This window comes from Nelumbo nucifera, chromosome 5, assembly GCF_055504915.1.
Source record: "Nelumbo nucifera cultivar China Antique chromosome 5, China Antique-T2T, whole genome shotgun sequence".
NCBI lineage: Eukaryota > Viridiplantae > Streptophyta > Magnoliopsida > Proteales > Nelumbonaceae > Nelumbo > Nelumbo nucifera.
Genome location: NC_142653.1, coordinates 85,544,005 through 85,616,093, shown reverse-complemented (window position 1 = coordinate 85,616,093; position 72,089 = coordinate 85,544,005). Strand labels below are relative to the sequence as shown.

At 41.0% G+C, this 72,089-nt stretch overlaps 2 protein-coding genes and 1 pseudogene across 2 annotated transcripts; all 3 read left to right on the top strand.

Moving 5' to 3' along the window:
• The first annotated feature begins 4,112 nt into the window (after positions 1-4,112).
• On the top strand, positions 4,113-4,623 carry LOC109114242 (uncharacterized; annotated as a pseudogene).
• Positions 4,624-6,900: 2,277 nt separating this feature from the next.
• On the top strand, positions 6,901-9,405 carry LOC104590804 (protein SKU5 SIMILAR 14-like). Its single transcript, XM_010249545.2, has 3 exons — positions 6,901-7,379; positions 7,530-8,642; positions 8,723-9,405. Exons 1-3 carry the CDS (start codon positions 7,078-7,080, stop codon positions 9,021-9,023), a joined length of 1,716 nt encoding a protein of 571 aa, XP_010247847.2. The 5' UTR covers positions 6,901-7,077; the 3' UTR covers positions 9,024-9,405.
• A 19,883-nt stretch (positions 9,406-29,288) lies between these two features.
• LOC104590802 (calcium uniporter protein 2, mitochondrial-like) lies at positions 29,289-57,386 on the top strand. Its single transcript, XM_010249544.3, has 2 exons — positions 29,289-30,617; positions 56,537-57,386. Exons 1-2 carry the CDS (start codon positions 30,183-30,185, stop codon positions 56,987-56,989), a joined length of 888 nt encoding a protein of 295 aa, XP_010247846.1. The 5' UTR covers positions 29,289-30,182; the 3' UTR covers positions 56,990-57,386.
• The last annotated feature ends 14,703 nt before the right edge of the window (positions 57,387-72,089 follow it).

The window sequence follows — 72,089 nt, the reverse complement described above, 5'->3', positions numbered from 1 at the left end:
CCAGTAGCAAATGGATAGCCCAATTTTATGGTGCGTTTCCTCATTACTGAAGGACACATCTTCATGCTAATGGCAGAAGGCCTTTAGAAAGTTCATCATATGAATCTCCCTATCACATGCACCCATATTTCAGGAGAGAACGAAATTATTACGTCTTAGTTTAATTTAGGTCAAACCAAAGTGACTCCCACTGACTTTCATAAAGCAAAATTTCGATGGGCCCTAAATGGCTAGGGTTTCGCACCATTTCTCTTGGGGAGGTGTGGGGCCCACCACGAAGGGAGATCATCCAATGATCTTTAGGGACAACATGGAAATAATGTGCATTCAGTCATGGTGTGCGCAAAAGCCACTATCGTATTAGCATGGGCCAAGCACTTATGGCCCATGAACGTTGCACATCACACATCCATACATCACATGCATGAAAAACATAATTGATCCAATCAATTAATATCTGTAAAACCCATTATTAAATCCCATAATAATCCATAATATTACTGATTAATATTATCTAGGTATATGGGTTGAATAGCAAAGAGCAGTTCAGCCCATATAGCTTTTATGCAATTAATGGGCTAGAGCAGTTTTAACACATTAAAACTGCATTTTACAGGTGTGGGATGAATTGCATCTTGCAATTAACCATCAACTCCTGGACCTAAGAATGAAAAATTAGGGCTAAGAACAGCCCCCATCAAACCATAGATTCAGTCCAACCAATTTGGTCCAATCTGGTTCGAATGGGTCTAAGGTTTGATTTTTAATTCAAGATTATGATCTGAAATTAAATTACTGATAAAAGACATTCAAGAATCAGTAGAAGGGTTTTCGTAGATCTGCTACCCTGCAAAACAGAGGTTAGTTCATAGTTTGCAGTTTCTCAAACTACAAATCGCAGATAGTCAAACCCTAACCTGTGAAACTCCTTCCTTTTGCATTCTGCTTCGAATTTGAATAAAATAAAATAGAAAAACCCTAATTTTCTATTAATATTACATCAAATCGAATTCCCATTCGAACCAGTTTGGTCCAATCTGGTTCGAATGGGTCTAAGTTTGATTTTTAATTCAAGATTATGATCTGAAATTAAATTACTGATAAAAGACATTCAAGAATCAGTAGAAGGGTTGTTTGTAGATCTGCTACCCTGCAAAACAGAGGTAAGTTCATAGTTTGCAGTTTCTCAAACTGCAAATCGCAGATAGTCGAACCCTAATCTATGAAACTCCTTCCTTTTGCACAATCTGCTTCAAATTTGAATAAAATAAAATAGAAAAACCCTAATTTTCTATTAATAATACGTCAAATCGAATTCGTATACATTCTGTCTAAAAATAAAAAAAAAATTAATTACAAACAAGAATGAATAGAACAGTAGGAGTGCAAACTTCCTGCGCCAATCAAGACTTCAATCTCAACCGTACGAACAACCCATAAATCAAGATAAATATAAACAGTAATTATAAATATAAATCAGATTTATAAAATTTAATTTCTGATCAATTCGCCCAAAATCTAGGAACGATTTCCCATAAAATCATTAATCTGCGCAAATCAGGTAGAACGCCTTCTGCTCATTTGCACAGTTCCAGATCTAGCTAATTTCGGTTCAAGATTTGAACCTGGGCTCTGATACCACTGAAGGAATGAGAGATCCATCATATGGATAGCCGAACCCTGCAGGTAGGTTGGGCGAAATTTCAAAAAATTTCTCTCTCTCCCATGTGGGAATCACATTCCCTATTTTAGAAAACTGCATTTTCAAGGATCAATCTTGAACCGAAACCTGACCAGATCTGAAACCAAAAGGTAGGAGATGGATATACCTGATACGGAGTAGCAGTAACTCCCAATGAAGGTGTTCATGCCCAAGGAGAATACCAAAAACTGCTCCCACTAAACATGACACAGCATAGGGTGGAGCAGAATCAGCAGGGTAGTTTTTCAGCAAGAACCGAATTCTTCAGCAAGAACTTGATGGAGGGCAGGTGAGCACGACTTTTGATTATCTTTTCTCCAAAAAGATAATATCAAGAACTCTTCTTGATCACTCCTACAGGTGGAGATCAAACTGGTAATGGCAACAATAGCAGGAGATGGCAAGAGCAGAAGATGGCATCAGTCCAACTGTATCTTATGTGTAGATAAAGATCAGTCCTCCTAATCTAATTAGGAGTTTCCTGATCCAAATCTCTATTTGGATCTGGACTCTTTGAGTGGATAGGGATAACCCGTTATCCTATCTGTTGATTTAAATCCCAGAACCGCCCCTTCTTAATTAATCTTATTAAGCCAGTTCAAATTGGGCTTTAGGCCCATTAAGTTCATGTGCTCACTTATCCTCCAAACTGCTGCCCAGTTGGATATCTTTATTTTGCGTGGGACCCAAACATTGATCTACACATCAGCCACATGGGTTTAGCCCAACCTCTGTTACAAGGTCTGGCCGAATTCACTGTAGGAGACAGTGAACCCCTGAGTCCATCACCATGAGCTCTTAATGGGCTCAACATTTACACTAAATGGTCCCTGGGTCAAGCCACCTTATAAAAACCCAAGGACTGTGAGCAGATGCAAGATTAGCCCATCAGGTATTACCCTCAATGGTCTTACACATAACCTCTCAGCCCATAATGATCAAACACTGCTCGACAAGAGAGGACCTCTCCCTCGGTTGCAAGGTACAATGCTACACTCTCTACTCACATGGATCCCGGGAATTAAAACCTTTTGCAAACATTTTGAAACCATAATATGTATGTATATCTCTATATAAATATATTTTGCAAAACAAATTTTAACGATTGAAATCGACTACCAGCAATTTTGGTTTCCATCAGAGAGAGTGCATCCTTGATCATTCACTTTGTCCGACAAAGGGGCTGATCTTATCACTATGATCACCCACTCAGATGAATTCTCGGACTGTCCCAACATACCTAGGTTTTGACCCCCTCTAAGGATCTCACTGATTGGCATATCAATGACATCCAAATCCAACACCTAGTGCAGTATCATAATCGAGTCTAGGGGTCAGGTGTAACATTCCAATTTTACCCATCTATCTCCAAGGTCTAGGGCAATATTGGAATTCTGGTCCGGTTTAGGGTTTCAAGAAAACTCACACTGCATGTACCTCAGGCCTCACCCTAGCAGCTGAGACAAGCCACCCCAACCAACTTGGCGGCACATCAGTGTCAGTCTTGGTAGGATAAATCTCCCCATATCTATCCAACGGCTGTAAAGATTCTAAACTAACACGAGTCTCATAAGTGTCCAGTTTAAGGATATTACATAGAAACACACCATAATAACATGAATCAAATATGTACTATATTCATTTACATTAAATGTCATAATGTACATCATTCTGATTGGAGCTAAGGGCATATACTATCTAACAGGGTCTGTTTGTACTTTTCTATTGATTTTAATATATAGAATCTTGTGAACTTGTGCGATTTGCAGGAAGCTGGCCTTGTAAGGCTAAACAGCTATAATTTTTTCCTTGGTATATTGACTTATGCTTGTCAGTGAAGATTTTATCAACCTGTGCCCGTTTCTCATGTTATCACCATATAGTTTGTAGCATAAAAATAAAGAAGAGAGAGAAAGAGAGAGAGAGAGAGAGAGAGAGAGAGAGAGAGAGAGAGAGAGTGAGTGAGTGAGTGAGAGAGGTAAAATCAGGAATTTAGCACAAATAATGGAATGAGATTAAGACAAGAAAATGAAAATAAATTAATGAACAAAAATAAACATAAAATAAGGGTAAAATGCAAAAACCTCCCTTCAAGTTTCTGGCAATAATAAAATATCCCCTTTAGTTTCATTTTGATAAATACCTCCCTAAACTTTTCAAAATTCAACAAAACCTCCCTTTCATCACTAACCCAGACGGAAAACGTTAAGGCTAATGTATCAAAATTTCTAAATACCCATTCTGCCCTTGTGTAAATTATTTTACATACAATTTTACTAAACTTCCTTTGATCTCAATCACCCATCCCTAAACTCCAGCGACTCAGCTTAAACGTTATGTCAGTGATATCTCTCTGGTTGTTTCAGCTTGCTAAGAAAATATCCAGGGTTGGAAAAGGAAGGAAAAAGCAATGGCTGATTCCGAATTGGAAGTTAACAGACGAAGAAGAATGCAGGAGTTAATGGCATAACATGGCATTGAAAATTAACAGAACTCGAAGCAGTAGAGAAGAAGCCAAAAGAGAAACAGATGAAAGGAGGCAAGATGCTTAGTCAAATCTTGTCATCTGAAACATGAGAAAGACTTGCTCGATTTTCTTTGGTTGAGCCTGAGAAAGCACGTGGAGTTGAGGATGTTCTACTGAGAGTTGCTCAAATGGGTCAAATAGTTGAGAAGGCGTCTGGAGAAAGGCTTATATCATTACTGGAACAGATTAACAATCAAACAACAAAGCAAACCAAAGTGATGATTCAGAGGCATCAGAGTGTTCTAGACTCTGGAGGACGATGATTAAGACGCATTTGGTGTTTGATGATAGAAAATGAGAAAACTCTTAAAATAGTTGTATAATTTTGGGTCATTTGACCAGCATTATTAAGCGGGTCTCACATTTCAAGATACCTTTTGCTAGTGTCTTTGTTAGAAATTAAGTATCTTCTGTTCTATCGTTTGTGTGCATTAAAACGTATGAAAATGTAAAAGCTCTGCCTTTGATTTGTATTGCACCGGCAATGACATATTTTGACCTAATAGTCTCTGTTGTATCTTGCATACCAAAATAATAGTAAACCACAAATTTCATTAAAAGAAAAATAGAGACAGCAACAAAAAAACGAACACAAAAAAAAAAGGAACAGTAAAACCAACAATTGAAACCATAATGACCAAAAACTAGGAAGCTAGCAGATCCATACGTATGTTACATGTTCCATGAAAAACTTTAATATTGTCTATAAAACCCTAATCCCTTTTTCTTCGTTTAGCAGAGAATGAAGGAAAAATCAGAACTCCAAATAGAGATATACACTCTACATATCTCATGAAACATGGGATGAAGAAAATAGAAAAGTTTATTGTCAATGGGCACAAATCTATCACTCCATGAATGCCGATCTTTCACAGATGAAGACATTGCTATAGAAAACTATCAAGGGATTAGTGAAGCATATGGAATCTTGACTGATGAGTATTGAAAAACGAAAACAAAGAAAAACGTTGCAAACCAAACCAGCTCTAACCTGGTGCCGATGCATTAATAAACGATTGCAGACCAAATAAGCGTGGATGTCATTTGCAAGAAATTTTTTCAGGTTCCCATCGTTTCTTATTCACTTGAGTACTCTGCTTTTTTCAAAACACTTGCAACCCATTATGAACTGGATTCGATAATGACTCCCTTTTTAAGTCAAATTTATAAAAGGTCAACTTTATTTTCTAATGATGGTATTGAGAAAAAAAAAATCATGAAGAAAGACAATGGAAACTTCACAAATTAGGAAGCATGTTACAAAGTAATTAACGTCTACTAATTTTGCTTTTAAACTTATCTCAACTTGAAGATTTCTAAATCTTTACCTCAATCAATTGGATAGAGTATACACTATAATGTCATCAAAACAACAAGATTTGCCGGTTTGTTGCTTCAGTTCTCATTTGCAGAATAAGAAACACTGAACATTGACTTAGAGAAAGCAAGCTTACCATGGAGGAGCTATGCTAGCACTTCGGTATAAACAATTCAACACCAGAAATTTTTCCCCTGCAATCGTTCTTTAATGGCATCTGCTCCATGGAAGGGCTTGTTCTGAACAGTTTTCTCTATAATTTTTACCGTCTGTCGAACTGGGCGATCAAAGTATCTATTTTTATTCTTTCTTTTAAATTTTTAGTTTGAAAAAATTGAGATATTAAGAAAATACAAATGTTCCCGTTAAATGACTCGCACATATGACCTGTGATACCATGCAAAGTCTGACGTGTTTCATTGTAATTCGGAGTGCACCACAACACACACATAACCAAGTGCAGGAAATCCGGACTGTATATGAGCCCTCTGCTTTGCGCACATTAGAAGCTTTGAAATTGCCGTTCTCTCCGACAAAAAGAGCCACCACCTTTGAAATTTCGTCAGAAACCAACTTTGCCACAACTTTTGCCCTCAAACGTGAATCATCACCGTTGCTACTACATCACCGTTGCTACTAGTTATCCAATGGATTATCCTCACTACAGCTAAAATGCTTATGTATAGCTCCCTAAGTATGCTAGAATAGACTTGTTCATGGGCTGGGTAGTCCGATGGCCCGCCCCGCATTCCGATCGGGCTTGGTCATGTAATTTAGGCTCGCAGGCCTGACCTCGAGCCTAACATAGTAAGCCCGACTATGTTTCGGGCCGGGTTTAGGATTTATCAAAAAAGTCCGGCTCGAGTCCGGCCTGACCCGACTCAGTATTATATATTTTATAAAATATATAATATTTATTTTATATATGATATAAAATATATAAATAATATAATATTTATTAAAATATATATTTATAATTTAATATATACATTTTTATTCTTTTATTGAATTTTTGAAAAATTCAGCGGCGGTATTTGTTAAAATCAAATAAAGGGAGGATTTTCTTCTTGTCAAAAACTTGGGGGAAGTTTTTATATTTTACTTATAAAAATAATGGCCAATATGCCGTGAGGAGTAAAAGTGTTGTCCAATACGCGGTGGTAACGCCTTAAAAAAAAATACGCGGTGGTTACGAGGTGAAACAGTTGAAGGAAAGGGCCGCAAGGCCCGCAACGCAAGGGGAACAAGTGAAAGGCATCGACGGCCGGAGAGGTTTCCGGATTTGAATGGGTGTCCTTTGTCCTTCCCCTGACCTTGTTTTTACAAAGGGGGATGATGAAATAGAGGAAATTAAAATAGAGCAAACAAACCTCCTCCATCCTCAAGAGGTGCATCAATAAATATCAAACTGATGACCTCTCGCTAAATCCTTTGGAAGAAAACTTGCTCGTTGAAGGCTTTTTTTTATAGGCCTTAACTGAAGGTTGATTAGGAGTCCCTTGTCCTCACCTTTAGCAATGACCTCAATTGATGTGCTATGAGATATCTTCACGCAAGGGAGGGAGCAAAGAGAAAGAGAGAGAAAAGATGGCCTCGATGAAGTTGCTAGTTCTTCTATGTTGCATCTCGGCAATGGTGGTGGTTCGAGCTGAAGATCCTTACCTTTTCTTCACTTGGAACGTGACCTATGGCACCATCTCTCCTTTGGGCGTCCCGCAACAAGGCATTCTCATCAACGGACAGTTCCCCGGTCCCAATATTAACTCTACCACCAACAACAATGTGGTCGTCAATGTCTTCAATAATCTCGATGAGCCATTCCTCTTAACATGGTATGTCTGTAACTCTGTATAACAAAATAGATGCTTCGTTAATTGAAAACGGAAGAGAAAAAAAAAGATGAAGAAGAAAGAAAAGGAGAAGACACGCGACGATGATTTCACTGTTAAAGACGAGAATTTTGATTGATGATGATATAACAGGAGCGGCATTCAACATAGGAAAAACTCGTGGCAAGATGGAATGCCTGGGACCAATTGCCCCATCGAACCAGGAACAAACTTCACGTACCATTTCCAGGTGAAGGATCAGATCGGGAGCTTCTTCTACTTCCCGACCATAGGCATGCACAGAGCAGCTGGTGGCTTCGGCGGCCTCCGTGTGAATAGTCGTCTGCTTATCCCGGTCCCTTTTGCCGACCCAGAAGATGACTACACCGTCCTCATCGGCGACTGGTACTCCAAGGGCCACAGTAGCCTCAAGAAATTGTTAGACACCGGCCGATCTCTCGGCAAGCCTGACGGAGTCCTCATTAATGGCAAGTCTGGCAAGGTTGAAGGGCACAAGGATGAGCCCCTCTTCACCATGAAGCCCCACAAGAGCTACAGGTACAGGGTCTGCAATGTTGGGTTGAAGACTTCTCTCAACTTTAGGATCCAAGGCCACTCCCTGAAGCTGGTGGAGATGGAGGGATCCCACACGGTTCAGAACGTATACGATTCCCTCGACGTGCACGTAGGGCAGTGCTACTCCGTTCTGGTAACAGCCAACCAGACGCCCAAAGATTACTACATGGTGGCATCCACCCGGTTTACCAAGTACATGATTAGTGCCACGCGCATCATCCGTTACACCAACGGCAAAGGCCCCGCTTCTCCTGTCCTCCCTGAGGCACCTGTTGGCTGGGCCTGGTCCCTCAACCAATTCCGCTCCTTCCGCTGGAACTTAACGGCTAGCGCCGCCCGCCCCAATCCTCAAGGCTCTTACCACTATGGCGCCATCAACATCACCCGCACCATCAAGCTTGTCAACACTGCTGGCACCGTAGATGGGAAGCTCCGCTACGCCATTAATGGCATGTCCCACGTCGACAAGGATACTCCACTAAAGCTCGCCGAATACTTCGGAGTTGCAGACAAGGTTTTCAAGTACGACAGCATCCCAGATGAACCTAAAGGCAAAGGAAGTGAAAAGATTGTCATGGGACCTAACGTCCTCAATGCTACATTCCGTAATTTTGTGGAAATCATATTGGAGAACCACGAGAAGAGTATTCAGTCATGGCACTTGGATGGATACTCTTTCTTTGCTGTCGGGTGTGTAAAAGAGACTTTCCCATATACATATTTATTTTCTGACGTTTTAGTTTTAACAAATTAATTTGTTCTCTTGGCAGAATTGAACCAGGGAAGTGGACACCAGAACGCAGAAAGAACTACAACCTTCTTGACGCTGTGAGCCGGCACACAGTCCAAGTTTTCCCAAACTCGTGGGCGGCCATCTTGCTCACCTTTGACAATGCCGGAATGTGGAACCTGAGGTCAGAGATTTGGGATAGATTCTACCTAGGACAGCAGCTCTATGTCAGCGTCCTTTCTCCAGCACGCTCTCTCAGGGACGAATACAACATCCCCGATGGCACAAAGCTTTGCGGCATAGTGAAGGGCCTTCCCAAGCCCCCACCATATACCATCTAGATATACCTCCGACGATTGTCTTCACACGAGGTAAGAGACATACAAAGAACGAGGAAACATAAAGCAGAAACAACTAACAATGGAGTTGTTAAGAAGGGGAATAAATCACCTCCATGGGAAAGAGGAAATAATCATCTCCCTTCTTAATTTAGAATAAAGGGAGGTGATTAATGTATTAACGAGTAATTTCATGTTTTACCAAAACAAGGAGGTGATTTATCTTTTTCTACCCATTTATTTCACTTGATTTCCCTTTATTTTATTTTTTATTCTATACTTATGTACAACAAACTTTTATATACCGATGTCGGATTAATTATTGGGTTTATTTCTTTAAACCCAACTACATATAATCCATAATAATAATCGAACATCTCTCTCACTTGTTTTCTCTGACAAGGCAATGGAAATATATTCTTAAGCGATCATGAATTAATTAGGGCATGTTGATGATGATAGAGGTTCATGGTCATTAGTATTCACTAACATTTTTATATGTGTGCGTGTCTCAAAAGAGCATGAAATATTTCCCATGTGTGGCTGCGTCATCGTGGCTAGGAGATCCGAATTCAATTCAAAACCGTGTGTCTAGATGTATTGATGTGGGTCCCATTTTAATTGTTGGGGTAACGCTGGGCTAAAACCATGAAATCACAGCCTATGTAATATTGATATGGCCACATTTTAATTCATTTCAGTCAATTCAAGATGGAGCCATATTAATACATCAAGAGCCAGATTCACAGTTTAGGGTTTATAGGAGATATTCCTAATGCACAGCTAAAAAGAGGGCTGTGAGAATAATATGAGCACAATTTTGTGAGTATTAAATCCAATTTTTTATCTGTTCCCTAGGATAGGATAGACAATTTTTTTGTACCCACCAATAGAATAGTGCCATGTAGTCCTTTATTTTTGAAACTCAAATTGAGCGGACAGAATTAATGACAATTTGGACTCCAAAAAAAAAATTAATTTTATGGTTAACCTCGTAAAAGTCCATTGGTTTAAAATTTTTTGGACTGCTGAAGATTTTTGAAGTGAACATCAATAAAATTGATGTATCATTTACATCGATTTAAGATGAAAAAGTCAAACAAAAAAAATAGTTTGCATCGATTTTCGATGTAAAATTACATATCAAACAAACAGCTGAAAAAATGGACCAGCTATGAAGTTTTATACCGGTCCACTTTTATATGGGAAACAAATGCGTATAAATGCAAACTGACAATAGAATTTTACATCGATTCATATTTACACTTCAATCAAATGCAGCCTAAAAAATTCAACCCATTTCTCACAATACAGTTGCGATTCACGTTCCTATATCACTAATGTAAGTATTTAAACTATTCATCCCATTAGAAACCATTTTTACTTGCCTACTTTTACTTTCAAACAAGAATTCATAACCGATATATTCATTCATATAATCATTCTTACATTCAATCATCTCTTTTTACCAATCAATCTCATTATCACAGTGTCTTATATATGTTCACATTTCACATAAAATTCACACATGTATTCTAACTTATACCAAAATCAATACATCAAACTACCAAAACATTGCATCGTCATCAAAACAAATATTTAAAAGCCATGATTAACATATAAACAATCATATGAAACAATGATATCGCACACGAAACTAGCTAGAGATGATCACTTATCTTTGAAGTTGATTGCCAATATATTTCTTAGAACTTATAAGCATACTATCACCTTGCCTTGGGAGCCCCTCCTTACTTTACTATGGAGACAATTATTTATTTATCACTGCTGTCATCCTTATGATGCCCATACGGTGAACCAAGACTCCTGCCCTTGAGTGGCCATTGTCACCAAGATATGATGAGCATTTAGAGTTGTACATTGGGGAATGACTCCATGTTTTCCTTCTTGAAAATTTCCTACAAGCCTACAAGAACAAATTAAGTACCCATGACGGGTAGTCCTTGAAACCTTTGGAATCCAAACAATTCTATCATCATGGATATTTCTTCTATATACTTGCAACTGCAAGAGATATGCCCATTTCTACCATACAATGACGGTCTAAGAGATGATGCCTTTTCATGACAATTGGGGGCTTCATGAAATGATTATTCAAGTCAATGTTTTTGAAGTGTCATTGACGCAGATGACTGGACCGTTCACCCCAGGAACCATCTAGTTCCATTTTACCCCAAACGCAGTCTCTGGCCAAAAACCATTGAATTGTTAATGAATCGTTGGCCCAAGTGGTTAAACCATTGACCTATTCAATGGTTTTTAGCCATTTTTATTTTAATTGTTTTTTTTTGTCAGAATAAGCCATCCGTTCAAATTGGACTGTCGAACTGTCAATGCAGAAACCGGTGGCTAGAACGGTTCTAATTCTAGGTCGTTTTTTAAAACATTGATTCAAATACTCTTGCCTTTATGACTTCTTGTATTTTGATCTAACTTTAACAAAAATAAATTTTTGGGAGAATGACCAATCAGCCCAGATCAGAATTTTATAGCCCCAAAGTACAAGGAGAATGCACCTTGACCGTGAATTCAGAATTCTGCATCGTGTGTATCTTTACTTCTATGTAAATTTTTTTGCTTTTCAAGCTTCTTTTCAAAACTTTTCATTCCTTCCATAAATTAATAAATGATGTTTTACAAATTAACCACTTTCTTCTTCAAGGTACCTTTTTTTTGGTAATTAAAGAGAGCTTCTGATTCATGCCATTAAAAAGGGAAACACGGGAGGAGGAGTCAATTTCCAACTCCTGCAAAACGTGATTGGCCAAACAGTCTGCCAAGGAATTACATGATCTCTGCACATGTTGAAAAGCAAGGGCAGAGCCTGGGGTGGCAGAGAGGAGACATGGCCCCCCATGCCTTGAAAATCCTCATAGTAGCTATTTAAATTTCATATATATTTTTCCCCTCTTATGGATATGTTTCTTATCTTTTAGCCCCCTATCTATGTTTATTACGCTTTGACCCCCTCAGTAAAAAATCCTAGCTCCTAGCTCCGCACCTGTTGAAAACGAAAGGCCTTAAAGGAAGCTACAAAAACTTTAATATCTTGCCAGAAAGCATTTAATGGAGAAAAGAAAGCCAAAGCAATTGAATCGATAGCAGCACGGATATCATTCACCACTTTCAAAGAGTCTGATTCAAAAATCACCTTCACTATCCCAAAGACTGAAGCTATCATGCAACTTAAACGTAAAGCCATAGCTTCCGCCATTTTCACTGAGGCACAGAAACACTTGGAGACTCTTCCAGTCAAGATGCAACCCTCTGAATCTCTTATTGTAAAAGCAAAACCAGAGTAGCTTCTACGAGGTAAAAAACATGCATCCACGTTTATCTTTATCCATCCTAGGGGAGGAAGGGTCCAAGTTTGTCACTACTCTATAGTTAGACCTAAAGATGTAAGAACTGATCGGCTAGGGGCATTCGATTGTAGAAGCTCCAACTTTTCGAAACTACCTGATTCGAGGTGGTGACTGATCCATTGAAAACCAACCCATTACGAGCCTTCCAAATTTCCCAACAGAAAATCGAGAAAGCCCGAATCCAATCCGGGCCATTTGGCATTCCATGTTGTTGGAGCAATAGCTCAACAAACCAATTTGCAAAAGAGTCACGGTCTATTTCCTCTGTTTGGACCACTAGGTTGCTAGCACAATAGACAGCCCTAGTAAAATTACATTTGAGCAGAATATGGACTACCGACTCCTCCTCTCCATATCGAGGAAACATAGCTAACCCTAAGTCCTTTCTTAGTCAATATCTGATGGACTGCTAGAGCATTAGAGATAGCTCGCCACATGAAATTTTTTATTTTTGGGGGTGATTTAGTAGTCCAAACCTTCTTCTAGGTTGTAGCTGGCATCTGAGGATACTTGTTATTCAGTATGAGAGTGCATTTAAGAGAACAATTTTGCAATGAAATATCCACTTTTGATAGAGTATTCCCCATCCATAGAGAAGTTCCAAATCAATATATTCTTGGACTCATGAAATCCAAGGGCAATCTTCTTTATAGCAATAACTTCTTTAAGAGAGGTACAATTTTGCAATGAAATACCCACTGCCCGACAAAAGAGGACCTCTCCCTCGACTGCAAGGTATAGTGTTGCATTCTCTACTCACATGGATCTCACGAATTAAAACTATTTGCAAACATTTTGAAACCATAACATATATATATATATATATATATATATATGTATGTATGTATGTATGTATATCTTTTTATAAATATATTTTGCAAAAACAAATTTCAACGGTTGAAATCAACTACTAACAATTTAGGTTTCCATCAGAGAGAGTGCATCCCCGATCATTCACTTTGTCCGACAAAGGGGCTGATTCTATCACTATGATCACCCACTCAGATGAATTCTCATACTGTCTCAACATACCCAGGTTTTGACCCCCTCTAAGGATCTCACTGATTTGCATATCAAATACAGCCTAATCCAACACCTAGTGCAGTATTATAATCGAGTCTAGGGGTCAGGTGTAACATTCTAGTTTTGCCCATCTATCTCCAAGGTCCACGAAAATACTAGAATTTTGGTCCAGTTCAGGATTTCAAGAAAACCCACACTGCATGTACCTCAGGTCTCACCTTGGCAGTTGAGACAATCCACCCCAACCAACTTGGCAGCACATCAGTGTCAGCCCTTGGCAGGATAAATCTCCCCAAATCTATCCAATGACTATGAAGATTCTAAACTAACACGAATCTCATAAATGTCCTATTTAAGGGTATTACATAGAAACACACCATAATGACATGAATCAATTGTGTACTTTATTCATTTACAATAAATGTCGAAAGGTACATCAATCTGATTGGAGCTAAGGGCATAACTATCTAACAACTCCCACTTGCACTTAGGTACAATCGGATACAAGCCAGAGTCTCATACTTTCCACGTGTTTTTCAAATACTTTTTGTGTCAATGGCTTAGTCAATGGGTATGCTACATTTTCTGTTGATGCTACCTTTTAAACATCAATATCCCGTAGATCCAATGTTGTCACACAACAATGGAATGGGTGATGTGCTAAATTCCAAATTCTATAATGAACACTTTCATTATTTAGGCAGCCTCACTTACGGCAAGGTTTTTGGCTTGGGTTGTGAACTGTTATTCTTACTACTTAGGACCCCATCGTGAAGATGTAACCAGATGTAATCATTCTACCATCTGGATCTGATTGGCATTCGGTATCAGTATACCCTTAGATCTGTAGTGAACTACCATCGAATACCAGACAAAACTCTTTTGTCCTTCGAAGGTATTTTAGTTTGTTTTTCACAGCGGTCCAATGCTCCTGCCTTGGGTTATATTGGTATCTACTTGCCACACTCACTGTGAGAAATGTTAGGACAAGTGCACAGCATGGCATACATGATGCTCCCTATGGCTGAGGCATAGGAAATCTCTTTCATGCCCTCAATCTCTTCGGGAGTCTTGGGAGGCATACCCTTGGAGAGAGTGACTCCATGCTTTAAAGGAACATTTCCTTTCTTGGAGTTCTCTATGATGTATCTCTTGACTATTTTGTCATGTAAGCAGACTGAGATAATCCAATTATCCTTTTCGATCTATCTCTATAGAGTCGAAGAACCAGTATGTAGGAGGCTTCTCTAAGATCTTTCATGGAGAATTGTTGTGAAAGCCACATTTTCACCGTAGTTAACATTCCTACATCATTCACAATGAGTAGAATGTCATCTACATACAGAACTAATAAGTAATCTCATCCCCACTAGTCTTCCTATAAACACAGGGCTCATCTGGATTTTGCTCAAAGTCAAACTATTTAACGATCGAATTAAACCGGATGTTCCAACTCCTAGATGTTTGCTTAAGTCCATATATGGATCGGTTGAGTTTACATACCATGTGTTCCTGACATGTAGCTATGAAACCTTGCGGTTGCTGCATATAGATATCTTTAGTAAGATCTCCATTCATGAATGTGGTTTTGACACCCATTTGCCAAATCTCGTAGTCATGGTAAGCTGCTACAGCTAGCAGGATCCTAATGGATTTAAGCATGGCCACAGGCAAAAAGGTTTCATTATAATCGATTCCCACTTTCTGAGTGTACCATTTCGCCACTAGACGAGCCTTGTAGGTCTCAACTTTACCATCATGGCTTTTCTTCCTCTTATAGATCCATTTGCAACCAATTTCCTTTACCCCCGGGGGCAGATCTACTAGAGTCCAGATTCCATTGGTCTCCATTGAGTCTCTCTCAGCTATCATGGCTTCTACCCCCTTTAAGGAATCTATGTCTAACATAGCTTTCGTATAAGTCACGGGATCCTCCTCACTGGTCGTGGCTTCCACCAAGTAATTTTCTTAGTCATAGCCCAAATGAACTGGAGGCCTGGAATCACATACCTGAAATCCATAATTGATCCTATCATTTAAATAACTGTAAAGTCCATATGTAAAGCCCATTTAAAGCCTATAACATTATCAAATAATATTATCTAGGTATATAGGCTGAACTGCAAATAGCAGTTCGACCCATATAGCATTTATGTTGAATTGGGGTAAAGCAGTTTTAACAAATTAAAATTGGGTTTTACAGATGTGGACCAAATTGCATCTTGCAATTAACCATCAATCCCCCAGCCCATATAGAAAATTTTAGGGTTGAGAACAACCCCCTATTGAATCATAGATTTGGTCCAACCAGTTTGGTCCAACCTGGTTTGAATGGGTTTGATGTTTGATGTTTAATTCAAGATTCAATTCAAGAAGATGATCTGAAATAAAACAGCTGATACAAGACAATCAAGAATCAGTAAGAGGGTTGTTCATATGACTGCTACCCTGCAAAACAAAGGTCAGTTCGCAGTATGCAATTTCCAAAACTACAAATCATAGATTGCTAAGCCCGAATCTGTGGAATTTTCTCCCTTGCGCTTTCTGCTTAATCTTCAAATGAAATAAAATAGAAAACCTAATTTTCTATTAATATTACATCAGATTTTAATTCCTATACATTCTGTCTAAAATTAAAGAATAATAAAATTAATTACAGACCAAGAATGAATAGAACAAATCAGCAGATGTGTAGAGTTTCTTGTGAAAATTAAAGAATTTGATCTCTACCATACGAACAACCCAAAATCCAAGAAAAATATATAGAATAGTTCTAAATATTAATCAGTTTAATAAAGATTTAATTTCAGATCATTCACCAAAAAAATGGAACCAATTTCCTAGAAAAACGATAACTACGCAAATCGGGTAGAACGCCTTCTACCCATTTGCACAAATCCAAATCTGGTTTAATTCGGTTCAAGATTTGAACCTGGCTCTGATACCACTGAAAGGGATGAGAGATCCATCATATGGATGGTTGAACCCTACAGGAAGGTTGGGCGCAATTTCAAAAATTTCTCTCTCCCCCATCTGGGAATCGCATTCCCTATTTTAGAAAACTGCATTTTCAAGGATCAATCTTGGACCAAACCATACTAGTTCAAAATCCAAAAGGGAGGAAAGAGATATACCTGATACGGAGTAACAGTAACTCCCAACGAAGGTGTTCACACCCAAAGAGAAAACAAAAAACTGTTCCCACTGAAAATGACATAGTGTGAGGTGAAGCAAAGTCAACAAGATGGTTTTTCATCAAGAACCAAATTCTTTAGCAAGAATGTAGTAGAGGATTGGTGAACACAACTTCAGATTGCTTCTTCTAGCAAGAAGCAATATCAAGAATGATTCTTCATCACACCCACCGGTGGAGATCAAACTAGGCAGGGGCGGCAAGAGTAGGGGAGAAAAGAGCAGAGGACAAAAGTAGTCAAACTGTGAAGTCTTCTCTCTGTATTCAGCGAACTGTGAATTTCTGGAGGTCCTCCCTACTCTCCTATTTATAGCCTTAAAGAGATAATCTCCTAATCCTATTAGGAGTTTCCTAATCCAAACCTTTTATTTGGATCTGGACTCTCTTTAACAGATAAGGATAATACCTTATCTTATCTACAGATAAAGATTAACCTTCCTAATCAAATTAGGAGTTCCTTTTATCCAAATCTTTATTTGGATATGGACTCTTTCTAAGTGATAAGGATAATCCCTTATCTTATCTACTGATCAAAATCCTAGATCCACTCCTATTTAATTAATCTTATTAACCTAGTTCGAATTGGGCTTTAGGCCCATTAAGTTTGTGTGCTCAATTAACCTCTTAACCTGCTGCCTAGTTGGCTCTCCTTGTATGGCATGGGACCCAAACATTGATCTACACATTAGCCAGATGGGTTCAACCCACCCTTTGTTACAAGGCCTAGCCGAATTCACTGTAGGAGACAGTGAACCCCTAAGTCCATCACCATGGGCTCTTAATGAGCCCAACATTTACACTAAATGGTCTTTGGGTCCAGCCACCTTATGAAAACCCAAGGACTGTGGGCAGATGCAAGATTAGCCCATCAGGTATTACCCTCAATGGTCTTACACTTTACCTCTCAACCCATAATAATCAAACACTGCCCGACAAGAGAGGACCTCTCCCTTGGCTACAAGGTACAGTGTTGCACTCTCTACTCATATGGATCCCTAGAATTAAAATCAATTGCAAACATTTTGAAACCATAATATATATATATATATATGTATGTATGTATATCTTTATATAAATATATTTTGCAAAAACAAATTTCAACAGTTGAAATTAACTACCGACAATTTGGATTTCCATCAGAGAGAGTGCATCCCCGATCATTCACTTTGTCCGACAAAGGGGCTGATCCTGTCACTATGATCACCCACTCAGATGAATTCTCAAACTGTCTAGGTTTTGACCCCCTCTAAGGATCTCACTGATTGGCATATTAAAGACAACCCAATCCAACACCTAGTGCAGTATCATAATTGAGTCTATGGGTCAGGTGTAACATTCCAGTTTTGCCCATCTATCTCCAAGGTCCACGACAATACTAGAATTTTGGTCTGGTTTAAGGTTTCAAGAAAACCCATATTGCATGTACCTCCAGTCTCACCTTGGCAGCCGAGACAAGCCACACCAACCAACTTGGCAGCACATCAGTGTCAGCCTTGGCAGGATAAATCTCACCAAATCTATCCAACGGCTGTGAAGATTCTAAACTAGCACGAATCTCATAAGTGTCCAATTTAAGGGTATTACACAGAAATACACCACAATGACGTGAATCAATTGTGTACTTTATTTATTTACAATAAATGTCAAAGGTACATCAATCTGATTGGAGCTAAGGGCATAACTGTCTAACAACTCCCACTTGCACTTAGGTATAATCGGGTTCAAGCCAGAGTCCCATACTTTCCACGTGTTTTTAAACACTTTCTGTGTCAGTGGCTTAGTTAGTGTCTATCAGGTATAACCCTTAAAGGTCTTACACTTGACCTCTCAACTCTTAATGATCAAACATTGCCCGACAATTTGAAACCATAATATATAAGTATACCTCTATATAAATATATTTTGAAAAACCAAATTTCAAACACATTTGAAATTCACTACCGACAGTTTAGGTTTCTATCAGAGAGAGTGCATTTCCCTGATCATTCGCTTTGTCCGACAAATGGGCTGATCCTGTCACTATGATCACCCCCTCCGGTAAATTCTCAAACTGCCCTAACATACCCATGTTTTGACCCACTTTAAGGATCTCACTGATTGGCACATCAAAGACAGTCCAATCTGACACCTAGTCCAGTACCATAATCAAGTCTAAGGGTCAGGTGTAACATTTCAGATTTGCCCATCTATCTCCAAGGTCCAGGGCAACACTGAAATTTGGTCCGGTTCAAGGTTTCAAGAAAACCCATATTGCATGTACCTCAAGTCTCACCCTGGCAGTTGAGACAAGCCACCTTACCAACTTGGAGGTACATCAGTGTCAGCTTTGGTAGGATAAATCTCCCTAAATCTATCCAACGGCAATGAAGATTCTAAACTAACACGAGTCTCAAAAGTGTCCAGTTTAAGGGTATTGCATAAAAACACACCAAATCACATGAATCAATTATTCCATTTTATTCATTTACAATAAATGTTATCAAGTACATCAATCCGATTGGAGCTAAGGGCACACACTATACGTTGCACATCACATGTAGAAACAAAATTGATCCAATCAATTAATAACTATAAAACCCATAATTAAAGCCCATAATAATCCATAATATTACAAACTAACATTATCTAGGTATATGGGCTGAATTGCAAAGAGCAGTTCAACGCATATAGCTTTTATGCAGTTAATGGGCTAAAGCAGTTTTAACACATTAAATCTGGGTTTTACAAGTGTGGGTTGAATTGCATCTTGCAATTAACCATCAACTCCTGGACCCAAGAATAAAAAAATTAGGACTGACAGCAGCCCCCATCGAACCATAGATTCGGTCCAACCAGTTTGGTTCAATCTGGTTCGAATGGGTCTAGGGTTTGATCTTTAATTCAAGATTTAATTCAAGATTATGATCTGAAATTAAATTACTGATAAAAGACATTCAAGAATTAGTAGAAGGGCTGTTTGTAGATCTGCTACCCTGCAAAACAGAGGTTAGTTCGCAGTTTGTAGTTTCTAAAACTGCAAATCGTAGATAGCCGAACCCTAATCTGCGAAACTCCTTCCTTCTGCGCGATCTGTTTCGAATTTGAATGAAATAAAATAGAAAAACCCTAATTTTCTATTAATATTACATCAAAAAGAATTCTTATACATTATGTCTAAAAACTAAAAAAAAATTAATTACAGACAAGAATGAATAGAATAGTAGGAGCGCAGACTTCTTGCACCAATCAAGATTTCGATCTCCACCGTACAAATAGCCAAGATAAATATAAAGAACAATTCTAAATATAAATCAGATTTAAAAATATTTAATTTCAGATCAATTGCCCTTAAATCTAGGAACCAATTTTCTAGAAAATCACTAATCTGCGCAAATCGGGTAGAATGCTTTCTTCCCATTTGCACAGTTCCAGATCTGGTTAATTTTGGTTCAAGATTTGAACCTGGGCTCTAATACCACTGAAGGAATGAGACATCCATCATATGGATGGCCAAACCCATTAGGTAGGTTGGGCGAAATTTCAAAAAAATTCTCTCTCTCCCATGCGGGAATCACATTCCCTATTTTTAGAAAACTACATTTTCAAGGATCAATCTTGAACCTAAACCAGACCAGATCTGAAACCAAAAGGTAGGAGATGGATATACCTGATACGGAGTATTAGTAACCCCCAACGAAGGTGTTCATGCCCAAGGAGAATACCAAAAACTGCTCCCACTGAAGATGACATAGTATAGGGTGGAACAGAATCAGTAGGGTGGTTCTTCAGCAAGAACTCGATGGAGGGCAGGTGAGCACGACTTCTGATTATCTTTTCTCCCAAAAGATAATATCAAGAACTCTTCTTGATCGCTCCTACAGGTGGAGATCGAACTAGTTATGGCGGCAATAGCAGGAGAAGGCAAGAGCAGAAAATAAAGGCAGCCCAACTGTGTGCTATCTTCTCTCTTGAATCAGTAAATCTGAAGAATGAACTGGAGGTTCGCCCTATTCCTCTATTTATAGCCTTAAAGAGAGCATCTCCTAATCCAAATCTTGTATTTGGATCTGGACTCTCTTTAAGAGATAAGGATAATCTCTTATCTTATCTGCAGATAAAGATCAACCCTCCTAATCTAATTAGGAGTTTCTTGATCCAAATCTCTATTTGGATCTAGACTCTCTGAGTGGATAGGAAAAATCCCTTATCCTATCTGCTGATCTAAATCCCAAAACTGCCCCTCTTTAACTAATCTTATTAAGCCAGTTCGAGTTAGGCTTTAGGCCCATTAAGTCCATGTGCTCACTTATCCCCCAAACTGCTGACCAGTTGAATATCCTTGTATGGCATGGAACCCAAACATTGATCTACACATCAGCCACATGGGTTCAGCCCAACCTCTGTTACAAGGCCTAGCCGAATTCACTGTAGGAGACAGTGAACCCCTGAGTCCATCACCCTGGGCTCTTAATGGGTCCAACATTTACACTAAATGGTCACTGGGTCAAGCCACCTTATAAAAACCCAAGGACTGTGGGCAGATGCAAGATTAGCCCATCAGGTATTACCCTCAATGGTCTTACACTTAACCTCTCAGCCTATAATGATCAAACACTACCCGACAAGAGAGGACCTCTCCCTCGGCTGCAAGGAACAATGCTGCACTCTCTAATCACATGGATCCTGGGAATTAAAACCTTTTGCAAACATTTTGAAACCATAATATATATATGTATATCTGTATATAAATATATTTTTCAAAACAAATTTCAACGGTTGAAATCGACTACCGAAAGTTTTGGTTTCCATTAGAGATTGCATCCCCGATCATTCACTTTGTCTGACAAAGGGGCTGATCCTATCACTATGATCACCCACTCAGATGAATTCTTGGACTGTCCCAACATACCCTGGTTTTGACCCCCTCTAAGGATCTCACTGATTGGCATATCAAGACAGTCCAATCCGACACCTAGTGCAGTATCATAATCGAGTCTAGGGTTTAGGTGTAATATTTCGGTTTTGCCCATCTATCTCCAAGGTCCAAGGCAATAGTGGAATTCTGGTCCGGTTCAGGGTTTCAAGAAAACCCACACTACATGTACCTCAAGTCTCACTCTAGCAGCTGAAACAAGCCACCCCAACCAAATTGGCGGTACATCAGTGTCAACCTTGGCAGGATAAATCTCCCAGATCTATCCAACGGCTGTGAACATTCTAAACTAACACGAGTCTCATAAGTGTCCAGTTTAAGGGTATTACACAGAAACACACCATAATAACATAAATCAAATATGTACTTTATTCATTTACATTAAATGCCATAATGTACATCATTCTGGTTGGAGCTAAGGGCATACACTGTTTAACAACACAATCTAACAGTTTCACATGGCCAAGTTCACCAATTTGCCCCTAAGTGGCAGGTAGCCCCAAGGAGGTGTGCACTGGTCAGTAGACTAGGACGGGGCACTCCAAATTGTTTAAGTGTACACATCAAACCCGAACAGGACACGTAATTGCCGTCAGGATTGACCGACGAAGCGAAATGGAGCTTTACACAAAACCTCCGTTTTGTTTCGTCAAGCCGAACCATAACTCTAATCGGGCTACCATTCGACCCCTATCGTTGTGGGACAATTTCCTACCGTGTTGTGTCAGTCCCACACCCCATCCATAACCCTACCCCTTGGGCACTTCATGTGCCTAAATTCACCAAGTTGCCCCCTAAGCAGCATGTTTCCCAAAGAGGGGTGCATTGGTTGCCAAACCGGGATGAACCACTCCACAAAGTCTCATTATTCACCTTCAACCCGAATGGGACACCTAATTGCCGATGGACTTAGGTAACATAGCGAAATGAAAACTTACCCATAACCTCTGTTTCACTTCGTCGAGCCTACCCGTAACCCTGACCAGGCTGCTATTCAACCAATTGCACCGAGGGACAATACGCCTACCACATCATTTCTATCTCGAGGCCCATACCTAACCCTAGCCAGTAGTGCACAACACATGGGTAAATCTAGTACGTTGCCCCTGTGTGACAGTTCAGCCACCATCAGCACGCCATCAGCACGCCATCTAAGTGTCTTGGGTTGGGTCCTTGTACTCTTTTTGTAAGGGGGGTATGCCAATGGCAATTTTGTAAATAGTAGTATGCATGTACAGTATTTTGATGTATCCTTTTGTCACTCCCCAAAAAGCTTAACGTACTCTTTGAGGGGAGGTAGGTAGTCAAGTGAGCTCATAAGCATGTAAAGGTTAAGCACGAGATCCCCTCGACACTGTACTGTGTGCTTGTGCTTACCACTGATTAATGCAATACAAGTTGCCTTTTGTCTAATTTGTGTGCACTCTTGTTTCCTTTTGTGTGTTGTTGCTTGCATTTGTAGGCTTTCTCGACCCCAATCGAGCGCCGCACGGGGCCCCGTCGATTAGCCCCGTGACAGTTGGTATCAGAGCATCGTTGACACTAGCGGTTGTCAAGCCCAACGAGTCCCTTTCGTGCCCTGCAACAACTCCAGCCCGATGAAGAATCGTGACATGCGAGAGGAAATCCAGGAAGAGATCTCACGGGTTTATAATGAGGACGAGCCTAGAGGTAGCTATCCCAAAGACAAAGGCGTCAGCTCAAAGCATAGCAAGCGTGACAAGTCAATTGACAAGCTTGCGACCATGGACAAGCGCATCATGCGCTATGAAGCAGTGGTTGGCGAAACTCGTGACCGTGTGGACGAGCTTCAACTCAACCTTGAGACCGTAGCATCGGTCGTGGAAAGATTGGAGGACCAGTCCGGTGACAACTCCAACAGGCCAGACAACCCACTAGAAGACCTGGTGAATGCCTACAGATCCAGCTCGAAGACTTGAAGGGCGAAGTGACCCTTCTGAAGAGGCTAATGGCCAGTACAGCCAGCACACCTGCTGCTCCAACCCCTCCAAAGATCAAAGTCCGCGAGCCTACCTCATATGCAGGGACCCGCGATGCCCGGGAGCTTGACAACTTCCTGTGGCAAATGGAACAATATTTCACCGCCGTCGAACTCGTCGAGGAGGCGGCCAAGGTGCGTACTGTTGTTATGTATCTTACTGATGTTGCTATGTTATGGTGGCGCAGGAGATGTGCTGATGCGGAGCGAGGATTATGCTCCATTAATACCTAGTCCATGTTCAAGAGCGAGATAAAGCGTCAGTTCTATCCAGAGAACGTGGAGTACCAAGCCCGTCGGAAGCTCAAGAACCTAAAACACACGGGCTCATTGCATGAGTACGTGAAGGAGTTCTCCGCACTATCGCTCAAGATCACGGACATGTCAGACAAGGACCTGCTCTTCAACTTTATGGACAGCCTACAACAATGGGCCAAGCTTGAACTCCAGAGACGAGGTGTGAAGGACCTCGCCACAGCCATGGCCATTGCTGAACAACTGGTAGACAACAAGCGACTAAGCAAAGACGGCCCCAAACCCAACTCATATAAGGGCGTAGGCAAGATAGGAGGTGATAGGAAACCTTACTACGCGCCCAAGGGAGACTCTGGGCCAAGTAAATCCAACACTTTTAAGTTCTACAGGAGACCCGAAGGAGACTCTGGATACAGGGGTGGCCAGTTTGTGAAGAGAACCCCTCCGGCACCATGCTTCATCTGTGAGGGAAAGCATTGGACTAAGGATTGTCCTAGTCGGGGGAAGCTCAATGCCTTGCTAGCAAAGCTTAGTGATGATGAGCATAGCGAGGAGGAGAAGGAACCAGGGGAGACAAGAATAGGGGCTCTACGAAGACTCAATGCAATGAAGAAGAAGACGAGCCCGCAAGGAGCATCAAAGTTCAAGCCGAAGGGACTGATGTATGTAGACATTTGCTTGAATGGTAAGCCCACAAGAGCCATGGTGGATACAGGTGCTACCCACAACTTTATCTCTATGGAGGAAGCATCCCGAGTAGAACTTGCACCTACCAAGGAAGTCGGATGGTTGAAGGCTGTGAACTCTAATGCCAAACCCATAGAAGGTGTAGCTCATGGGGTGGTCTTGCAACTTGGTGACTGGGAAGGGATGATAGACCTCTCAGTCGTGCCCATGGATGATTTTTAGGTAGTTCTTGGCATGGACTTCTTAAGTCAAGTAAAGGCGGTAACCATGCCCTTCCTCAACAAAGTGTGCATATTCGAAGATCAGGCTCCTTGCATGGTTCCAGTTGTGCTAGAGACCACGTCCACCTCAAGATACTCTCAGCATTGCAACTCAAGGATGGAGTGCGGAAAGGAGAGACCACTTACCTAGCCACATTGGTGGACATTGCCTTTGAAAGCCGCAAATTGAATGATACAGAGAGGAGGTACACTGTGCAAGAGAAGGAGATGACAGCCATCGTCCATTGCCTCCGCACATGGCGACACTACCTGCTTGGCTCCAAGTTCGTGGTCAAGACTGACAACATAGCTACTAGTTACTTTTAGTCTCAGAAGAAGCTGAGCCCTAAGCAAGCTCGATGGCAAGATTTCTTAGCGGAGTTTGACATGACTCTAGAGTACAAGCCAGGGCCGATGAACAGGGTTGCTGATGCACTTAGCAGGAAGGCCGAGCTTGCAGCACTATCCACAGGTGAAGGTCCCTCTCAAAGCCAGATCAAACTGAACCTCATTAAGCTCATCAAGGAAGAACTCTAGAAGGACCCCATTGCTCAGAGCCTATTGACAGCGGCTCGTGAAGGGAAGACTAGGCGGTTTTGGGTTGAAGAAGGCCTTCTTTTGACAAAGGGAAGGCGGATATTTGTACCGAGAGTTGAAGACTTGAGGAAGACTCTCCTATGTGAATGTCATGACAGCTTATGGGCAGGACATCCTGGGTGGCAGCGTACCTTGGCACTTCTACAACATGCCTACTATTGGCCTCATATGGAGCAAGATGTTCGAGAATACACAAGGACATGCCTGATTTGCCAGCAAGACAAGCCCGAGCGTGCCAAGCCTCTTGGACTCCTACAGCCTCTTCCAACTCCCTCACAACCTTGGGAGAGTGTTTCCATGGACTTCATCAACGGTCTTCCTAAAGTGGGAGACTATACATCCATCATTGTTGTTGTTGATAGATTTTCCAAGTATGCCACTTTCACCCCAGCACCAAAGCACCTTTCAGCTGAAGACACGGCATATCTTTTCTTCAAGCACGTGGTGAAATATTGGGGAGTCCCACAGAACATTGTTAGTGATCGGGATCCCCGATTCACTAGTGCTTTCTGGACAGAGCTATTCAAGCTTCTTGATTCGAACTTGAACTTCTCCAGCAGCAGCCATCCAGAGTCAGATGGGCAGACAGAGAGAATGAATTCCCTCCTTGAAGAGTACCTCCGCCATTTTGTATTAGCTACACAGAAGAATTGGGTTCGATTGCTAGACATTGCACAGTTCTCCGTCAACACACAGAAGAGCTCCTCCACCAATCAAAGTCCTTTTGAAGTCATCACCGGCCAACTACCAAGATGTCCGCACAGCATCGTCAACAACCATCAAGGAAGAAGCCCTCGAGCCTTCACTTTCACCAGGGAATGGAAAGAATGCCTTGACATAACTCGAGCCTCCCTGGAGAAAGCCTCTAGAAGAATGAAGAAATGGGCCGATTTGGGTAGACGACCCGAGAACTTCCAAGTAGGTGACCTGGCCTTAGTAAAACTCCATATCCATTGCCTTAGGTTCTTTCGAAGAGTTCACCCCGGGCTTGTGAGAAAATATGAGGGACCCTGTGAAATCCTAGCCAAAGTAGGAGCTTCAGCCTATAGACTCAAACTACCTCCATGGCTAAAAGTACACCCTGTCTTTAATGTAAGCCAACTTAAACCCTACCATGCCGACAACCAAGACACCTCCCGAAACCAAAGTCAACGCCCACACCCATCCTACCAACCACCCAAGAACCGATCCCTTGACTCCATCCTCAACCATAGGTTGTCCCAATCCTCCCAAACATCAGAATGGGAGTACCTGGTGAAGTGGAAGGGACTTGCAGAAGACCTCCTTCCGTTCGCAGTGAAGCTAGACGAGTACCTGAGGAAGAAGATTGAATTGAGTGGGGGAGACTGTGACGGTTCAGCCACCATCAGCGCCATCAGCACGCCATCTAAGTGTCTTGGGTTGGGTCCTTGTACTCTTTTTGTAAGGGGGGTATGCCAATGGCAATTATGTAAATAGTAGTATGCATGTACAGTATTTTGATGTATCCTTTTGTCACTCCCCCAAAAGCTTAACGTACTCTTTGAGGGGAGGTAGGTAGTCGAGTGAGCTCATAAGCGTGTAAAGGTTAAGCACGAGATCCCCTCGACACTGTACTGTGTGCTTGTGCTTACCACTGATTAATGCAATACAAGTTGCCTTTTGTCTAATTTGTGTGTACTCTTGTTTCCTTTTGTGTGTTGTTGCTTGCATTTGTAGGCTTTCTCGACCCCAATCGAGCGCCGCACGGGGCCCCGTCGATTAGCCCCGTGACACCTGGGTGGCAAGTGAGCTGAAGGAGGGGTGCCTTGGCCACCAAATCAGGTCAAGCCACTCTGGGAAGTCCCATGATTCACATTCCGCCCAAATGAGAATGCCTAATTGCCGATGGCTTTGGCTAACAAAGAAAAATGGAGGTTTACCCATAACCTTCGTTTCACTGCGTAGAGCCTACCTGTAACCTTGACCAGGCCGCCATTCAGCCCATGGAACTGGGGAACAATACCTTACCACATGGCTGAAGGTACGAGGTTCATCCCAAAATTGAACCCCCTGTGCGCCACATGTTGCCAATGGGGCATACACATGGGTGTGAAACAACTCCTTTTCTCACTAATGCATATTTCACAATCATCGGATATACTCCTTTAACACTTCAGGAGGGTGAGGGAACATGGACCATCTGTCGGTTCATATATATACTATCGACAACATCAAAACCACACAACCAACTAGATGTTAGACATTGTATAGAAGTTTGAATGGTAATTTAAACTTCAAAAAATGAAGTATGCTGATGTAATCAACAAACATACATTCCACCCACATAAAGAAAAGTTCCCCCTCTCCAACCCACGTAACATGTAAACCAACAAAATGGGAGGAGGATTATAGCAACAACAAATCCTTAAGTCCAATCACACAGCTCTAAAACGCCATTTGTAACATACATGAGAGGAATACAAAGATAATCAACAAAATAACCAACTATCGAATTTTACAAACACCTTAGATGGCCACCTCCAGTGCTGATCTCAAACACTTGATCTGCATACGACAATCATCTACAGAATGTTGTAGGTCGCCAATGTTGTCCAAAATATCACCATTACTACCAGGAGATGTAACCTCATCCAAATATCCTATAGGAACTGCTCACTCAAAGAATTTGCATCTTCCAGGTCTAATGGAACAGTTCTCATATACCTCGCCTTCATCCAATGTGTTCTCCTACAAGTGCGCGAGTATCCATAAGTTGCAATAAATTTGATTATTCAAACTTCTGAAGACAAAGTTAACACTACTAAAAATTTACCTTAGATTTAAACAGACAACTGTAGAATAGCTTCTGCAGGTTTTGGGGTGTTGTAGATATATGAAGGATACACTTCCTCTTGCAGTAGCAATACTTCGTTTCACACCTCAAATTCACAGGGGAGGGATTGCCTCCACTCCATTGGCTGCTCATTTTATTGTGATGCTCGGTGGGAAGTACATATCAATATATATTATTTAGTTAAAAAAAACTAACATACAATAATAACTTAACTAAAATACATAGCTGACGTTTTCTCCTTTAACAGAATGCTTAATTTGATTGTAGTTATGATTGGGTTAATGATTAATAGAAATATGATGCCATAATACTCTTCCTAAGACATTTAAAAGTGAACTCTCGGATGTACCTGGGTTAGTTTACATACCAATTGTGGCACACCATTTCTACCTTTTGATGGCTTATGCAAATTTACTAATACAAAACCTAATGCCATGAACCACCCAATGCCATCATAATGGTGTCATAGTAATATACTTCTATTTTTACAACTTGTGATAGATTAAGAATAACAGATCAGATAATCAAACTATTTCAAACAAAAGGGAATTACTGGGTCACACCAAAGAATTGGGAGTAGACAAATGTTAGAAAGCAATGAAACCTATGCATTTCAGAAGAAAATATCCTTCGTTGGTACTCTTCCGCTTCACATGGTAGGGGTGGGGATATAGGTGACGCCAGAGAGTCAACTGACAACAGCCGTTGGCAAAACTCTAAAGTGCGAAAGGGAATCCCTCTATAGCTGGGGAGGAAGACAAACGTTTCAAAGAGCAACAAACACACTATTATAGATATTGGATTGGGTGAAACTGATTACTTGGGGAGAACTCTGCCAATGATGGACAAAGCCCACTTTGTCAAGCCATAATAACGAGAGCGTAAGCACGGAACCAAAGGGATTAAGTGATTAATGGGAACTTGCTTAATCAGGGATGAGGCACATAATAACGAATCAGAGGGGTTAAGAGATTGACGGGACCTTACTCAATTGAGGATGAAACAAAGAGAATAATGGAACCTAATGAACTAGAAACAAAGGGAATGGGATAGACTAACGGGGGGGGGGGGGGGGGCTACCTGAAACCAGCGAGTACTAGAGAAGCTAAGGGAACCTTGCTCAAGCCAGGGTGAAACACATAGCCTAACGGAGCCTCCTACAATGAAATCATGGGGAATATGACCCACTATCTACGCCTTGCTAAGATAATAAATGCAGAGGAAGACGGTGAATGCGGTGGAAGAAGAAGAAGTAGGTGAATGCAGAGAAAGAAGAAAAAGAAAGTGGTTGGCAAACGATGAATGCAGTGGAAGGAGAAGACATTCCAACCACTGGACGGCTGGAGGAAGTAGGTGAATGCGGAGGGGTAAAGTTAGAATGTATATTTGACGTGTTCGAATTGGTGGAGCGAACAATTTATTAGGTGGAGCAAGAGATAAAATGGCATTCGTTTTCTGAGGTGGAGCAAAAACCCCTTGTGTTTTTATGACTAAACCCCCTTGGTTTTTTACAGTCATTAACTAGCATTAACGCTTCAGTCGAACTTCAGCCGGTGGTAGGTGTTGGCCTGATGAACAGCAAATAACGTGTCAAAATTTTAGTGGACTCGAATAAAACGAATAACGGACTAATTGCTCTTGACACGAGTTTGGAAAGACGTGTTTGAACTTTGAAGTCTTAACTTCATTCGGCATATCGCATTGACCACAGTGAAGTGGTCACAGTAGATCCGGACTCTCAGGAAATGCGCCACCACTGCCCGTCTTGACCGATTCAAAATGAAATGAGCAAATGACGAACCTCCATTCTGGATTTGAAGCCATGATATCGCTTGTTTGCTCTCTCGGACACAGTTAAACTGCCTACAGATGTTTCGGTCTTTGCCGTTGGAGGGTCCTTTTGGTTCGTTGGTCTCGCGCATTTAAACCGAACGTCCTGCAGTCGTTTCTCTCTTCACTCTTGTTTTTTTTTTTTTCTCTTTATTCCGTGAATGATCTGATAAAGGGATACACATATTGATCATATATTAAAGTAATGTTAAAATTTTCGCGTAATCTGTTGCAAAGGAGTCTGTGTTTGTCGTCGGCCGTGAGACATGGGTGGAAGCCGTTAGGGTTGCGGTGGGTGGAGACCGATACTTCTGTCCCTCCGTCACCGTCGAAGCAATTGCCGAAAGAAGATGATTCGAGCACCTGCAGCGGAGGCGGAGGAGAAAGAGTAAGAGTAGGAAGAGATGAGATATCGTTCGCGGAGGCAAAGAAGTTAATGAGACTGGTAAATGTGGAAGCGTTGAAGAGGAAGCTTGGGATGGAAAGAGAGGAGGTAATCTGCTATTCTGAGCTTGTCAACACTTGTCAAAGCATGGGCGTCACTAGAACCCCCGAAGAGGCTGCCGCTTTCGTCCGAGTTCTCGACGAGGCCGGCGTTATTCTCCTCTTCAGAGACAAGGTATATCTTCACCCAGACAAGGTATGAACTCTCCCTCTGCTCCTTCTCTGTTAATCAGGTCACTATTGTTATCATTTTTTTTTTCTTTTCTTTGGTATTATTAACTTTCCCCTAACCCTTTTTCCCCAAAGTGCTGGTTGCGGGATTTGATTCCGCTCAACGCTGGAACAAACTGACTAACACACCAACGAGCCAGCCCTCGGTTGGTTATTGTAATCAAATTTTAAGGGGGCTTGGATTTTTTTTTTTTTGATCAATAAGGGGGCTTGGATTGTACTCTCTGTATTTTTAGCAGATTTATGAATGCTATATGGTCGGAATGATCAAGAATCTCCACTAATTATTTCCTTGCTGCCTTCAACTACTTTAAACTTTGCTTTCCTCTTCGTCCTCCAATAATTATCATTAAGCATTAGCTAGGCAATGCTTTTGGTTTGTGCCTCTCTAAACAATATTATGTTTTTGGGAAAATAATTTCTGTTCAGTTTTCCAAGCTTTTGAGTAACCATATACACTTCCTTTTATATTTCAATTTGACGAAGCATCTTGTTCATATCATACCATGGTTTTCAAGGCACTAGGGCGAGGCCAGGGGACAGGGGGGCCCTTGTGGATGGATTTTTAAGTAAAAAATATGTATCCTAGGGTAGTTCTCTAGGTTCCATAACCTTATTTCCTTAATAATTATCCATAATTTTCATAAGAAAAGTATAAACTTCATGTTTAAGTATAGAAAATCAACATATTCCAACATATTCATGAGAAGAAAAAGGAGAAAGAAAAGAAAATTCAAAAAATATAGGGGCTGAACCCCAATTTCTGTTATAGGAAAAGAAGAAAAGAAAAGGTTGAAGAAGAAGTGGAAGAAGAAAATGTGTTGACTAGACAACATTTTAAGTTCTTCCTTACTTATTGGTTCAGGTTTTTAAGTCTTTGAACAATACAGCATTTAGCAATGTTTGTCTTGATTAAACCCTAACAAATAACAAAAATAATAAAAGAAATTCGTATATAAACACACAAAATTAATATTTTTGTTTAATAATGTCTATTTTATAATTTAACCACAAAAAATTAAGAAAATATTTTTTTATAACACACTGTACAAAACTTCTTGGTGGTTTGGTGAGGTGAGCCCCCAAGGACGCCTTGTCTAGGCACTTACTTGACAACTATGTTTCACACCATAGGAAAAATCTATAGAAAACTTGTAAACTTGTTACCTGAAACTTTGACCCTGATAATGTAAGATCTTTCAAGGAAAGTTGATTCTGCACGGTCTTTTTGAAACATTTTTCCACACAAACTCACAATCCTGCTTCTATCTTGCCCAGGCTTATTTGTTGGTTATGCCTTCAACCACCTGAAGTGTTCAGGGTTGAAGCCTGTAAGTGACTGTGGAAAAGATTCCAGACTAAAAAAATAGAAACAATTTTTATCTAAGGGTATCATTGATATATGATAAAACTTTTCTGGGGTAAAATAATCACCCTTATACCTTTTTGGCTGAAAAAAGTTCCATTACTCAGGAGAAAAACAACAACACAACCATAGATTTCAAAGGCTCCAAGGTGAGGCTAGGCAACTGGGGTGGGGGTGCCTTGTTGCCTAGGCAATGGATATTGTTTTTAAATAAAAAAATGAATCCTAGGGTAGTTCCCTAGGTTCTATAGCAACTAGAAATCATCATTCATTAATAACTATCTATAATTTTCATAAAAAAGTATAAAATTCATATTCAAATGTAGAAAATCAACATATTCATGAGAAGAAAAAGAAGAAAGAAAAGAAAATTCAGAAAACATAGGGGCTCAGCCCCTATTTTTGCATTAGGAAAAGAAGAAAAGAAAAGGTGGAACAAGAAGAAGTTAGCATATAAAACCACAAAATGAATATTTTAGTTTATAATGTCTATTTTACTATTATATTTTCAAAAAATTAAGAATATAAAAGTATTTCATAGCACCAGGTACAAATTTGCTTGACAATTAAGCGAGGTGAGTCTCCATGAGTGCCTTATCACCTAGGTGTTGCCACAACAACTCTGAACACAACAGGACAAGCATCAACAAGAACAACAACTAGCAACATCTATACATAACACTAAATTATCAGCTAGGAGACAACAAAGACAATAGTCACAATACAAGATAACCACAACAAAATCAAGACACTGCTGACTCCACACGCCTGCAATCCTTAGCTAACATTAGCAATCTAACTAGGCATATCACCTTCTAATCTGGCAGATGCAGAGAAGCCTTTCTGGACAGCAACATGAGCTGCTCAATTTGCCGATATTCTGGTATGAGAAAAAGCTATGTCCAGGTCCAACATAACCCCAAAATATTTAGGATCAAGAGGTGAACTTCTGAACAACTGTCTACCCTTTTGGATAACCAGTCTACAAGAGATTTATAATCACTTTCCATCACTACCTGATGTTGATTTAATCTTTTGACTAATTTAACACCTTCAAAAGCAGCAAGAGTTTCTGGTTGTTTAGGAGGCATAGCCAAACGAAAGCTATATTGGATTGCCGAGCACTTTCCTTCAATACCACGGGCATCATTATCATCATCATCATCATCATCATCATCATCATCTTCAGATTATCCAAAGTTTTCCTGCATACCCTATCAATCACAAGTTCACAACCAAAGGGTTTGGAACTTATCCATTAAAACAGCATCATTTTGAGCCAACCAAATATTCCATAATAGTAAAGCAGTAGAAATAAGTAAATCAGATTTTATTTCCCTCTGAGAGCAGCTAAGTCTTGACCCATTTACTGAACGAGGATGTAAAACAATCCACCTGACCAATACTATCAAAGTTTAGGCCTAAAACACTACCAAACCATGAGGTTTCATATGCCCACAACCACACAAAGCATGGAAGACATATTCATATTCCATAAAACATATATGACACTTTGAATCTGGGCAGTATTCATTTCAGACATATTTGCTTTCACTGCAATAGCATTTAGACAGCATTTCCAAATATATATTCTGGTTTTTGGAATCACAAGCAAGGACCAAACAATACCCTATAGCCTCTTATCCTCAGCAGCGATCAAGGTTCAAAATATCAATATTCACAATATTAAGCTCGGCAATGATCAAGGTTCAAAATGTCAATACTCACAATATGTAGGATTATAGAGATCAAAATTGTGTATCATGAACTTTCAACAAGTGATTTTTTTTTTTTAACCTATTAAGTTTGATTTTCACAGATAGGTATGCTAAGATGGGCATTAACACTTGAAATTATTAAAATGCTCTAACTCTCAGTAATTATTATTTTTCTGGCCCTCAATATTGATATGATATGATATGATAGTATTGATACCTTGAACCTTGGGCAGTGGTGGTCTGGGTATCTGAACTTGCATGGTTCATATTCTTTGCTACAAAGTATGCTGACTTAGCTGAATAAGATCTGTTTGGGTCAGGACTCCAAGTTAGCTTGTCATCCCAAAGTCAGGTAACTTAATTTCTAGGATCTTCTCCACTACAGATAGGGTGAAATGACTCAAATGAGCTTTGCTCAGCTAAATATTACATCTCTCTCCATTTGCAAATAAATCACACTTCTGATAAATTTAGATAAGCTGGATTTGGACTATACATCCTAAAACCTTCGAGACCAGGAACCCATGAATCTTGCCAAATAGGTACCTGCTTACCCAAATCAATACTCCAACAGACTCCTTTTAGCACTTCCCTCCATGATACTCTTCCAACGCCATGAGCCCTATCTTGGAAGAGTGGAATTAATGTAGGATCTACTCTGAATATATTTCTCTTATTAAACTAGCCCACAAATTGTTCTCATGTAATGGTAGCCTCCTAGCCAGTTTGGCGAGGATAGCCTTATTGAAGCATGATGGGTCTTTGAAACCCAAGCCACCATCCAACTTGTTTCTATTAATCTAATTCCAATTGACTCAGTTAACCTTCCTAGACTGGCCATTATTCCCCCACCAAAAGTTCCTCTGAGCTTTTTTCAGTCTCACAAATCTTGCTTTGGATTAAGAAATGCATACAGTAGGAAGGAAGGACATCAATAAGTGCCTTTAAAAGGGTTTCCTTTCAAAAAATTGCCCTTCTAGCTACTCAATTTCTTCTCCACTCTATCAATCAAGAATTCAAATATTCTACTTTTTGACCTTTAAAAACGAGAGGGGAGACCAAGGTAAATAGATGGCTTATCCACTCTTTTCAAATGTAGACACTTAGAAACAATCTTTTGGAGTTATAAAATGCATATTTGAGCTAAATTCTACTTATTATTTACTTAGATTCACTTATTGATGAAAAACCTCATATTTCTTAATTGTCTACATGATTCTTTGTCCTTCTCCAGCTTTACCTTCACAAAGGTATAGCTATCATTTGCAAAAACAAGTGAGAGATGCTAGGACAAGCACAATTTATCTTAACACCAGTCATCTGCTTATTTACCATGCTTGCATTTAGCATTGAGGAGAAGACATTTGAACATAGCAGAAAAAGATATGGTCATGTGGATTTGTAGAAGACCTTTACTTGGAAAGACTTGTTTTCACTAAACCTTTAGTAGGATTTGGTAAGATGTAGATGTGACACATTTAATGACCCACCATATCCATTTTTTACTGAAAGCTTTTTTTTTTGTCCATCACACCCTTTACAAAAGCCCACTCAATTTTGTCATGAGATCTAGTCATGTTTAATTTAATGGCCATGGTACCTTTCTTAACGTTTGTATGTTTCATGCAGTGGAATATTCCATGAGCCGTAAGGATATTATCTCCTATGCATTTTCCTTCTAAGAAAACACTCTGGTTTAGAGAGATGATAGCCCAAGTTAGATTTTAGACTATTTGCTAATTTCTTTTTTTTTGCAATTATTTTGTAAAATGTATTGCACAGGCTGACAGCTCTGAACTAGCTTGCTTCTTCAGGGTGTTTGACCTTAGGAACTTTCAAGGTGCCAAGATGAAGCTAGGTAATACGTAATAGGGGGCAGCACCTTGTTACCTGGTCAGCTAGGTGATGGAATGTTTTACATAGAAACCATGCAAGGATAATTTCCTAGGTTCCATAGCAACCAGAAACTATCTTTCGTTGATAACTATATCTAAACTTAATAATAAAAATGTATAAGCTTCATATTCAAACATAGAAATTGGGTCACGTAGTTTGAGTGCTATCCTTGTTCTTTATTTGTACAGCCTCTGGTTGTACTCTTTCCTTTTAATGAATTGATACTTTACTTCTCAAAAAATATTCAAACATAGATATCAACATGTTTAGGAGAAGAAAAGAAGAAACAAAAGAAAATACAGAAAATATAGGGGCAGAACCCCTATTTTTGTCTAGGAAAAAGAGAAAAAGGGGTGGAAGGAGAAGAAGAGGATGATGATGATTTCTGTTATCTATCAAAAAAATGATGATGATGATGATGATGGTGATAAAGATAAAGAATGTGTTGATTGAACAGTGTAGGTGTTCAAGACTGCTATCAGTCTTGATCACTAAGAAACTTCAGGTTCGAAAAGAAGAAAGAATAGAGGAAGGAGGAGAAAGAGGAGAGAGAGAGAGTAGAGAGAGAGCAGTAGAAGACAAGATTTGAAAGGAAGGACAGAATCTCAATATTTTGCCGCCGCCACTTTATTTAATATTTATAGGTTATGCTCATTACATGGAAATGACAGATCTGCCCTTAGTCTTTACATAACAAATAGAGCAAAATAAGACTGAAACAAATAACAACTGAAACAACTAAATGACCAACAACTGACCCTAGGAAGACTAGAACACCTTCTACCCTACGAACACAGTGGGACCGTAGCTGTGGGGCCCACATCAGTGTTCTCTACACTCCCCCTCAAGTTGGGAATAAATGTTTATCATTCCCAACTTGGATAGATCCGCCTCTAGCTTCTTCCGTGGTACAGCTTTGGTGAGGATATCTGCCAGCTGCATGTTGGAGGTGATGTACGGGAGACACACTTCTTGTGATGAGACCCTCTCTCGTACAAAATGTCGATCCACTTCAATATGTTTAGTTCTGTCATGCTGTACCGGGTTGTGTGCTATATTAATAGCCGCTTGATTATCACAATACAGCATCAGGGGCTTCTCATACTCAATACCCAACTCCTCAAGTAGTCATCTCAGCCACTCCGTTAGCCATTGACCTGTATTCAGCTTCAGCACTAGATCGGGAGACAACACTCTGTTTCTTACTCCTCCAAGAGACCAAGTTACCTCCCACAAGAGCACAATATCCAGAGGTAGACCTTCTGTCATCAACACTTCCAGCCCAATCGGCATCCGTATAGACCTCCACCTTCACGTGGCCATTGTTCTTGAACAGTATACCTCTACCCGGGGCATCTCTTCAAGTATGCTAATATTCTTTCTGCTGCTAGAAGGTGCGTGGTTCTAGGAGAATGCATGTACTGACTGACAACACTAACTGCATAACTGATATCTGGCCGAGTGAGGCATAAATATAGGAGCTTTCCCACTAATCGCTGAAACATAACCTTGTCTTCAAGAGGCTCCCCACTCTCTGCACTAATCCTGTGGTTCTGTTCAATGGGTGTATCTGTAGGTTTGACACCTAGCTTTCCAGTTTCCGCCAACAGATCTAGAACATATTTCCTCTGAGAGACAAAGATCCCCTGTTTAGATCTAGCAACCTCAATACCCAAAAAATACCGTAGTGCACCCAGATCTTTCACCTCAAACTCTTGATGAAGGAGCTGTTTGAGGGACTCAATCTCATGGTTGTCATTTCCTGTCACCACAATATCATCAACATATACTGTAAGTAATGTCAAAGAGGACTCCACCCTCTTGATGAACAGTGTATGATCTGACTGGGCCTGTACATAACTGAACTTCCCAAGGGCTAGTCTGAATCTGTCGAACCAAGCTCTAGGTGACTGCTTCAAACCATACAATGCCTTATTGAGCCGGTAGACCTTCTTACCTGCCTCTATATCATAGAATCCAGGAGCCAACTGCATGTAAGCCTCTTCCTGCAAGTCCCCATTCAGAAAGGCATTTTTAACATCCATTTGGTACAAAGGCCAAGTGTGGCTTGCTGCAAGAGATGATAGAACTCGAATGGTGGTCATCTTGGCTACCAGGGCAAATGTCTCCAAGTAATCTATACCATAAGTCTGAGTGAACCCTTTTGCAACTAGCCGAGCTTTGTACCTCTCAATGGAACCATCTGCATTGTGCTTCACAGTAAATACCCATCTGCATCCAACTGGTTTCTTTCCTTTGGGCAAATCAACTAGCTCCTAGGTATTATTTTTCAACAGGGCATCAATTTCAACTTGCATTGCACCTCTCCACTCCGAGACTGATAGGGCTTCTTGCACTATTCTTGGAATAGGGACATTAGCAACGGAAGTGAGATAAGACCTGTAGGAGGGAGATAGGCAATCATAGGATAAAAACTGGGAAATACAGTGGGCTATAGATGTGGTACAGTGCCGTTTCCCCTTACGGACGGCAATGGGAAGGTCAAGGTCATCTGGAGGAGGTGAAGTGGCAATAGTGGAAGAGGTCTCTGTGGGCCCTAGGACTGTAATACCTGGACTTGGAGCCGCAGAAGAGATTGGAGCTAGCCTGGACTGCTGATGACCGGGATCAACCTGCCTGCATCGCCTGTGATAGACCCTCAACTCCTGATCCCTCTGACCACCCTCACTATGGTAGCCCTCATCACCCAATGGAATAGGTAAGGGAACAGCCCCAAAAGTACGAACCCTACCCTCATTGCGCTCCCCCTGAAGAAAGTGACCCAAGTCCCGACTCATACTGCTCTCCCCCTAAGGAGAAACCCGAGAATAATAGGGTGTCTCCTCAAAGAAAGTGACATCCATGGAGACAAATCTTTTCCCTGAGACAGGATCATAGTAGCAATAACCCTTTTGAGTTTGTGCATAACCAAGAAAAATGCATTTGGAGGCCTTTGGTTCGAACTTGGAGTGATGGGGTCCGAGAAGCTGAACAAAACAGGTACAACCAAATGTTTTAAGGGGAACAGTAAACAACTCCTCATCTGGGTATAGAAGAGAAAAAGGAGATGACATATCAAGAACACGGGAAGGAACCCGATTAATAAGATATACTGCTGTGAGGATAGCATCACCCCAGAAGCGAATAGGGACATTGGAGGTAAACATAATACTTCTAGCTACCTCCAAGATGTGCCTATTCTTCCTTTCTGCAACCCCATTCTGCTGAGGTGTATGAGGGCAAGTGCTTTGGTGGATAACCCCATGATTAAGAAGGTAAGATGCCAATGGCTTAACAAAGTATTCCTTTGCATTATCAGATCTAAGAACTCTGATCTTGGCATCAAACTGGGTTAGGATCATTTGGTGAAAGGTTTGTGTTGATTGAACCCTAACAAATAAGAAAATAATAAAAAGAAACTAGTATAGAAACCCACAAAATGAATATTTTAGTTTAAGAATATCTATTTAATTATTATAAATATCAAGAAACAAAGAATATAAAAAAGTTTCATAGTGGCATGTACAAAATAGGTAGGCGATTAAGTAGGGCAACCATCCATGGTGCCTTGTCGCCTAGGCATCGCCTTGACAACTATGTTAGACATCAAAGTTATGTATGCTAAGTTCATTTTTCTCAAAAGATGGCATCCCTTAATCATTTATCAAAAAAAAAAAAAAAAAAGATGGCATCTCTAAATAAACCTCTCAAAGCATGCTTAACATCTCCTACAATATCCCAATATTTTTGGAATAATAAATTAGGGAAACCATTTGGCCCATTAGCTTTCCCAGGTTTCTTCTTAATAGGACACTTTCAATTTCCTCATCAGAAATTTCTCTCTCAAGCTCAGTGTTGCCCTCTTGACTTATAACTCTTTCTATTGAATTCAGGATAGGCTCCATGTTAATTGGATTTGAGGATTGGAAGAGGGATTTAAAATAGTTTTTAACTACTTACTCCATTTCATGCCCTTCCACCTAAACTCCATTGCTTTTCTTTATCTTTAGCATTCTATTCCTAGATCTCCTGCCCATAGTAGTCCAATGAAATAACTTAGTATTTCTATTTCCCCATTTTTAACCAATTACTTCTAGCTTTTTGAGCCCAGTGGATATCCTCATATTTTAATCATCCATTAATCAATCACTGATGCAGTTAGGCGAGAGAGTTACGACGCCTAACGTCGATGACCAGGAGAGGCAAACCCACAAGATGATTGCATGGCTTTGATCTTCCGGCTCCCGTAAGATGTTGTTTAGAGGTGGTTCGGGTTTTTTGGGTAGAAAGGGAGGTAGGTGGGGGGTGGAGAATTGGCACAATCCAAACAATAAAAGGTTAGGTTTGAGAAGAAACTTCTCCTTTAAAAGTGCGGTAGGTGTAGGGATTTGGCCTAGATTTGGAGAGATGATCATATGAAGGGAGGGGGATCGACAATTCCTGGAAATGGAAGTGGAAGCCAAAAGAAATTTCCTTAAAGGCTATTTAGTGGGCTGCTTCGAGAGGAAGGTGGGGGTGGAAGAAATCAAAACCTAGCCAACAAGAAGTTGGGGGGAGGTAGCAGGGGTGAGGATCAAGAAATTAATAGATGATCGATACCTGTTTATCTTCTCATCTAGGGAGGAGGCAGAATGGGTGTTGTACAATGGACCTTGGAGGTTAGGACAAAATTGGCTGGCAATTGATTGGTGGGCAGACTCAGACGCTAGTAGAGAAGAACAGAGAGATACTCCGACCAAAGGAGACATGGATGAAGGTGTTCGGACTGCTGTTGCCGCTCTGGTACCCAAACATAATAGAGGGGATAGGGAATATCTGTAGAGGCTTCTTAGGGACGGATGATTCGGTGGAGTTGAAAACCTGTGAATGGGTATGCATCAAGATTAGAAAGGAGGGAGAGGTGCCAAAAAAGATTAAAATCGTGACAGGAGACTCCACATTTTGGATCTGGAAAGAGAGAAGACCAGTGGTGGAGAAAAAGGAGAGGATAGAGGGGGAAGTGTTTCTAGGGGGATTGAATTCTTTTGGAGGAGCTAGAGAAGATCTGGATCTAGAGGTAAGTAGAACAGTAGTTCTAGAAGAGGAGGTGGAGGATAGTGGAGGTCAGGGGTGGTTACTGGAGGGGAGGAAGAAAAGAGGGAAGGGAGAGCGGTCTTTCGAGATCCTTATCTGAGACGGGGTCGGAGGCTATGGGGTCAACCAAGGGGGTTGGCTTGAGAAGTCAGCAACCCTCCCCCACCGTGCGATGGAGCCGAGTATCAACCGTCAACAGGAAAAGGAGGTTCAAATTTTAAACAAAGACCTAGGAGGAGTGAGCTTTTCTAAAGAAGCCTTAAAAGAAAGTATTTTGGAATGTTTAAAAGAATTGGAATGGATGCCAGCTAGGCAAGAGCAAGCAACCTGAAAGAAACCCGGACCCGTCTAATTTCTCCTCAAACCCAACTGGGAACTCGGGAGGGGGAGTGTTCTTGGCCACCGGGACCGAACTAGTTAGCCTCGACAGATCAGATCTTCCCTGTAGAAAGGGATATCTTTGCTCGATTGCAGGCCGGCGTGGAGCTGAGAGGCTCAAAAAACCCGCAAAGGCCTCTTTGTAAGCAAAAGACGCCTTCTAGAGTCTCCACTACCTTAGTCTTGATGGGGAGGATGTTTAGTCGGCTGTTGTGATGATAGAGACAATGTTAGAGGACTCAACTCCAGAAGAAATTACCCCGTTTGCCATAATTGAAGCCAGAGAGGAATCTACCCCACAGTTCCAACCGCCAGCCGAAATCCCAAATTATCAGTATGCAGTTCCATTTTGATTCGAGAGGGTGGACAAAGAAGGGGAAAGGAGGTGGTTGTGGAGGGGGAGGGGTGAGAAAAATGAGGGAAGGAAGAATGTCAACTCTACTTCGACCTGGGTGACCTCAAAGCTATTGGGGCTGGGGAAGTTTTTGGGGTGTCGATAGAGGGCTTGGAGGAGGAGACAATTAACTACTTAGAGGGGATAGAGAAGAGGTTGTCGGTGGAGAAAGAAAAACTGAATGCTAGAAAGGGGGGAAGTTCTTTCAAGAAAAACAAGGAAATGCTAAGACTCTCTTGGGGTTTGAATGAGAAGGCGGGGAAAGGGGAGGATCAGGTGATGGGAGGGGGAAAGAAGGGTAGAGAAAAGTGAAAGGCTAGGACAAAAGGGGGGGGGGGTGTTCTTATCGTATTTTCTTTATGGAGTTAAAAGTTTTGTCTTGGAATTTGAAGGGTTTAGGGTCAAGGAGAAGAAGGATGGTGGTGTGCGACTTATTGAAGAGATGGAGGTCGGAGGTGGTTTTCTTGCAAGAATCCAAATTGGAAGTGGTGCAAACTGAAACAATCAGGAGTATCTGGGGAAAAGGGGAAGTTAGATGGATCTACAAACCATCTAGAGGAAGTGCAGGAGGCCTAATTGCCATGTGGGATAGATTGAAATGCAAGATGATTGACTCCCATGTTGGTGATTTCTCCATTTCAGTTGAATTAGAGTGGGAGGGGGGAGTAAGGGGTTTGCTTACTAATGTTTGTGGCCCAACTTTAAATGAAGAAAAGGAAAGGCTTTGGGGGGATTTATTTGAAGCAAGAGGGTCTTCCACAATTCCTTGGGTAGTAGGGTGAGACTTCAATGTAACTAGATTTTTGGAAGACAGAAATGGAGGTAGAAACGGAACTAGAGACAGAAGGCGATTTGCAAATTTTGTAATTCAATTTGAACTAATAGATCTTCCTCTAATAGGGGCCCAATTTATGTGGACAAACAACCAAGAAAATCCTGTCCTAGTAAAACTTGATAGATTTTTGGTGTCCTCGGGGTGGGACCTATTCCAAAACCTAAAACTGCAGGCTTTGCTAAGGTCAATTTCAGACCATTTCCTTCTTCAACTAGTTTGTCCTCTAGTGCTCTTGTTAATATCATCCCATATTTGACTTTCTAGCCTAAATATCTTCAATGAGAGAAAAACCACACTGAAATTCTGGCCATCGATCTTCATCCTATCCACCTGGAATTTCCTATTAGGTTCTTCGTTAACCTACGAAGGTGTAGTTTTACTTATCCCTTCTCCACAAGCCTTTTAGTTGGTCTCCGAAGAATCACTGCTGGATTCTGCCTCGTTTCTCTTTTGGCCATCTCATTCTAAACTACTCCTTGTTTTCTTGGTAAACACACAGTAGGGTATCAGAATAGTTTTGGAGTCAAAACTACTGCTGGCGGCACCAACCTTTTTGTTATTTATATTAGGGCGACTCACTTTAAAATAAAAGAAGGTAAAAATACATATGTGCCCCTATGACACTAAACTAAAGAAAAGACTAACATATTCAACACTCCCCCTCAAGTTGGGACATAGATATCAATCATGCCCAACTTGTCACATAAGTCATCGTGCTGTGAGTGATATAAGCTTTTAGTAAATATGTCTGCAAGTTGCTCCTTAGAACTAACATATGGGGTGCACACTTCCCATTAACAATTTTCTCTCTAATAAAGTGTTTGCCAACCTCAGTATGTTTAGTTCTATCATGAAGAACTGGGTTGGTTGCAATGTTGATGACAACCTTTTTATCACAATACAAGGTAATGGGGCTATCAACTGGAAAACCCAGTTCGCTCAACAAATTTTTTATCCACATAGCTTCAGCCACCCCATGGGACATTGCTCTATACTCAGGTTCAGCACTAGACCTAGCCACCACACTTTGTTTCTTGCTTTTCCATGTTGACTAGGTTTCCTCCCACAAAAGAACAATACCCACTAGTGGACTTTCTGTCATCAACTGATCTAGCCCAGTTAGCATCTGTATATACTTCAATCTTCAAGTGTCCATTCTTTTGGAATAGCAAACTGGCTCCTGGAAACTTCTTTAGATATCTAAGGATTCTCTAGACTGTCTCTAAGTGTGTGGTCTTAGGAGCATGCATGAACTAACTAAGAACCTCCATGACATAAGCAATGTCTGGCAGAGTCAAGGACAAATATAGGAGCCTTCCCACAAGTCTCTGGAATTGTTTTACATCCTTGATAATTTCACCACAACAGTCCCCCAATCTGTGGTTTGGATCAATGGGAGAGTCAGCTGGCTTAACCCCTAGTTTTCTTGAATCCTGTAATAGATCTAGGATGTATTTCCTTTGAGAAATGAAGATCCCCTTTTGTGAGTGGGCCACTTCAATTCCAAGGAAATACTGTAAGGGACCTAGATCCTTCACTTCAAATTGAGTGGCTAATAGGTCCTTTAGCCTCTAAATTTCAACTTTCCAGTCACTTGTGATCACTATGTCATCAACATACACTATCAAGGCTGCAATCTTTCCTTCCCCCCTTTTCACAAATAATGTATAGTCAATCTGACAATGTGTGTAGCTAATCTGCTGCATAGCCAGATGAAATTTACTGAACCAATCTCTTGGTGATTGTTTTAGACTATACATGACCTCTTTAACCTGCAAACTTTTTGCTCTTTGCCTTGGGCATTAAAGCCAGGGGGTTGTACCACGTACACCTCTTCCTCAAGATCTCCTTTCAGGAAGGCATTTTAATGTCTAGTTGATGAAGATCCCAATCAAGATTTGCAACAAGAGAAAAAAGAACTTCGATGGAGTTCATCTTAGCTGTTGAAACAAAAGTCTGCATAATCTACTCCATATACCTAGGTAAACCCTTTTGCCACCAACCTAGCCTTGTACCTTTCTACTATGCCATCAGCCTTGTGTTTCATTGTAAACACCCACTTACACGGTTACACCCTACCGATTCCTTACCCTCAGGAAGATCCACTAACTCCCATGTACCATTTTTATGTAAGGCATTTTTATCTTCTTTCATTGCATCTGTCCATTTAGGTACTAAGAGAGATTCTTCCACATTTTTAGGGATAGGAACACTGTTAATGGAAGAAAGGAAAGCACGAAAAGAGGGTGAGATGTTCTCATAGGAAACAAAATGGGAAATAAGATGCTTGGTGGTACAATACCTAACTCCCTTTTTGCAATAGGGATGTCTAGATTATTGGCAAATGAAGTATCAATAGCAAGAGGATTAGAAACATCAATAGGAATAAGACTACATGGTTGGGTAGGATCTGTCCTTGGTGAATCTGATGATGTTGGTGGTACAGTTTCAAGTTGCTCCATAGCTCTTGAACTCGGTTGACCCTTGCAACGACGAATAAAAACACGGAATGGAGGAGGGTCAGGCAGAGGGGGAAGAACCTGAACTTGTTTCTCCTCCACCTTACTCTCCCCCTAAGGAGAAATAGAGAAAAAGGGGTCAATCTCAAAGAAAGACGTGTTCATAGACACATAGTATTTTTTGGAAATGGGATCAAAACACCGGTAACCCTTCTGAGAAGACGGAGAACCCAAGAATACATAGGGAATGGTACGAGGATCAAGTTTACCATGAGTAAGAGATAGGTCTTGAACAAAACAACAACAACCAAACACACGGATAGGAATGGAGAAGAGGGGGGCCTTGGGAAATAGGAGCTGATGAGGGGCCTTGTACCCTAACAAGCAAGATGGCATATGGTTGATAAGATAGGCAGCACACAACACATCATCCAACCAAAAACATTTAGGGACATTCATGTGTATGAGTAACCCACAAGCAACTTCAAGGAGATGGCGTTTTTTCTTTCGGCAACACCATTCTATTGGGGGTTCTAGCACAAGAGCTACAATGGATGGATCCACACGAAGCAAAAAACTCCATGAGATACCTATGGAAGTACTCTTTGACATTGTCCCACTGGAAAATCTGGATCTCCGTTTGAAATTGAGTGAATCTCAAGTGTTGGATATCTTTAATAATTTTGGGTACTTCATCTTGGGACAGCATAAGATACACCCATGTATATCGGGAGTAGTCATCAATAAGCGTAATGAAATACTTATAGCCAGTCTCGGATGTTAAAGTAACAAGGCCCCAAACATCAGAATAAACAATATGGAAAAGAAAATCAGATTTGTTATTCCTTGAAGTAAAATGATTTCTACAATGTTTGCTCAACTGACAAGTTTGACATGTGAGTTCAGACACTGACACCATCTTAAACAAATCTGAAACCAAAACTTTCAACAACTCAAAAGATAAATCACCCAAATGACTATGCCATAAATAGACTTGACTCTTACTAGATAGACTCTTGGACTCAATAGCCGTAAGACTAGCTTTAGTCTCCAACATGTAAAGACCATCTACCATACGCCCTCTACCAATCATCTTCCCCGAGGCCAAATCCTGTATCACACAAGAAGAAGGGAAAAAAGTTTATTGAGCAGTTTAACGAATTTGTTATTGTTAGTGTAGGGGTATTTCTATATTTATACTTATGTTGAGGTTGCTGATCTGTAATATTATATTAGAACTAGTGCTCCTCACTTAAATAAGGGCACATGTATCTTTTCCCTAATTCGAACCAGACTTTTCTTCTCTCCTTTTCTCCTCCTTTCTCTCTCTCTTTCTCCTTCTTTCTTCTTCTTTCTTCTTGGTTGTTATTAGACTAACAGAACTCAAAGGCAGGCCAATGTGGTATCAGAGCACAACTAAGCAACTCGGATCTGTCCAGATTTCTGTTCTCTGTGCACTCAATCTAGGGTTTTCTCTTGATTTCTCTGCCATCGATTGGAGATAAGGGAAAGGGCTGAAAAGGAGTGGTCGCCCTCTTCCCTTGGAGGTTTCTATGCCTCCAGTTGTGCTGTTCATGGTCGGTTGCTGTGGTTTCTAAGAAGTCCTCCCCTAATCGATGAAGAGAAGAGGGCTGATTCGTGTGGTGCAGTGGGTGTCTTGTGTGGATTGATTTTCTTCTTGTGTGGTTTGTTTTCGGGTGATGAGGTAAGAGATTTCTATGCATATTTTTTGTTATGAATCAAATAGGAAGTATGTTTCAGATCGTATGATGGGATTTCAAACTGTAGTGCGCTAGGGTTTATGTTGCTTTTTGTATGATTCGAAGGGGGAGTGGTTCTCATATAGTGGTGAGATTTCAGGTAGTCGTAGGGTAGGGTTTGTGGTGTAAAGAGTGCAACCTTCAGCAATAACAAGTGCTGAAACCAGTGTGATCAAGTAGTGTGCAGTGTGCCGAATTCAGAGATAACAAAATTCAGCAATGGGAGATAACCGTGATAGTAAATCTAATGTGATGATACCTACTGACTACCTGAATGTTCAAATGACCTCCATTAAACTGAATGGAGAGAATTATGTACCTTGGGCTAAATTTGTAGAAGTTTTTCTGAAGGCAAAGAAGAAGGTGAAACACATAAGGGAGGAGAAACCCTCCACTGATTCACATAAGTATAAAGACAGAAATATCTCTACACTAACAATTATACTACTAATAGAGAACAAATTTATAGGTAGTTTTGGAACATGTAGAACATCAGAAAGGGTGAGTCCAGGAGGAAGAGAGATGGTTCCTTGACCAGCTATGGTTGAGAAAGAACCATCAGCAAGTTTCACCTTGTCCCTATCAGATAATAGATGATAAGATTGAAAACAATTTGACTTACCCGTCATATGGTTTGAGGCTCCAAAATCTGCTATCCAAGGGGAGTCTGAGGGATGAGAGGACACATGGAAAGCTATGGCAGAATTACCATTACCTGATGTAGACACAAAGGAAATTGAGGGGGGAAAAACAGAATCCATCTGGTGGATTGCCCTCCCATACAACTCCAAATGGTCACAAAAAGAATTAATGATATCTTCCTTGGGATCACTCACGGGAGGGCTCATGGTAGTGGTAGATGATTGAAGGCTCCTGAGAGGCCAAGTTTGCTACATTTTCTTCTGACCTTACTGTCTCAACTTCTTATTCTGGTTTGATTTTTTACTCAACTCCTGGGCCCACTTTGGCTTCCCATAAAGTTCCCAACATGTATCCCGAGTGTGTCTAGACTTCTAACAATGAGTGCACCATAGTTTATCCTTGTCATCAACTTTCTTTTGGAAGTCACTCTTCTTAAAGGAATTACCACCTCCTGTAACAACACTCCCTTTGGCTACTAATGGAATCTGCTCCCCCTTAGAATTATTCATCACATTCCGTCAACTCTCTTCTGACTGTACTAGGGCATGCACTTCTTGCGCTGATGGGAGATCTTTACTCCCCAATATCTGAACCCTGATGGACTCATATGTAAAATTCAGCCCTAAGAGGAAGGCAAAACCCATTGCTGGGAAACTAGAGACTTGTAGGCTTTAGCATCTACATAACATTTCTAGTCTATGTTCTGATAATGATCTAATTCTTTCCAAATAGAGGTCAAATCTGAATAGTAGACAAAGAGACTCCTCTCCCCCTGCTTACAAGTTGATATATTTCGGCATAATGCCGTTGTTTTGATTATATATATTTGGCCTGTTCCCTTATCTCATGAGCTATTTTTGCCCATATTGAAGGTCTTTCTCACTTGTGGTAGCCTGGACAAGGACATCCATGACATCACTATGCTGTTTTCCTGGTCCCACCTATCATGTTCTACACCTCTAGACTGTGGTTCTTTAACCCTACCATTGATATACCCCACTTTCCCCCTTGCAATTCTGTAAAGATTGATTCCCCTTGATCGTTCTAGGTAATTTAGACCATCAAAGAGAATCACAGCCATGGGAATACTCATGTCAAAACCTCCACTCCTTCCACTCTGACTAGAGGTCACACCAGACACCAGAATCCTCAGAAGACATAGTGCTTGTTCTCAGTTCAGTCACATACTCATAGTTCAGTCAAGTTATTAAAACTTAGTCCAGTCACAGTTCTAGGCACAAAATGGACCTTGTTCTCACACAGCATAATCAAAGCTGGCCACACAACATCACTTCTTCTCAGATTACCACACTACTGAGCCAATTCAGATGAAAAATATCAGTATCAGGTCTGACCAATCCCTTCAAGCAACTGTAGTTTAATAGGAATTAAGAGGAAAAAACTGCTGTCACAGAAGCTACAGAACATGCAGACTTGAACAGATCACCTTTTAGGGCACAAAGAAGGATCACTCGATCCACATAGGCTGAGAAGAAACACTTTCACAGCAGTTACTGGTCAGTAGTCCTACATAATCCAGTTACCTGGGTACAGAAGGATCAACTAATCCACAAGGTTGAGAAAAAAAATTTGGGAACACCCTTCACTGCATTTGGCTTCCCTTCCCTTGGTGTTTTCTGGGCCCACGACCAAGAGGGAAGAGGAAGAACTACACAGCAAGTCTTCTCACGTCAACCTGATCTACTAGACAAAAGAAGGAAGAAAAAAACTGCTCGCACTGCTCCTAAACCCAGATCTGTCACTCTGATACCATGTTTTCTTGGTAAACACACAGTAGGGTATCAGAACAGTGGGAGAAGAGAGAAGAGAAGTTTTGGAGTCAAAAGTACTGCTGGCGGTGCTAGCCTTTTTGTTGTTTATATTAGGGCTACTCACTTTAAAATTAAAGAAGGTAAAAATGCAAATGTGCCCTTGCGGAACTAAACCAAAGAAAAGACTAACATATTCAACACTCCTCTTCAATTCCTTACTACTGCTGGCGGCTTTAACCTTTTTGTTGTTTATATTAGGGCGTCTCACTTTAAAATAAAAGAAGGTAAAAATGCAAATGCACCCCTGCGGCACTAAACTAAAGAAAAGACTAACATATTCAACACTCTTCTTCAATTCCTTCTTCATCTTTTGGTTCAGAAATTTCATCTCCTCAGGGTCATCATATACTCTTAGCCAAGGACCATAATCACCCGGTCCATCTCACCACCAACCACATGAAGGGCCATATTTCACTTGATTTCTTCCACTGGATCCTTCATTTTAGAGTAGCCATAATCAATGTTTTAGAAGGCATGGGAGGCATACGCCTGGAGGCATGCCTCCAAGTGAGGCGTCCACAAAACGCCCTAAGGCATATGCCATAGGTGTTGATGCCTTTGAGAAGTACACCTTAGGTGCATGAAGCATACACCCCAGATGCCTTTTATATGCCTCAAGCACACGCCTCATACAAAAAAGATAGAAAGAAAAGAAAAAGAAAAGGGAAGGGAAAGGAAAGGAAGAAAGACAGAAAGAAAGAGAAAAAGAGAAAAGAAAAGAAAAAGAAAGGGAAGTGAAGGAAATAGTAGGGAGAGAAAATTTGGGTCCCGGGGCAAACCCCCTGCTCCGACTTGCCCACTTGACTTGCTCACTTTGACATGACCCCCCCGCTTCTAGCAAGTATTATGTGCATCGTCATTCTTCTTAATATAACACATCTTCCATAAAAGAAAAACAAAAAGAAAAAAGTTGAGATCCTCCTTCCTCTTCTTCTTCCTTCCCCTCTCCTTCCTCTTTTTTTATTCTTTTGATGTATCATAGAAATTTTTTTAGAGCAGAAATAACAATCACATGGTTACAGAGTACATCCAGCAGAGGCACGAGATGCAAGCCCCAGCTAGAAAACAGATTACAACTGAGCCCAGAATAATTCAGACTTATGTACCCCCGTTTTGCAAAAAAAAAATCAGCCATCCCGTTAGCTGAACGCCTTTCCCATTGGACTGAAATTGTCATATCTCTGACCAGCCATTTAAATCTTTCATATGTTCTTTGTATTTCCAAATTACAGTTTCAGGTTCCTTCAACCACCCTATTACCGGTTTAGAGTCACCTTCAAATAACAGTCTGTCATATTTTAATTCTCTAGCAATCTATATTCCTTGTAAGACAACTTGGAACTCCACAAAAACTGAATCCCCTACTCCAACTGGACCTGATAAAACAGCAACATCATGACCTTTAGTGTTTCTAAAAACTCCCCCTATACCAGCTAGGCCTGGGTTCCCTAGACTGCTGCCATCAAAATTCAGTTTGATGAATCCTGGACCTGGTGGTTTCCCACCCACAACAGGTTTGACCCTTGTAGAACTTTTAGTTATAATGTCCAAATTTATCGACATATCATCAAAGGAGAAATCAGAAAATAATTTTAGAGACTTGGCCCACATTATAGCTCTATATAATATGCATTCCAGCACTGCTTCCTTACTTCTTTCTTTATCGTTGAACACTCTACTATTCCTTTCCTCCCACACCATCCAAATCAATGCAGCCTTGATACATCTCCACAAAATTTTATCCCTTCTCTTTGGCCAGCTGAAAGTCATTTGTTCAAAGAGACTTCCAATCTGAATAGGAAAGATCACCTCTGACCAAGAAGTTCAAACAGCTTTTCCAGAGACTAGCAACAAAAGGGCAGGATACCAGAAGATGGTAACAGTTTTCTCCACTTGCTGTACATAGGGTACACCAATTTTCAAAAAAAAAAAAGGGATAGACACATGAAAGGTCTTCTTTTTTGCAAAACATCCAATGTGTTTATTTTTCCATGGAAAACTTCCCAGCACAAAGCCCTAACCTTGGGAGGAATAGGTTTAGCCTAGAATTTATCAGCAGGTCAAAGAGGAGAGTTTGGGTCTGAACACAAGAGGCACGAGAAAAGAGACCTTTGGGGCGCGGAATCCAAATCCAACCATCAGACCATAGTTGTCAAGGCAACTAGGTGAGGCTAGGTGACCATGGGGTGCCCAGGCACCTAGGCGATGGAATCTATAAATATAAAATTTATATAGTTCAGCCATATAATGATGACGACTGACAGCTGAGAGTGACTACTGATGACTGAGAACATTCATGGACTCATCATGGGCACATGATGATGATGATGAGTGGAGAAAGGGAGGACTGAGTATAGGGGCGGAGCCCCTGTTTTTTTTTGAAAAAAAATGAAAAAATGTCTGAGCTGAGAAGAGAGAACTCAGGACTGATTCAACTGAAATCTGGAAAAGAGAAAGAACTAACCTACTGAAGCTGAGGTGTGATGTTGTTGGGCTGGGGCTTGAAGTCTTCAGTTCTCCTCCCTCTCCAATTGAACCAAAAAAACCCTTGACATAAAGAAAAAAAAGGCTGTATACTTGGTCTTAATACTAAAATGATATCATGTAACCAGATTTATTTTAAAAGAATAAAACATCCAACAAAATATCAAAACAATAAATTTAAAAAAATATCAAAACAATAAATTAAAAAAATAGTTTTTTAGATGAATGTAGGCACCTAGGTGCCCGCTTAAGTCTTTGGGCAGGTGCCTAATATGAAAAACTTGTGGCGTTTGGGTGAGGCGACCATGAAAAACCCCCTAAGCGTCTAGGCGTCGCCTTGAAACTATGCATCAGACTTAGAAAAATCCATGAAAATAGAGTAAAAACCTTGTAACAATGAGGTTGCCTTTTCTGATTCAAGGTCCCTTAAATTTCTTCTAAAACCAAAGTTCCAGCTTAACCCAGTTAATGCCGGAGAGGGAAACAAAGTTAGAAACAAGTTCTTTTCTAAACAAGGAGAGAGAACACTCTTCATCCACCTTCTCTTAAGGAGGCTTATGCCTCTTACATTCTAAACTATACTTCATGCCTCTAGGTAGTGGAATGCCTCATGTCACACCTCCATGTTTTAAAACATTGGCCACAATTTATTTCTTCATGGTCTATTCTTCCATAGGTTAAACATAGGTAGGTGCTCATATTGGAATGGATACCCTTGAGGTTGATGGAGTTGATATAACCTGTCAGGAGGAGATTGCTAGTAGGTTTGTGGCTCATTTCAAATCAATCTTCTAGAGACCTTTGGAGAATTGGGTAAGAGTGGAGGAGGACTGGCCAACTTTGAATGAGTTAGACAGGGGTTGGTTAGAAAGAATGATTAAGGAAGAGGAGATTAAAAAGCTGTCTTTTCTTTGGATAGAGCTAAGGTACCAGGTCCAAATGGGTTTACAATGACATTTTATTAGGACTGCTAGGGCATAATCAAAGAAGATTTAATTGGAGCCATTAGAGAATTTGAGGATAAACATATTGTGAGTCTTGGAATCAATGCCACTTTTCTAGCTCTAGTTCCTAAAAGGACTAATGCTAAACACCCCAAAGATTTTAGGCCAATCAGCTTGGTGACTAGCATTTATAAGATTTTCGCAAAAGTGCTCTCTAGGAGGATAAAAGCAGTTCTTCCTTCTCTCATTAGCCAAGCACAAGGAGCCTTTGTATATGATAGACAAATTATAGATCAGATCCTCATTGCAAATGGGAGTGTAGAGGAGATGAGGAAATCTAGTAGAAAAGGCTTTGTTTGCAAATTGGACTTGGAAAAGGCTTATGATTTAGTGGACTAGAGTTTCTTGTTGGAGGTGTTAAGAAGGTGTGGTTTTGGGAACAAATGGTGTAATTGGACAAGTGGATGCTTAAATTCTCGTCATTACTTTGTCTTGGTTAATGGAGTGGTTAAGTATTTCTTTCCAACCAATAGAGGCCTAAGACAAGGTGACCCACTTTTTCCTTTCCTCTTTACACTTGTTGCTGATGTACTCAGAAGATTGATCTCCAATGTAGATGAGGACCTAATAAAGGGTTGGAGAATAGGGAGGAGAGGCATTTTAGTAACTCACCTTTAGTTGTTGATGATATTGTTATTTTCTGTGAAGGGAATGATTTAAGCAAGGTGAATAACCTTAAGAATTTAATAAAAGCTTTTGAGCTTGCCTCCAACTTGAGGATAAACTTTGATAAAAGTTGCGTGGCTGGAGTAAACATGGAGGATTAGGAGGTAGAATCCATTGCAGTGTGTTTAGGTTGTGCCATTTCCTCTTGGCCTTTGACCTACTTAGGTCTTCCCTTAGGAGCCAACCCTAAAGAAAGTAGTTTCTGGGCCTCCATTGTGGAGAAATTCGATAAATGCTTGGCGGCCTGGAAAAAGAATTACATCTCAATAGGGGGTAGGGTGACTTTGATTAGGGCCATACTTGCCAACCTTCCAACGTACTTCCTTTTAGTATTTAGGATTCCCCCAAGGGAGGCTAAGAAACTAGAAAAGGTAATGAGGGATTTTCTGTGGGAACCCGGAGAGGTGAAAAAGGACCATCTAGTTAGATGGGAGATAGTCAATAAACCTAAGGAAGAAGGGGGCCTAGGGATAGGGAACATAGTGTAGAAGAATGAAGCCCTCCTAGGGAAGTGGTTATGGAGATGGCCTTGGGAGAGAGAGAGATTATGGCATGAGGTGGTGTCAAGTATTCATGGCTGCTCAGAAAATGGTTGGGATGCTAGGATATCTCGTCGAGCTGCTCTCACAACACCTTGGAAGTCTATACATGGTATTCTCCCTCGCTTACTTAGGTTTATCAAGTATGATGCTTGCTCTAGTGATTCTATTCGGTTCTAGGAGGACGTTTGGGTGATTCTATTAGGTTTGCCTTTAGCAAATCTATCTATTTATTATTTGGCGTTTTTTAAGATTCTGGTAGGGGTGGCTAGTAAGCTAGAAAAACTAATGAGAGAGTTCCTTTGGGAGCTAGGGGAGGAGAAAAAGGACCATGGGGTTGGGTGGAAGGTGGTGTTCAAGAGTAAGAAAGATGGAGGCGTTGGCATTGGGAACATAAGAGAAATTTGGCTCTATTAGGGAAATGGTTGTGGAGATTTTCATTGGTAAAAGAAAAGCTGTGGGTGAAGATAGTGGGTAGTATTCATGGGCTTGCAGAGAATGGATTGGATTCTAGGATTCTGGCTAGGACTACAAGGGCATCACCCTGCAAAGCTATCTAAGCTATTTTGCCTTTGTTTTCTCCCTTGATTAGGTATGATTTGTACTCATGCAATCTCATTAAATTTTGGAAACATGTTTGGATTGGGGATTATCCTTTAAGAATGAACCGGTATCCACTTTCCTTATGCCCTCTAACTTGACCCTTGGATTTGATTGGAACTTGGGTTTGAGAAGAGATATCAGTGACTTAGAATTAGACAATACCTTGACTTTATTATCCATTATTGATGGGATTTTCTTGGAGCCAACAAAGATAGACAGTAGAATTTGGACCCTCTCTCCTTCGAGTTTCTTTACTTGTGCTTCTTTCTTTAAAACCCCAATACAACCTAATGTTCCTCTTGGTCTATCATTCCCTGTTAAAGAGGTGTGGTGTCAACCCATCCCTCCAAAGGATGGGAGTTTTTGTTGGGAAACCTTTCTGGAAAGAGTTAACACATGAGATTTGCTTCAAAGAAAAAGGCCCAATAGATGTTTGTCTCCTCACTAGTGTGCCCTTTGTAAAGCTGTTGGTGAGTCTGGTTGTTACTTGCTAATTTACTGTCAATTTGCAAACTCTATTTGGGAATGGTTCATTCCTTTGTTTGGGTGTAGGTGGACTTCCCCAACGAATGTGCAAAGCTTGTATTCCTCTACCTCCAACTGTCAATTTTCAAACTCTATTTGGGAATGGTTTATTCCTTTGTTTGGGTGTAGGTGGACTTCCCCAACGAATGTGCAAAGCTTGTATTCCTCTACCTCCAACTAGCCAACAAAAAGGGAAAAGATTATATGGAGATGTGTTAGAGATGCTGTATGTTGGACTATTTGGGAAGAAAGAAACTCAAGGATTTTCTTAGGAAAAGGAGAGAAGTTTGGAAGCAGTGTTACTTAGTGGTGACTCGTATAAGGATAATACATTGGTTGAAAACACTGATATGTTTGCAGAATTCTCAGTGGATGATTTGCTAAGAAAATAGAAGGAAATTGCAATTTCAGCTTCAGTTAGGAAGGTTTCAAGTTCCTACTGAATTCCTCCACCTCTTGGTTTTATCATACTGAACTTTGATGGCAGCAGCATAGGCAATCCAGGATCCTTTGGAATAGGGGGAGTTATAAGGGATGAAAAAGGGAATGTGATAGCCATGTTCTCTAGCCCAAGGTTTTAAAAATCAGACTGGACATGAAACTGTTTTGGCTACTGGTTTCTGGGTCAAACAGTCCGACCTTTGGTTTGAACCAACGGATGGTTCTGATTAAAAACTTAAAAAATAAAACTAAAATGAAAAGCGGCCAAAAACCGTTGTCCGTGTCAATGGTTCGACCGCTTGGGTCAGTGGGTCGCTGACAAAATCAACGTTTTTTTGGCCAAGGAATGGTTTTAGGAGGAAATGGAACTGGTTGTCTAACTGGTTCCATTTTCAAAACCATGCTTTGTCCCAATCAAAGTGGGAGATTCTTTGAGGACCAAGATATTAGCAGCTCTGGAAGGGGTACAAAGGGCTAAAGATCTGAATATCAACAAACTGATCTAGAAGGAGACTCTGAGACTGTAGTGAGCTGGCTAAAAGAAAACAACTCTAGGCTTTGGAACTACAGCAATGAAAAGAGGAAATTTAAATGGCTGACTAAGGACATTGAAGTTTGATGCACATGGGTAAAAATAAGTGCAAATTCATTTGCGAATGACTTAGCTAGGCAAGGGGTGAATAGGAGTTCTGTTTTTTTTGGCTCAGTTATAATCTTTCTTTTATTTTGGGTGTATGTTGGCATTTTTGTGGAGTTAAGATATTTTAGCTCCCCTCCTCTGTATTCTTATTCTTAATTAATTAATGAATTTTACTGTTATTGATAAAAAAATTACTTCGCATTAGTTTTAGAACATCTTAGGATCATAGTTTCCAGTGGTTTTGTGTCGATAATAGAAAAAGAGCTGCATATTGATACTTATCCATAATGTGCTTAGATGGACAGTGAAGCTGTTTTCTGAAGCATAAAACGGTTTGAGTGGAACTTCTCAATTAGACTATTGATGGAATACGTTGGATTGTCACACCATGTATAAACACAATTGCATGGGAATCTTCTGTTTCGTCATGGCAGTAGAGCTAAAGGAGAGTGATCCATGACGCTAATATTTATTAATATGCTAGATTATCACGAGGACATAATAAAAGATAATTTGTTAACTTTTCTCCGTTGGGTACTTCATTCATATTGATCAATCTATTCAATCTATCAATTGTCCATTCTTATTTGAGTTTTAACTGTGTTCTTTTTTTCCCCATTGGTTTTCAGGTAGTGGACCTAGTTAGAAAAGCAGTACCCCTTGCTTTGACACCTGATGATGATCCCAGGAGGAATGAGCTGAAGTTGCTTCGGAAGAAGAAGGAAGAGATTGATATGCTGGCCCACAAGCAAGTGCGCCGAATCCTATGGTCTGGCTTGGGTGTTGCTGTTGTTCAAGTGGGGCTTTTCTTCCGGCTCACATTCTGGGAATTTTCTTGGGATGTCATGGAACCCATTGCATTCTTCACGACTACTACTGGCCTGGTCATTGGATATGCTTACTTCCTGGTTACATCGAGAGACCCCACATACCAAGACCTCATGAAGAGGCTCTTCCTGACAAGGCAGAGGAAGCTGTTCAAGAAGCATAATTTTAATGTTGATCGTTTCATGGAGTTACAGAGTCAATGCAAGTCACCACTAGATGGCACCATTGTTTTGAAGGAAGAGGAAGAGATGTAGAAAAAGGGATTCTTTTCATAGAGATTATGCTTTCTAGTTTTTGTTGATTTTTTATCATTCCATCCTCTTCCAGCCTCCTTATATGGGAGTTAAGTTCTACATCGCATGGTAGCCTTTTATGTCTTGGATGCTGGGAGCCAATTTTCCTATCGTAAAGTATTTACTAGCGGCGTTTTATGTATTTATTAGTATTCTTGTAGAATGACTAGTGTTAAATGTTAGAAAGCATGGGATGGTTGTTGATGCTTTATCGACTGAATCCACTTTCCCCGTAATTGCATACACCTTTTGGTTGGAAATGAACCGTCTCAATTTCCTAGAATTTCTTTTGGATTATTGTATCTATGTGCATCAAGATATTGATTCATTTATCTCTCAATTTGAGAAATAAGATAAATTCCGACTCCCAAATTCGATAAACTTTGCTGTGTTCAATCTTTAGATTCCGTAGTAACCATATCATGTAAACTAACCTCTCACTTAGTTTTTGTGGTATACTGGTATTCCAGGATCGTTAAGGGAAAGCTCACTAAATGTCGTATCAAATTTGCTCAGTTTAACTACCAAAGAAAAAAAAAATCATACTTGGATCTGTAATTAATTTGTTGGTGAAGTCTCTAGCTAGTTGTAGTGGATACCTGAAAATTCCCGCCTTCACCCAAATCCGTAAGGCTCAGTTTGGAAAGAGTGCAAATATAAATTTATAGAGTACAAAACCTTGTATTTTATATGTATTTACACTATATATTTATATTTGTATTGCTTCCAAACTGAGCCCAAGGATGTTCTACTTTGCAACCCACATTCCGTAACTGACATGCTTTTCTGCTACTTGGCACTCGGGTGTACGTTTGTTTGGCATATCACTTGTCACGACTCATGATTGAACGTGCCAGTTCCCAATGTTTCATTATTTCTTTCTTTCTTTTTATTTTATTTAATCTTCATTTCCTTTTTTAGGGACTCAAATGAAACTAGTTTTAAGAAAGGTGAAATCCCAATAGTTTCCTGGGTATAGTATGACTGAAACTATAGTTCTCTCGTGTGCATGAACTGGATTTGAGTACAATGTGTGGTTTGTGACTAATGAAAACAAACCAACCAAAAGTTATCAAACTCTTTAATGACTCATGCTATAGTTTGCCACATGGCATGAGGAAAACTGTTTCCTGTTTCTTGAAATTGTTTGTCCTTGGTAAAAGGGAAAATTTCTTAAACCACCCTTATGGTTTAGTTAATTGACTAACTCTATTCTTACTGTTTATATATTGTCTTAAACTATCATTATTGTTTCTAACAATTATCTAAAACCTTTCTTGCTGTTAATTTTGTCACACTCCATTCAAATGTGACATCACTTGACTAGTAATTTTTTAATTCCTAAAATACCCTTCATGTATTTCTGATTTATCAGACTCCTTCCCTTTCTGTCCATACTCTTTCACCTCGTCTCGGTTTTCAAGGGATAGAAGTCGGAAAGACTTCGTCGGAATTTTCAACTTCTTTCAAAACTTCTCTTTTCAAACGATGACCTTCTGCTTTAGGCTTAGAATTAGTGTACGATTTTAGCCAAGGTTCTGGGTTGGCTCAGAAGTTGCTGAAATTGTAAGGGAGGGAGAGGTATTTGGATAAAATTGGGGTTTCAAGGAGAAGAGGTGAAGAGTAAGCAGTTCTAGCTAGGTCCAGGGTTGACGTTAGAGTTTGGTGGGGAGAAGAAGGAATGAGAATTAGCATTAGGGTTTAAGGCACCGAAGGTAGTGAAGGGTTTTGGGCTGAAATTTCTGTTTATCTCTCTTTTTGTTATCTGGTTTCACAATCTCGAAATTTTTGTTGGGTTTTGTAGAGAGAGGTAGACAACCTAGATTCTTAGATCGATTTGAGATGGTGTTTCTCCAAAGCTTTCCAACGTAAACAAGGGCGGCTCTTGCGATGCCGCCAACTTGATCTCTAAGACATTAAACCTTCCTTCTGTCTTTCCATCACTATATCTCTTTGAATTTAAAGAATAAAGGAAGGTAAGTGAATTTAAAATAAAAGAAAAGATGGTTCATGAGATTTAGGTTTTGGGTTTTGTATGAGGATGGAAGAATTCTTATGCGTTACCATAGTTGGGGCTATAGAGTTGAGTTCATCCAATTCCACAATTGCAATTGAATGCCGGTTTCGCTTGGCATTGCCATTCATTTCTTACTCTATTGCATCTAAGGAATTTTTAGACCAACCTCATCAAATCCCAACGGGAGTCCAACAACTGCTCTGAAAGTTGGGAGTTTCCTCCTTTTGGTAGCTGTTCCAGTCATTGCCAATATGCATAAAATGGAGCTTGCCAATGTTGATTATGTTAGACAGTTTTTTATGCCCTTAGCTTCAATCAGAATGATGTACTTTATGAGTTTATTGTAAATGAATAAAGATACATATTTGATTCATGTTCCCTTGGTATGTTTCTGTGTAATACCCTTAAACTGGACACTTAATGAGACTCGTGTTAGTTTAGAATGTTCACAGCCAGTGGGTCGGTCTGGGGAGACCTATCCTGACAGGGCTAACACTGTAGTGCCACCAAGTCGGTTGGGGTGGCTTGTCTCAGCTGCCAGGGTGAGACCCTAGGCACATACAGTGTAGGATTAATTGAATCTTTGAACTGGACCAGATTTCCAGTATTGCCCTGGACCTTGGAGATTGATGGGCAAAACTGGAAAGTTACACCCGACCCCTAGACTCGATTATGATACTACACTAGGTGTGGGATTGGGCTGTCTTTGATGTACCAATCAGTGAGATCCTTAGCGGGGGTCAAAACCTGGGTATGTTGGGACAGTCCGAGAATTCATCTGAGTGGGTGATCATAGTGACAGGATCAGCCCCTTTGTCGGACAAAGGTAATGATCGGGGATGCACTCTCACTGATGGAAACCAAGACTGCCGGCAACCGATTTCAACCGTTGAGATTTGTTTTGCAAAATATATTTTATATAAGATATAAAAGTATATATGTATGGTTTCTAAATTGTTTGCAAGAAGGTTTTAATTCCCGGGATCCATATAAGTGGAGAGTGCAACACTGTTCCTTGCAGCCGAGGGAGAGGTCCTCTCTTGTCGGGCAGTGTATGATCATTATGGGCTGAGAGGTTAAGTGTAAGACCATTGAGGATAATGCCTGATGGGCTAATCTTGCATCTGCCCACAGTCCCTGGGTGTTACAAGGTGGCTTGGCCCAGGGACCACTTAGTGTAAGTGTTGGGCCCATAGAGCTCATTTGATGGGTTTCAGGGGGTACACTGTCTTCAGCAGTGCATTCGGCCAGGCCTTGTAACAAAGGCTGGGCTGAACCCATGTGGCTGATGTGTAGATCAATGCTTGGGTCCCACGCCATACAAGGAAGCCCAACTGGGCAGCAATTTGGAAGCCTTTTGAGTACATAACCTTAAATGGGCCTTAAGCCCATTTCGAACTGGGCTGATTTGATCAGTCATTTAAAGGGGGCGAATTCTAAAGAGGGTCAGCTGAAAGGATTGGTCTTAGACCCTATCCACTCAGAGAGTCCAAGATCTAAATGGGATTTAGATCTGGAAACCTCCTAATTAGATTAGGAGACAGCTGATCTTATCTGCAGATCAGATAAGGGTTATCCCTCATCACTAAGCGACTTCTAACCCAAATATGATTTGGATTAGCAGCTCCTAATCTGATTGGGAGCTGATCCCTTTTGAGATTATAAAAGGGGAAGGGGGCGGCAGCCTACTACACAACTACATCATCAATAGCATTCTTCTCTTCAAGAAAGAGAGATTAAGAGATTTCCTGCATACTGCGAATTCTCTTCTGCCGCCACCTTCCTGCCATTGCCATTCCTTCAGTTCGATCTCCAGTTCTTGGGAGCAATCAAGATTGGATCTTGATTTCAATCTTTTGTGAAAAGATTGGTTGGAGCTGTACTCAAGTCATCCAGTTGATCCTTACGAAGGATCAAGTTCTTTTGAAGAACGTTGCTGATTCTGCTCCACCCTGCACTGCGCCATCTTCAGTGGGAGCAGTTTTTGGATCCTTCCTTGGGCGTGAACACCTCCATTGGGAGATAGTATTTCTCCGTATCAGGTATTATCCTCTCCCACTCCTTTTGGTTCAGATCTGGTTCAGTTTATGGTTCAAGATTGATCCTTGAAAATATGATTTTCTAAATAGGGAATACGATTCCCAGTTGAAGGGAGAGATAAAATTTTTGAAATTCGCCCCTTATTCCGCAATCTTTGGGCGTCCATAGGATGGATCTCTCATCCCTTCAGTGGTATCAGAGCCATGGTTCAAATCTTGAACCAGTTTGTTTCAGATCTGAACCTGCGCAAATGGGCAGAAGGTGTTCTACCTGATTTGCGCAGATATGGGTTTTGGGAAATTTTGTTCCCAAAATTAATGGGCGAATAATCTGAAATTAATTTTATATAAATCTGATTATTATTTAGAAATGTTCTTTATGATTTTCTTGATTTATGGGCTGTTCGTACAAGAGGAGATCGAAATCTTGGTTTGCGCAAGGAACCTGCAAGATTTGCAGTTTCTTGATTTATTTATCACATTTGGTCTGTAAATAATTTTTTTTTCTAGACTCAATGTATAGGTATTCGATCTCTTGTAATTATTAATAGAAATAGGATTTCTATTTATGGATCGAAGATGGCGGCGCAGAAAGGGAGATTTCACAGAGAAGAAGATTTCGCAGATGGGAGAATCGCTATCTGCGATTTGCAGTTTGTGAAACTGCATTCTGTGATCTAACCTCTGTTTTGTAGGATGGATTGTGCGAACAGCCCTGATTTACTGATTGTTGTTTTTCTTTTATTAGTAATTAATTTCAGATTATTTTCTTGAATTAAAGATTTAATTAAAAATCAAACCCTAGACCCATTCGAACCAAGATTGGTTCAAACTGTTTGGACCAAATCTAGGGTTTAATCAAGGCTGAAAGTCAGCCCTAATTTTCCCACTAATGGGCCTAAGGATTGATATTTAATTGAATGGTTAATTCGGCCCAACCTGTAAAGGCCCAGTTTTAAACAGTTAAAACTGCTAAAAGCCCACTTAACCCTTAAAGCTATATGGGTTGAACCGTTCGGCCCATATACCTAGATAATGTTAATGGTTAATATTATGGATTTAAAATGGGCTTCAAATGGGCTTTACAGATAATTAATTGATTGGATCAATTTATCCCTGCATGTGATGTATGGATGTGTGATGTGCTACGTACATGGGCCATAAGTACTTGGCCCATGCTCAATCGACAGTGGCTCTTTCGTACACCATGGCTGAATGCACATCATTGCCATGGTGTCCCTTTTGGTCATTGGATGACCTCCCTCAGTGGTGGGCCCCACACCTCATCATGAGGTCTCGTGCGGAACCCTAGCCGATTTAGGCCCACCAAAATCTAGCTTTATGAAAGTCAGTGGGAGCCACTTTGGTTTGACCTAAAGATAAAACTAGGGCGTAATTATCTGTTCCCTCCAGATAATATGAGTGCATGTGATAGGGAGATTCATATGATGAACTCTCTAAAGGCCTTCCATCATTAGCACGAGGATGGGTCCTTCAGTAATGAGGAAACGCACCAGAAAATGGGCTATCCATTTGCTGTTGGGCTTGTCTATGTGTTTCATAAGATGATAGGGGCGTCATAGACCGATGTGGGAGGGGCTTCACCAGAAAATGGGAACTCTCTCACGGTACCTTGGCGTTCACGAATATGATGGGTAAGCACTCACTGGACAGAAAGGTTTACCTGAAAACGGCTCTGAACATTGTCTGACAGAGGCCAAAGGGAAAACTCATATGATGAGTGGATATGATCCTTCACAGAAAGGTGGTGGGGTTATGCAGCTGAAACAGTTGGCTTCATGCACCCTATGTGATTTCCCACATTTCCAGAGACAACCCGTAGTCTCTGTCACTGAGAAAGGAGGGAAATCTCAGAGACGAATAAATGGAAATGGATCGTAGATTAAAATCCATATCTATGAATTGAACATGAATCAAATTAGGTCGTGGACTGATGTTTGCTCTTTTATCAGAAAATGGCAAACGGATCATTTGCAAAGCTACTTGATGACAACAAGTTGAAAGGCCCAAACTATGCTGACTGGTATAGGAACCTTATGTTGGTCTTAACCTCTGAGAAATTGGACAAGGTAGCAAAGAATCCTGCCCCGGATCGTCTAGGAGATAGGGCTTCTGAGGCCCGAAGAAGAGAATACCAAGAATGGGAGGAGAAAAACTCCCTTGCCCGCTGCTATATCATTGCCTCCTTGGACAATCCAATTCAGAGGCAGTTCGATCAGATCGAACTTGCTAAAGACGTATTGGACAGTCTTAGGACAATGTACGAAGAGCAGAATCGTTCTACTCGGCAGAAGGTCTTGAAACAGTTCATGACCGCGCAGATGTCCAAGGGCCAACAAGTTCACGACCATTGTCTTCGGATGATGGGCTATATCAACGAACTAGAGGCTCTTGGATCCGGGCTGGATCTGGTAACTCAGATCGATGCTATTCTCAACTCTCTGCCTCCATCCTTTAATCCATTCATCATGAACTACAACATGAACAAGCTGAACGTCAGCTTGCAGGAACTCAGCAATATGTTCCAGAGGGCCGAAGAATTGATTAAAAAGGATGAGCCCATTGCCATGGTCTGACCTAGGAATGGGCTCGAGTACCTTTTGAACCATGGTCTGACCTAGGAATGGCAACAAGGTGGGTTTGGGGCGGGGCACCCCCTCCTTGTCTCCACCCTAAAGTCATGATACCTTGCCCCGTACCCGTCCCGTCCCCGGTGGTGGGGCAGGTTCTGGGTGGGGCATCCATTCCCCACCAAGGATGGGGAATCCCCGAATTTTCTCTGCTCCAAGGCAATTACTTAAAAATTATCTATTTTATGGACAATTTATACATAGGATATAGGAATTTGGGCGTATTTTAGAATTGAATTATAATACTTTAGGGGTAATTCAAAAATAAAATTATGGGATCCTAGGATTTTAAAAATTTAGGGAAAACTTAGAGATATTATAAATATCAATATTAAACCTAGAGATATTTTACTAATTTACCTTCGAGTTTGGGGCGGGTTCGGGGAATTATATACAAAACCCATCCCTGCCCTGTACCCAGTTCGGGGAAAAATTATTTTCCCATCCCTACCTTGTCCTTGTTTAGGGTCGGGGAAAATCTGCCTCATTTGGGGCAGGGCCCCGGTTTTACGGGGAAATTGCCATCCCTAGTTTGACTCAATACAACCCTGTATTGGGAAGCTGCCGACATGATACGTATCGACCGATGTGGGCCAATACGTGTCGATACTTTGAACATTGGATCCAAGTGGTCAATATGTTTGAGTATTAATCCTCTCTCTCTCCCTGTTTTTTTCATGGTGTTAAAATTGAATATATGATACAATCAATTTTATCTAATTATATGTTAGAGTTGGGTTTCACCATAAGACTTGACGGTCGTCTGAAGCACTATCACTCTCTCATAAGGGAGAAATCAAGTTCCGTACCTTAGCTGAAATCCTTTAAGTTCCTAAAATTGAATAGACTTTGGAACTTGCGCCTTCCTCTCTTCTCATTTCTATCTTTTTCCTTGTCATTTTATCTTTACCAATTTACCAATGGATGTGTTTTAAATAAAACTGTATAGGTATAGTTTTTAGGAGGTGAGGCCAAAATAGTGAGGGGAAGATGGAAAAGAAGAGGGGAGGGCAAATTTTTAATTGGTTGGGTTTTATTTTAAAAATTTGAGAAATAACGGAGGGCAAAGTTGACATTTAGTTTCTTTCTGTTAGCACTTAATGACGATGTCATTTGTTAGAAATAGTAGAGGTACTTTAAGACAATATGAAAATAGTAAGGGTAGAGTTAGTCGATTAGCTAAACTATAAGGGTAGTTTAAAAAATTTTCCGTTGATAAAGTGGTGTTGAACATAAAACCTTAGCATTTCTAGTAGGGGTGTAAGAGAGCCAAGCCAATTTGCAAGCTATTTGGACTTGACTCACTAAATGCTCGAAATAAGCTTGAAGATTCTCAAGTCAATTTGACTTCAAGCTTCGTAATACTTGGCTCAAGTAGCTAGCGAGCCTAATCAAGGTTCCAATAAAATATTATTTTTAATATAAATGAATATGAATTTTTTATAAAATTGTATTTATAATATAAATAAATAAATTTACAATCAAGTTTCATAATACATTTTTATTTATAAAATTTTAAGTATTAATTTGTTTATAATTTTTAATAGCAGTTTATTAATAATTGGCTTGAGTTGAGTTGAGCTCGAGTAGCTCATGAGTATTGAGTTAAGTCAAGTTAAAGTATGAAACTCAAAACTCGATCGAGCTTGAGTCGAGTTTCAAGCTCCGAGTTTTTTAGTTGAGCTCAAGCTTGAGCTATCCAAAACTCAACTTGATTAAAAGCACTTGGGCTAAATGGCTTTACAATGGAATTTTACCAAGATTGTTGGGACATACTGAAAGAGGATATTTACTTAGCCTTTGATGAATCTTATAGAAGAGGAGTAATTAATCCACGTATAAATTTCACTTTTATAGCTTTGTCCCCTAAGAAAACTGATGCTTCATATCCAAGAAACTTTAGACCAATTAGCTTAGTTAATAGCTTGTATAAGATTATAGGCTTATAGCTAAGGTGTTACCTCTGAGGATTAGGCAAGTTCTCTCCAATGTTATTGCACCTAACCAAGGGGATATCATGCAAAGGATACACATAGTTGATCAAATTTTAATAGGAAATAAGTGTGGAGGATTTGAAGAGAGAAGGAAAGAAAAAAGTGGTGTTCAAATTTGATTTAAAAAAAAGCTTATAACTTGGTGGATTGATCTTTTCTTTAGAGGTATTGGATAACTTTGGGTTTGGAGAAAAATGGTGCAAATGGGTGGTGGGGTGCGTCAAGACTTATCATTATTCTATTTCGGTGAATGGAATAGTGATGGATTTCTTCTCAGCCTTAAAGGGTATTAGGAAAGGAATCCTCTCTCTCCTTTTTAGTTTACCTTAATAGCAGATGTCCTAGGGAGGTTGATCACTAGAGTATAAAGAAATCTAATAAGAGGCTGGAGAATTGACAGGGAAGGGGTACCTATTACTCATTTATAGTTTGTAGATGATACAATACTCTTTTGTGAAGGAAATAATTTGAGATTGGCTATACATTTAAGAATATGCCAAATTTGAAGATAAACTTTGAGAAAAGTTGTATAGTGGAAATTAATCATAGGAAATGAAGCTTTTGCACTCTAGTTGTAGAAAAATTTGAGAAAAGACTTGCCTCTTGTAAGAATCATCTTAATCAGATCCATCCTAACTAAATTGACTATGTACTATTTGTTGGTGTTTAAATTTCATAAAGGGGTGGGTAGGAAGCTAGAGAAACTAATGAAGGATTTTCTCTTAGAGCTAGGAGATAGAAGATCATAGGGTTGTTAGATAGTGTATGCCTTTAGCTCCAATCAGAATGATGTACATTATGACATTTATTGTAAATGAATAAAGTACATATTTGATTCATGTTCTTGTGGTGTGTTTCTGTGTAATACCCTTAAACTTGACACTTATGAGACTCGTGTTATTTTAGAATGTTCACAGCCGTTGAATAAGTCTGGGGAGATTTATCCTACCAAGGCTGACACTAATGTGCCGTCAAATGTTGGGGTGGTCTGTCTCAGCTGCCAGGGTGAGACCCGAGGTACATGTAGTGTAGGTTTACTTGAAACCCTGAACTGGACCAAATTTCCAGTATTGCCCTGGACCTTGGAGATTGATGGGCAAAACTAGAAAGTTACACCTGACCCCTAGACTCGATTATGATACTACACTAGGTGTCAGATTGGGCTATCTTTGATATGCCAATCAGTGAGATCCTTAGAGGGGGTCAAAACCTGGGTATGTTGGGATAGTCTGAGAATTCATCTGAGTGGTTGATCATAGTGACAGGATTAGCCCTTTTGTCGGACAAAGGTAATGATCGGGGATGCACTCTCTCTGATGGAAACCAAGACTGCCGGCAGCCGATTTCAATCGTTGAAATTTGTTTTGCAAAATATATTTATATACAAATATACATATATATATATATATATTATGGTTTCAAAATGTTTGCAAAAGGTTTTAATTCTCGGGATCTATGTGAGTAGAGAGTGTAACACTGTTCCTTGCAGTCGAGGGAGAGGTCCTCTCTTGTCGGGCAATGTTTGATCATTATGGGTTGAGAGGTTAAGTGTAAGACCATTGAGGGTAATACCTGATGGGATAATCTTGCATTTGCCCATAGTCCCTGGATTTTTATAAGGTGGCTTGGCCCAGGGACCACTTAGTGTAAGTGTTGGGCCCATTAGGAGCCCATGTGATGGGCTTAGGGGGTTCACTGTCCATAATAGTGTATTTGGCCAGGCCTTGTAACAGAGGCTGGGCTGAACCCATGTGGCAGATGTGTAGATCAATGTTTGGGTCCCACACCATACAAAGAAGCCCAATTGGGCAGCAATTTGGAAGGCTACTGAGCACTTAGACTTAATGGGCCTAAAGCCCATTTCGAACTGGCCTAATATGATTAGTTAAATAAGGGCGGATCTAGGATTTAGATCAGTAGATAGGATATGGTCTTATCCCTATCCACTCAGAGAGTCCAGATCGAAATATAGATTTGAATCTGGAAACCTCGTAATGAGATTAGGAGAAAGTTGATCTAATTTGCAGATAAGATAAGGGTCTATCCTTATCCCTTAAAGAGAGTCCAGATTCAAATAAGGATTTGAGTCAAGAAATTCCTAATGGGATTAGGAGTTGATCTCTTTAAGTCTATAAAGGAGGAGAGGGCAAACCATTCAGTTCATCCCAACTCCAACCAGAGATATCAGATCTCAGACCACACAGAGAGATGACAATTACAGTGTGACTGCGCCGACTTCTCCCTGTGTTCTCCTCCTATTTGCCGCCAACTGCCAGTTCGATCTCCATTCAAGTAGGAGAGATCAAGAACTGTTCTTGATATCAACCTTTGGAGAAAGGCTGATCTGAAGTTGTGCTCACTGCCTCCATCGAATTCTTGTGAAGGGTTCGGTTCTTGGGAAGAACAGTGCTGATTTTGCTCCACCCTACACTATGTCATCTTCAGTGGGAGCAGTCTTTGGAGATTTTCTTTGGGCGTGAAAACCTTCGTTGGGAGATACTATTTCTCCGTATCAGGTATATCCCTCTTCTACTTCTGGTTTTAGATCTGGTTCGGTTTATGTTTCAAGATTGATCATTGAAAATGCAGATTTTCTAAAACAGGGAACGTGATTCCCAGATGAGGGGAGAGGAAATTTTTGAAATTCCGCCCAACCTACCTGCAGGGTTCGGCCATCCATATGATGGATCTCTCATCCCCTCAAGGGTTAGATGGGAAGTGCTGAGAAAATGTAAGAAATTTGGAGATCTTGGCATTGAAAATGTTTAGAAGAGAAATTTGACTCTATTGGGGAAGTAGTTGTGGAGATTACCTACAAAGAAAAAAATGTGGGTAAAGGTAGTGGTGAGCATTCATGGGCTTGTAGCTAATGGATGGGATGCTAGAATTCAAGTAATTGAATTAAGTTTTGGGAACTAGTCTGATTTGGGGATTCTCCTTTGAGGGATCAATTCCCATCCTTGTTTTCTATTTCCAATTATAAGAATGAGCCTATATCTAATTCTTTGGTACTATTGATGCTCAGGATGGTCGAGGACAACAAATTAATTTTGCCCCTAGACTCTGAAGGCTGGCTGAAGGCTTTGAGGGTTCGAGGAGCTTGTTGTCGAGGCTGGCCGAGGCGGAAAGGGCTCTGAATACTGTAGAAGCTGAAGGTAGGTGGCCTAGGTGCTGGAAGGCAGAATACGTTAGAGGCCCTGGGTGAGAACCCGGGGTAGAGTCTCTGACGGTCAAGTTAGTACGGGGTACGAAAAGGAGAATTAGAATACAACTCTGGGGATCAGTTCCAAGTATCGACGTAGATTGTCTTTCTTCCCCCTTTATACTTGAGTTGCCTAGAGGTAGGTGGAGATGAATGCCTGAGATGGGTGTCGTACGAGGGCAGTCAAAGAGCTCTGTGAGGACGCGCGGGCGCTCCGTAATTGGCTACGTATGAGGGGAGCAGAGTAACTCCTGTTGTAGCAGATCTCATTCCTAGTCTCGAATGGGCTGGGTTGGGTCACCCCACATCACTTGCCCCTACTCCCAAAGCCGAGGAGAAAAATTCAGCTTCAGATGATGGGAGTAGTAACAATGAGCACTATGGGCCTGGTAGTTGGGGTGTACCTTGCAGTGGCGTCCTCTTTCGCGTCTCTACCTAGTTCATCTTCGTAAGTTGGGTCGAGGCTGCGAGTGATCTATCGCATCGTTGCTTCGGACAAGTGACCCGGGAGGCATGCTCAATGTGAATGCTTTGGTGCCGTCGTTTGGGCCAAGGACTTGTGAAGCCGAAGGCTGTTTAAGCCAAGAGCCTGTGAAGCTGAAGGCTATTTAAGCTGAGGGCTGTTTAAGCCGAGGGCCTGTGAGGCCCGAGGATGCGTGCGTGGGATGGCTTTCTAGTCGAACCGGTGCGTGCATTCGCACAACTGGGTCACATAAGCCGGTGGTTCATAGTGGGCGGACATGTCAGTTCACCCTGAGCGTCGTTTCGCCTTCCGAGGACAGGCGTTTGCGAGCATGGCGCGACTAGATCGTAGGTGCACCCCGAGCGTCATTTCGGCTTTCGAGGATGGGAATTCAAGGGTGTGGTGTGGCTGGTTCACAAGTGCGGAGGTGTTTTTCTTCCATTGGATCAGGAACGATCTATGTCGTGCTATCATGTTGTTTCACCTTCCGAGGATGAGCGTTACATGGCGCTCCATGATTGGGCTGTGGAGGCAGTGGCTTCTCAGCCGTTGTATCTTAAGAAATCTGGGTCATTCGCTCTCCTTTAAATAGGGCCCCTCAACAACACTGTTTTCATTTTCCTTTAAGCACCTTTGCCTTCGAGTGAACTCAGCTTCCAGACTCTCCAACCTTCAACACTTTATTTTCACTCTTTCTCCCTCTACATTTCTTAGATTCTGGTCCTAAGTGCTATGATCTTCTGCATGGTCGGAAGGGAGCTCCTTCCGTACTCCTTCCCCCCTTTCCCCTTTGAGTCCTTCTACTTTTGCCCCCCTTCGGCAGGAGGTTGAGGTGCTTCGGGGGAGGGTAGCCCCTGAGGGTGCCAAAGGCAACCGTCGAGGTGAGGACCCTCCTTGTGAGAGTGCTGCTTCTGTGACACCGAGGGAGGCTGAAGGGTCCTACCCAGCCGAGGGGGAGAGAGCCCTAGACCATGTTCCTGGGATGAGGGATGCCTAGGAAGTAGTTGAGACCGATGTCCTCTACTTAGGTTTCGAGAACTCTCTGGATGGGGACCAGGTCAAAGCTCTAGCAAGGTAGTACTTCATTCCCTTGTCCTATGGTATGAGGGTGCCCGAAGTAGGCGAATGGCTATGGACTCCTAAGAAGGGGGAGATATGCATCTACCAACATTTTCTCCGGTTTGGTCTTTAGTTTCCCCTTCATTAGTTGATTTCTGAACTATTGAGGGCATATGGAATTACTCTTAGCCAACTGGTGCCCAACACCATTAGGACTATAGTGGCCATGCTGGTGGTGGCTCGGTTCCAATGGGTGGAATTGACACCAAGTCTCTTCCAAGTGTTGTTTCTGCCAAGGAGGCATTCTTTCGAGAATGGCATGTACTACCTCCAACCCTGTAGGACCAAGCCGATAGATAACCCTTCTTCCATGCATAACTAGAAGGGAAAATTCTTCTTTTTGTCATGTCCCAAGGGTTGGTCCTTCAAGTCGAGGTGGGGAGAGGTTAGCCAAGCTGCGGAGAAGAGTGTCCCCAAGCCGATAGATGACTTTTCTTTGTTTGTAGAGGTGTCGATGGATGCCTACAAAGCTGTTTTGGAACGTGGCCGCGCCATGCAGAAGGAGTAGGCTAAAATGCCTCAGAGACCTTCTAACAGGCAAAAGGAGAAGATCTCTACCCCTGCGGGAGGGGGGGTCCTCTCGCCAGGTCCTTGGTGAAGGGACCACTCCAGCGGCTCTCATGAAGGGAGCAACTTCACAAGTCCCTGTCAAGGGGAAGAAGCCCATTGAGGAGGTGCCACCGAGGCGGGAGCAGCTCATGCCACGTGAAGCTGACTATTGGATTGCAGAAGCCCGCCCAGGAGACCAAGGCGGGGCAGAAGAGGCTGCTTGAGGAAGCCACAAGGGATTAGCCCCCATAGAAGGTGGTCCGTTCCGATCGCTCAACGGGGGATGCCTCGAGGGAGTCCCACAAAGAGCGAATGGGGCCATTTTTTGACCCCAAACCCTTGGAGGAGCTCGCCGAGCAGTCCAACCAAATCTTCCATTCCCAGTGGAACGTCCGCGATGGGTACTCCATCCGGGAGGAGGTGGTTGGTCAAGCCTTCCTCTCGAGGGACTGCTTTCAGATGCTGGGGAGCGTGCCCGAGAGAGTCTACACTCAAGGCCTGGGAAGCCTTGCCGAGGTAACGCTTCTTCATTTTCCTTCATGCCTTTTTGTTTTTTTTTGTGGAGTACCGACTGTTTCTTTACTGCAGATCTGCATTCACTATGTTGGTCTTAGGAACTGGCTGAAGCTGACCTTGACCTAGATGGATAAGCTGGAGGAAGAGAAGGGAAAGCTCAACAAGTTGTCGTTGCTTTCGAGGAATAGAAGTTCCGTATGGAGGCTCAAGTGCAACTGAAGGAGGTACAGGAGAGACTTTCCAAGGAGCAGATGGAGAGGGCCCGCATCGCAAGCCTTCCTTCTGAGGCGGAGCAATGCCTCACCCAGGCCAAGGGAGATGGGGTCAAGGTGAAGAAGAGGGTGGCCAAAGCACGGAGAAGAGATCCGAGGGAGCAGAAAAGCGTGCCACGGAGGTTGAACAGAAGGCTACTTAGGCCGAGAAGATGGCCCAAGAGGTAGAGAAGCAGGCCGAGGACTTGGCCGATCTTGCCTCTGGGGCTTACTTGGACGGGATCGAGGATACTAAGAAG

Coding starts and splice junctions, on each gene's coding strand:
- LOC104590804 (XM_010249545.2), top strand. CDS start 7,078: ATGTGCTATGAGATATCTTCACGCAAGGGAGGGAGCAAAGAGAAAGAG. Junction 7,380..7,529: donor GAGCCATTCCTCTTAACATG/GTATGTCTGTAA, acceptor ATGATATAACAG/GAGCGGCATTCAACATAGGA. Junction 8,643..8,722: donor TACTCTTTCTTTGCTGTCGG/GTGTGTAAAAGA, acceptor TTCTCTTGGCAG/AATTGAACCAGGGAAGTGGA.
- LOC104590802 (XM_010249544.3), top strand. CDS start 30,183: ATGTTAAAATTTTCGCGTAATCTGTTGCAAAGGAGTCTGTGTTTGTCG. Junction 30,618..56,536: donor TATATCTTCACCCAGACAAG/GTATGAACTCTC, acceptor ATTGGTTTTCAG/GTAGTGGACCTAGTTAGAAA.